Source organism: Anastrepha obliqua, chromosome 6, assembly GCF_027943255.1.
Source record: "Anastrepha obliqua isolate idAnaObli1 chromosome 6, idAnaObli1_1.0, whole genome shotgun sequence".
Lineage (NCBI taxonomy): Eukaryota > Metazoa > Arthropoda > Insecta > Diptera > Tephritidae > Anastrepha > Anastrepha obliqua.
The window spans coordinates 60672317-60739990 of NC_072897.1; the positions used below are offsets into that span (position 1 = coordinate 60672317).

General features: G+C 40.0%; 1 pseudogene; it reads left to right on the forward strand.

Annotated features, from left to right (window-relative positions):
• Positions 1-937: 937 nt before the first annotated feature.
• LOC129250592 (uncharacterized) lies at positions 938-59092 on the forward strand (annotated as a pseudogene).
• The last annotated feature ends 8582 nt before the right edge of the window (positions 59093-67674 follow it).

Sequence of the window (67674 nt, forward strand, 5' to 3'; positions counted from 1 at the left end):
ACAGAATATTTACAAAATGTTGCAAACGAACAAAATTATAGAATCTTAAACAAAATTTTATAAAAATTCATATCACAAAATAAGTATTCAATGAAATATATGATAAGCTTATTATGAAAAAAACATTCTTAATAGCAAATCCTAGTGATTGGTTTGATTACCATTGGGCTTAATAATAGCTTTAAGTTATGATGGCATGGATCTCACAAAATTTTTAGTTACTGCTGGCGTTTATTTTATTCCACTCATCTTGAAGGACATTTCGTAATTGCTTCTTATTTCATGTCGAGTGTTTACGTATTTGACGGTTTAAATGTTCCCGTCATGTTGGGTTTGTATCCGGTGATTGGGGGCGGTGCTATAGCACATTTTATAAAGCCATCCTCGGGTAATACTTGGGATTTTTCTGGAATATGAATGAAGCCTCTATGACCAATCTTATAGTTTAGACAGACGCCGGTGCTAATCGGGATTCCCGGCGCAGCTAATTCTGATTCAAGTTTTGGTGTGACGGAGGAATTTACGCGAATTAGTGAATACCTGATTTGTTTATTGGATGGTTTTTTCAGTAAAAGATGGGCAAATCATCGGGCAACAAATACGGGTATTAGCTGCCCTGATACTAAAATATAATTATTTATTTAAAAATCCTAAGTTGTAATTTCTCAAACAGCTCCGAAACATCAACACAATAATGTAATATTATATAATCGAACGTGCAAACTAGCATTCCATCCAGTCTTTCTTGTTCTTATGTTTAAAAGTTTGATAATTTTTCATTCACAATAGATATTGTTGTCATAGAAAACTCCCTTAATCCGCTTAAGTTATGAGAATTAAATCTAGTAGTTAATCAGTATTAGTTGTTCTTAATTCTTGAGATAATTCCGAATTAAGCTGTTTTGTTCTAGATTATTTTTGAAATTGTTAAAAAGCCATGTCGCCTGAAGCCTGCGGAAAGACTTCAATTGATGTTAAGGTATGTGATAAATTTCAATTGACGAATTCAATGGGCACGGGACAGTTTTGTGGTTTAACATACATGTATATTAAATATTTGCTCTTTTCATTCAGGACGTGTTATGTTTCCAATTTTTGAATCCAGGCCATACCGGTCCCAGCGATGCTTACCGACAAGATAATAATGTCCCTAGCGCAGCCCAGTAAATATTATAGTTTGATAAATAGCTTTTATAGAAAAAACACAGTTGATTGCTTCACAACCGTTTACTAAAATATATAATTTCTCTTACCTATTTTGACCAATTTAGTAATTGCTGATATGCTGTTTTTTCTTGACTTTTTAAAAATCCTACATAAATGACTGGCCGATTTTGACCATTTTTAACATCAATCATGTCTATGCCAAGAATGACATGTGTCATTTTTTACTCGAGTTATTCGTTATATACATATGTATGTATATGGACAGACAAATGAATGTACACACAGTCTTGAGTAAATAGATTACTCTCACGATTTAAAGCATATTGATAAATATCCTCTATTCCGTTATACTGCCACAAACAACAGTTATGTGAACAAAACTATAATAGCCTTGTATATATATTAGTACACGCAGACGCGTAATTCATAAATTTTGAAGAGCCGGAATTTGCCTTTCAGAAATTTGTTTAAGGTAAACCTTTGCAAGATTCCCAGCCAGGTAATCTCATCTAGCATTAACAATTGTTGTTTACAACTTCTTTCGGCGAAATCTACCTATAGCCCTATATAGATATTAGGCCGGGTCGATTTGTGGGGAGGCAAAAAAATCGCCCATTGCTCTGTGAAAATCATATTCTAGGGATCAAAATAAGAAACTTTGCCGAAGGAACCATACCTCTAAAACGAATTCTGATGTCCCCCAATTTGGGTCGAACTTTTTAGTTTCTTTTCTAATGTAAAGGCCAAAAATGGTGATACTTTGAAATGATTGTATGGGGAACCCCCCAGGGGAGTTCCAGGGGATGTGGCACTGGCATGGGTGGATCGGCCGTCCAAAGTTAGTGGGGGTCGGTCATACATTTGGACTCGATTGGAGCACTCTAAATGGGTCAAAGTGGGATTTTTCGTTCGACCCAAATTGGGGGACATCAGAATTCGTTTTAGAGGTATGGTTCCTTCGGCAAAGTTTCTTATTTTGATCCCTAGAATACGATTTTCACAGAGCAATGAGCGATTTTGAAATCGACCCGCCGTAATAGATATATATATAGTACATATAGTATATAATGGCACGTGCATTTTTTCTTCGGTGTTGGTGTTGTTCTACAAAATGGAGGAAAGTAAGGTTTTATGACATCTGTTTTATGAGGAATTTCAAATAACTTTCCAATATCAAAGGTCACAAAAGTGAAGTAGTTTTAAAGAACAGCTAATGCTTAGAAACAAATCCTCGCTTTTTAATCCAAAATAATTCTAGTGTTGATCTAGAATTACTATTTGTTGTTGTCTCATTTGTTGAATCATTATGAGCTATAAGCATATATATCCTGGGAGTATGCATTTTTCTCAAATTCAGATTTCTTGTTTTTTTGCTGACTTTATTTTACCTATATCTTCAACATATCCGAAAATAGGGGGGACATATGGGTGGGGTTTATATTTTTTGCTCTATACAGCTGAATTTAATCCCATCTCAGTAATTTTCATGTACACACAACGTAAGGTTATTCAAGTTATTTAAATTTCATAGGTATATTTTTAGCTTTTATCTCTATGGACATGCATTAAAAAAATATAATTATGATCAAGACTTTTTGTTGTGTAAAACAATGAGAGTGCCTCGCAGTTTAGTAAGCAGTCAGAAATGTATGCAATTCACATGCTTATTATACATTGGTAAATTTGCAATAGTAACTTTAAGTGTACTCGTGCTACTCACGTATGCATGATACATTTAAATCATTAATTTTATCTGCGTACGGCTAAAGAGTTTATGGCCACTATAGCGAAAGCGCAAAAAATCGTAAAGTAATAACAATAAATTAAACAAATCCGAATAAATGGTAAAAAGTAACATTAAATATGAATAGGTTATACTAATAATCGAAGAATAAGCCCACCTTGAAATTACGTATTTGTTATATACCAGATACAAATTTAAAGAAATAAAACCAAAAACAATATATAAGCATATAATAAATATTATTATTCTAATCGAGTCATTTAATCGATTACTATATTCAAAGCCATATAAAAAATTGTGAAAAGTAGTGAATAATAATTACGACTATTAATAGCGTGGCTAAGAATTAAATATATTGAATTCCAAACTTTAAATTGTTATAACCAATAATATATACATATGTATATGCGTTCAATATTATGAGTTGTTCAGAGCGATAAACGTGGGAATAACCTATTACGAATTTCTATAAATAGATCAAGCAAACAAAAACGAATGAATAAAAAAATGTTTAACGAAAATTGCATACAAAATGTAAATGAATAAATAGAAATTAAACGTAAATAAACTTCATTATATATTATAAGCGCATATATAAAATCGGTATACATAAGATCGAACACATACACACAAATTATTCGCAGTTACTACACATAAAGAAAATTACTGTTACTAACATTGTCAAAACTCCGACTTATCCTTGCTGAATAAAATTTGTTATACATATAACAGTTCCATTGAAGACATTTCGCAAAAAAACGCCTTAGATGTTGCTAAAAATTTTACTATTATGTCCAATCGTGTTTCCAATATATCATATTTCTACATATCTGCTTACTGGTGTTTTTGTGTGCATAACGCGAAGACTATATTGAATCATTGACTAAAAATACGTTCACATATAAGTAGATGATCTACTTTTTCGTGCTTAACTCCCAATTCGTAATTAAAAAGCGGGATTCCCCATACAAACTTTCTCTTCCAAAATCTGAGATTATAAAATAATCCTAGATAATAACCATACTTTTTGGCATACAACCCTGTGATTTCTGTGTAATAGATCATTATTTTTACGCGTGTAAAGAAAAACGTCAAAATAAAAAACTAAATAAAATGGATGACAGCAAAGAAAACGGGTTTGTAGACATAATTCTAATAAAATGTTTGTTAGGTATTATTAACTATGAATTTATATAGGAGAAAAAAGTGTGTGTCCATAAACGTGTGTCTTCTTATCACTTATTATAAAATGTAATATCGAATTTTAAATGCGTATTGCTGCCATAATTTTTTGAAACCTCAGTAAACGTCGTTTACGGATTTCCTCCAACTGTTTATTATTAGCAGCCAATTGCGCAATGAAATAATCTATTCCTTCTCCTTGCCTTTTGTTCATATCGTTAATAATAGTTAAACAAACCAAAAACACCGAAATATTCCACCAAAATAATTTCTTTGAAGAAAAACATTTCACAACAGTATTGACAGCTGATTGCCAATTTTGCAGGTAATCTGCCTTATGTTATGTGAACGGGTGGATTAATTTTGTGGATTTATTGGTAATTAATACATATGTGAACGTACTTTAAGTAATATTCAGCCATAATCTCGATCAAAAAATTATTTTGTTTGTTGCGTATCTCACTTTTGTGAAGTAAGAAGCAGAGAACGTTATGCATGGGGTAACGAATAGTGAGAATTGTCAAAAATGTGTGTAGTGTGCTGAAGTTTTTAACAGAGCTGATTACAGTGAATTCTTTCTTTAAAGTCTAAGAGCTGGTAAGCATTTTTGAGCAGGTATTTGAGACACAATGAAGTTCATCTAGAATACTTTTTTTATGTTACATAAATACAGAAACGCAGACCTGGCTAAGGGGCGGCGGGGCTAAACCAATCCGTAAATTAAAAAAAAACTTGAAAATTTAATATGTTAAAATTGAAGGTTTGGAAAAAAGCCAGATTATTTGGCTGGGTCTGAAACTTTGCCAGATGATTGCAAAATAATATTTTAAAAAGTGAAAAAACGTTTTTGAGGCACGTTGAAATTTTTACCATATTTATTTATAATTTAAAAAAAATACTCCCAAAAAGAGAAAATGTTCTGATGGGACTTTCTACCTCCCAGGTGTTCGACAATATTTTCGTGAGTGCGAGTGAACTGCGCTATGTCTACACTTAAGTGCGAGTGAGATCGTATATCTGCAACTTTCTGCGTCGAATAATACTCCAATGTGATTGGCTTTGGCGGGGTCACGTGATTTAAAGTTCCCATGCTGTTGTCAAATAGTAATTTTGGAGTTTAAATTCTGACTTGTATTTTTCTTGTTTGATTTTTTTTTTTTAATTTAGTAATTTATGACAAAAAATTGTAATTAACTCTGAATATAAATTTAATAATAAATCTTTTGCTATAGCCTGTCTGTTCATTTTATTTAATTTTTATTTTTATTATTTTTTATTATTCATTACAAAAGTTAATGAACAAAGTAGTGATATTATATAAGTTAACGTGGAGCACCAAAAAATTAAAGTTGGGGGTCAACCACTTGGCCCCTTTTTCATACTTACTCCTATTTTCCAATCCAGAGCAAGTAAAAATCTGTTGTGGTTACCTTCAGTTCAGAACTTGAAGTGCCTTGACAATTTATTATTATACTTAAGCTAAGCCTAATTCTTAATCTAACATAATGTTGACATAGCGGTTCACACGGTGCAGCGGCGGTTATATACTAACGCTGCTGCGCATATGTCATCGGATACGCATTGCTAGCGTATTGCATTCAGGTAGCTGCCTTAACTTGCTGACATAGCGGTTCACACGGTGCAGCGGCGGTTATATACTAACGCTGCTGCGCATGTGTCATCGGATACGCATTGCTAGCGTATTGCAGTCAGGTAGCTGCCTTAACTCCTCCCCCTTTAAAAATCTGCGTCCCGCAGATGACAGCGTTGTAGCCGGGGGGTTTCAGTTATGGCGGGGGAAACAGGAAGTTGATGGATTTCAGCTACACTGACAATTCTGGGTATATCTACCCCTGAGGTGATTTTCCGCCAGATCATATAGCAGGCTGATGCTAAAATTATAAGGACAATTCCGTCCGTTGCCCAAGAGAGGTGAAAGTTCCAGGAAAGCTTCTTAAGTTGACTTATGTTGTCCAGACTGAGTCCATGAATGTAGGATAAGCTAACCTTTAAGCCATCATTTGTGACATTTGACAAAACAGATGGTACATAGTACTTGTGAAGTTCTAGCAATCGTGCTCGAAAATGTTTGATTGCCCACATGCACCGTCTCGTTATTAATGCGAATGAGGAAGGTGCCGTTAAGCGTTGCCGTTTGGTTTTTGCCCCACACTATCCCTTGAAAATTAGTCAAGAACATTGTATTTTCCTCGATGAGTTCTATAGTAGTGCCCTTATCGGGCTCGAACTGGCAACGGGCATTGCCTCCTTTGATCAACCTTGGCAAACAACTATTCTCTGGTAGTCTTTCTGTTGAACTTCTGTCACAGATAGTGGAATTGTTAATGGAGAAACAGTTTGTCGTCACGCCATAAGTTTCATCTCGGTTGATAAGGACTTTTCTGTACTCAAGAACTACGCGCCTGCCGTCCAATGTTGTAGGTCTAGCTAACAGAAGCCGGTATTGTTCAGGTTTGACTTTTGGCACCGAAAGTACATAGAGAAGAAGGGTGCCGTTGGAGTAAAAGAGCGGGCTTGCGTATTCTGCGGCTTCAACCAGGTTCTGATATGGTAAGGCATTTTCTTCGAAAAGTATTCTTTCTATTTCCTCTCTATCCAATAGGTTTGTATCAACAATTCCGGATTTCGCCATCTGAGCTGCACGTACGATTTCTGATACTTGCTCCTTTAGAAGTAGAACCTTATTGAATATAATTGCACCCCAACCTTCTGCATTAATATTTCTGCCAAGGGCGTTCGTGTATTCTACCATGTCGTTTGTCATCTGGATTACTTCCTGCGTTGCATTAAATAACTTTTTATTTATGACGTATTGGTTGTTGTCATTCGTCATCAATTCGTTCTGGTTTTTAACGATATAATCCCAATCTGCGGCATCAATCCATTTCCATGCGTTTCCAATCCAATTGATGGATCGTGTTTTTCTTGTTTTTTCTCCTGTCAATTCAATGAGGCGCAGACGTGTTTGGTTTAATTGGAAGTCGATGAGTGATTTGGCTGCTTCTTTTCCGATCCTCTTCTTGGACAGAGTTGTTAATTCTGCCAACACGGTGTCGAAGTATTTTAGGTCAATAGCGTGGATTAATTTAAAATGGCCGCCGATGACATAGCTGCTACCGTGCTCCACCGTAACAATTGGGGATTCATATTGAAAAATGCTGAATCCGATTGAGCCGGGGATTAGCATTAACCTATCTTGCAATGAAATTTCAAGTTTAAAGATATTCTTATAATAATTTCTCTTAAAACTATTGTAGTGCTTTAAACTTCTAGGCAATTTTAATATGTTCTATTTTTCTTTTAAATTTTAGTTTTACTTTAAAATTAGCATTAGCCTATCTTGCAATGAAATTTCAAGTTTAAAGATATTCTTATAATAATTTCTCTTAAACCTATTGTAGTGCTTTAAACTTCTAGGCAATTTTAATATGTTCTATTTTTCTTTTAAATTTTAGTTTTACTTTAAAATTAGCATTAGCCTATCTTGCAATGAAATTTCAAGTTTAAAGATATTCTTATAATAATTTCTCCTAAAACTATTGTAGTGCTTTAAGCTTCTAGGAAATTTTAATATGTTCTATTTTCCTTTTAAATTTTAGTTTTACTTTCAAATTTTGTGTATTAATTCTTATTTCGTTTTCTACCTGCAATTTAATAGTTAAAAAAAAAATTAATTATAATTTTTTTTTTCTTCTTTAAAGTGCCATTCTTTTTCTTAAATGCTCTCTATTCATTTGATCATTCCCATGAGGAGTCGAACCCCGATATTCAAAGAATATCCACCAATTTATGGGTCGAGAGAGTTATTTTTATTTTTTATTTCAACGTGCCAAAAAATATTTATATTTTTTTTTCTTTAAAGTGCCATTCTTTTTCTTAAATGCTTTCTATTCATTTCATCATTCCCATGAGGAGTCGAACCCCGATATTCAAAGAATATCCACCAATTTTATGGGTTGAGAGAGTTATTTTTATTGTATTTATTTTTTATTTCAACGTGCCAAAAAATATTTGTATTTTTAATTTGAATGTGCCTTTTAAAGTGCCATTTTTATATATTGTATATATATATATGTTTTTTTTTTTTAATTATAAAACTTTTTTTCACATTTTCTTCAATTTTGCCACATTTTTCTATACTTTCTTCATATTTCTCGTATTTCCCAATTTTTGTTACTTGTCTTTATATGGACATATTTAGTGTGCGCAAAAATTAAATACACTTGCTCTGTTCTTCCCCTGCATGGGGGTTCTTTCCACATTGTTAAAAACGTTAGACCTATTTTTATTTAAACGAAGGTTATAGCCCGAATATCGATTCATCATGATCCTGAATCTTGTGGCACTAGGATCTACCTCCGTGAGGGTTGGATATTGATTCATACTCTTATCTTGGCGTAAATTACTGTATGTCATTTTTTTTTCTCTTTTTTTTTATTGGCACGGCACGGCACGGATTTGTTTTTTTGCTTAATTGACTTTGCTTCCTTACAGAATTTTTTCCATTCGGATTCTTTCGGTTCTTTCCTCCGTTTTGGTTTTCCTTTTGTTTTCTACTCTCTCTCCTGTAGATGAGAATACACGAGTTTTTATCTTGTATGACTCTCTACTATTTTTTTAATTTTTTAATATATTTGTTACAATAATTAAAAAATTTTTATTTTGTTTTTTTAATATATTTTCTTTTTATAAGGAAAGCAAAGTCTTATGTTTTTTTTTTTTGTTATTAGGTCACGGAAGGGCTATGTTATCCTTTTTATTTACCCCCATTCAGATTGCGACAACCTACTAAGGCACAGCTTGCTTCACCCAGTACTTGGCCCCATGCAATCTCCAATGTGGAAGGTGTAGCATGACTACTATTGCGGGCACACAAGACTGTAACCGACCGACATTATAGTCGCAGGAGTCCGTCCTAGTAGGCGTAGGCATACGGCCTCCTGTGGCAATTCTAATGTCACCGAGCGCAGACGAAAAATCGCTGTGGTGCAGTAACAAGTAACACTTTGTTTTATTTTCTTTCATCCTCGTGAGTAAATTGCCAGGAGGGTCCCCCCGTGGGTGGTGAATCGCTGAGCAATATACTCCGAGTTTTATATTTATTTATCGCACTAGTGCAGTTATAAGTAATATTCTGTTTTATTTCATTGACAAATTTAGCAATTTTTCTTTCGTCCTCGTGAGTAAATTGCCAGGAGGGTCCCCCCGTAGGTGGTGAATAGCTGAGCAATATACTCCGAGTTTTACATTTATTTATCGCAGTAGTGCAGTTATAAGTAATATTTTCTTTTATTTAATTCACAAATTTTAGCAATTTTCTTTCATCCCCGTGAGTAAATTGCCAGGAGGGTCCCCCCGTAGGTGGTGAATCGCTGAGCAATATACTCCGAGTTTTATATTTATTTATCGCACTAGTGCAGTTATAAGTAATATTCTGTTTTATTTCATTGACAAATTTAGCAATTTTTCTTTCGTCCTCGTGAGTAAATTGCCAGGAGGGTCTCCCCGTAGGTGGTGAATCGCTGAACAATATACTCCGAGTTTTACATTTATTTATCGCAGTAGTGCAGTTATAAGTAATATTCTGTTTTATTTCATTGACAAATTTAGCAATTTTTCTTTCGTCCTCGTGAGTAAATTGCCAGGAGGGTCCCCCCGTGGGTGGTGAATCGCTGAGCAATATACTCCGAGTTTTACATTTATTTATCGCACTAGTGCAGTTATAAGTAATATTCTGTTTTATTTGATTGACAAATTTAGCAATTTTTCTTTCGTCCTCGTGAGTAAATTGCCAGGAGGGTCTCCCCGTAGGTGGTGAATCGCTGAACAATATACTTCGAGTTTTATATTTATTTTATAATTATTTTTTTTTATTCGAAAGAGAAAGAAACCTACTTTCACCGAGCATTCACCCTTCACTGCACCTCCATTTTGCCGTATATTCCCTTACTAAACAGGGAAATCCTTTGTGAAGCCCGCATTGCGGCTGTTATTTTGCACAAGTGCGGCTTCACATTGCGGAAGGGCATTTTCAAGTGTTCGTGATTTTTCCTTTTGCGCCGTGAATCGTCGAGAGTTTTTTTGTTTAACACTTAATTTAATTTAATTTGAATTTATTTCAAATTCAGTTTTAATTTCCGTTTAGTTATCTTCTATTATTGTTTAATTTTCACTCAAGTTGTTTACTTTTATTTTTACAATAGTTTTAATTTTAATTACATTTACTTAATTTGTTTAATTCTATTTAATTCTAATTTTAATTTATATTTACTTTTTATTTCATATCATTATATTTTATTTTAGTTTATTTTACTTTAATTTCATTTTATTTTGTTAACTCCATTTTTTAATTTATTTATTAAATTAAATTTCATTTGAACTTACTTTATTTTGTGTTAATTTACATTAAAAAATTTACTTTAGCTATGATCCCAATTTTAGTTTCCTGTCTAATTTTAATTTGGTTTTAATTATAATTTGATTTATTTTATTTTATAAGATTTTATTTTATTTTCCATTCATTTTATTATATGGTATTTCATCACATTTTTTTATAACACGGCGCACTCACTTTTTCACCTTCACTTTTTGCCACTTCCATTACACCACAAGGATTCCTTTGCGGAGATCCCTGTTCGGGCGCCAGTTAAGGTGCTCCCTTCAGGGAGCACCAAAAAATTATACTTACTCCTATTTTCCAATCCAGATCAAGTAAAAATCTGTTGTGGTTACCTTCAGTTCAGAACTTGAAGTGCCTTGACAATTTATTATTATACTTAAGCTAAGCCTAATTCTTAATCTAACATAATGCTGACATAGCGGTTCACACGGTGCAGCGGCGGTTATATACTAACGCTGCTGCGCATATGTCATCGGATACGCATTGCTAGCGTATTGCAGTCAGGTAGCTGCCTTAACTTGCTGACATAGCGGTTCACACGGTGCAGCGGCGGTTATATACTAACGCTGCTGCGCATGTGTCATCGGATACGCATTGCTAGCGTATTGCAGTCAGGTAGCTGCCTTAACTTATATTTTTTGTTTCTTAATTTAAGTATTTATAAAAGTAAAAAACATTATTCAAAGTCAGAATTAGTGTCTTCATCGAGCTGTTCATCACAGCTTGAATACTCGTCTTCTTCGAAGTCATCGGAATTATCTGTGAATAATTTATTTAATAATTATATACTGATAAACTAAAAAATTAATTCCTAAAAAAATTATTGCAGCTTACCTGTTGTGCTGTTTTCATCGATAGTATTCGTTAAATCTTTGAACAATTCTGTACGAGTGGTCCTTTGCAAAACTTTATTACAAAAAAATATGTGTTTCAAAATACATATAAAAATATATAATCTATAGTATTATTTTAAAACATGGCGCTTATTCTGACTAAACTACAATATGTACAGATATGAAATATATATCAAAAGAAAGGTTTTGATGAGAATATTTCCGGAAAATTATAAAAAGTAAAATTGGTTAATTTGTTCATGAAATATTTGCGTGTAAAGTTATCAAAATTTTCATATTGATAACAGAGCGGGATGACACACAAATATACGCATAAATATATGACTACGTTTGCTTTGTTTAGCTCTCTTTCTAATGAGCACAGCATTGTATACATTTGGATTCTCAATAATTGTTTTGTTTTGTTTTGTTCTCTTTACTAATAAATATGTATTCATGAACATAGTCCCAACGGGTGTTGCGAATTTTTTTCAAAATTTTGTTGTGATGGCAATAATTGGTATGAATTGACAATTGACTTGAAATTTGTCAATTCACTTAAAACAACGGTAACAGTGCAAATTAGAAAGAGTTTTGGACAGACGCAAAATAGAATTTATTTTAAGAAAAAAGTACATCCATATTTAATTTTAAAATATGCCTAGAGGACGACCAAGAAGAGTTCGCAGAAGAGTTCCTACTTTAAGTGGAGGAATAGAGCAAGTAAGTAAGTGATAAATGTTTGAAACGTCACATATTGGATATGATTGGTAGAAGCATCCCCTTTTGCTTTCGTTCATATATGGGACAATTGAACTACAATATATAAACGCATGTATGTATTTAAAAATTTTGTGTGCGTTTGATCCTTTTTGCAAAACTCAAAATTTTAAATAGTTTTAAAAAATGAAGAGAGAGAGACAAATTAGTTTTTTATTTGATACGCTTTTGGCATGGATCCATCTACTTGCTGTAAACACCCTTTTGGCATTTGGCACGCGATGTGTCGTACTAGAAAAGAGTACATGTCTATCCTTCAAATAAAATTGAGTTTTAACAAAGTGGTTGTGCGCTTAAATCGGTTTTTGTTGAAAACTTACATCTCTTTGCTTCCGCTTCATATAATATATGTTTTAAACGATTTCATGTTTTTTAGGTCCGTATTCATGCAAGCACAAGTACATACAAAAAAGCTCTAGATCCAGCATTTAATGCAGAATATAACACGCTTGGTGGTTTAACCAGTATATGTTTGCATTGCAATGCTAAACATTTTAAATGTGAAAAGGTAACTTTCCATTATTGAAAAACTTTGGTAAACTTGATAAAGAAAAATTTTTTATAGGGAAGAAATCAATTCCTTACATGCTGCCACGGTGGGAAAGTGCAGATACCGATACCTCGCATACCTGATTTTTTGGAAAGGGTTTTTGAAAATAATTTGAACTCTTTCCGGTCCCATTACTTAGAGAATATAAGACAAATAAATAGCTCATTCGCTTTTGCATCTTTTGAAGCTAAAATTGTAGAGCCACCAGGTCGTGGCCCTTATTGTTTTCGGATACATGGATCAATTTACCATCGAGTGGGTCCTCTTCATGCTAATAATGATTCAAACTCATTATACGCACAGCTTTATATACTTGATACTGACCAAGCCACTGACATTCGACTACAAAGGAATGCAAATTGCGATAGTTCCTTGATGAAATGCCTACACGAGATGATATCAACCGTGAATCCCTTAGCCCGTCAGTATAAATTTATGGCACAAGTTGAACGCGAGGAGGAATAGAGAGCACGACAGGCAAATCGAGTTCCGCACAAAGTGAGCATGATTTTCTTCAGTAGTCATGCGAATCGGCGTTATAATTTGCCTAACTGCTCAGAAATTGCAGCCGTTTTCACAACTGAGGATGGTGAACCACCGGCAAGCCCTGATTTAAGAGTATTTTCTCACAGCTCAGAAACACAGTATTGCACCACGATTTCAACTTTACATAGATTATGCGATCCCTTGGCTTACCCTCTTTTATTTCCCTATGGTGAGCCAGGATACGACGAAGCACTACTACATGAGCAAGATTACAGAACAAGTCGCAGGTTCAGAGTCACACAGTTGCAATTCGTTGGATATCGAATGACGATTCGAGAAGGTTTCAGCTTACTTCATGCTTCAGGTAAACTTTGGCAACAATATTTAGTTGATCAGTACGTTAGAATAGAGGGTGCATGGTTGGCGTTTTTGCGTAATCACCAACATCAGCTTCGAGTTGAAACATATGCTGGCTTACATGATTATGTTATGCGTCAAGCAGAACTAGAAAATGCACGCCCTGGTCGCATTGTCGTTCTGCCTTCCAGTTTTCCAGGCTCACCTCGCAATATGAATATGCATTACCAAGATGCCATGGCTATTGTTAGAAAACATGGAAAGCCGTTACTTTTCATAACTTTTACCTCTAATCCAAAATGGCCTGAGATAACTCAAAACATTGAACAGTATCAAGTACCCCAAATGCGTCCTGAGTTAATAGCGCGAGTTTTTAAGCAAAAACTAAAAGATCTTTTAAATGATATTTCAAAAAAGCATGTATTTGGAAGGGTGAAATATTTTCTATACGTAATAGAATTTCAAAAAAGAGGTCTACCGCATGCACATATTTTGGTTGCTCTTCATGATGCAGATGCCATTATTGATGCTTCTATTATAGACTTGGCTGTTTGTGCTGAAATTCCGAATAAAGAAACTGAGCCTGAACTTCATGAAATTGTTTTAAAATGTATGGTGCATGGTCCATGAGGCCCACTTAATCCTTCATCGCCTTGCATGTCTGAATCTGGAGAATGCACAAAAAAATATCCAAAACTATTTCAAGAAGTTACTTTGCAAGATGTCAATGGGTATTCCCAGTATCGTCGCCGCGATGACGGGAGCAAAGTTTTAGTTCGAGTCAATCAAAACCAAATTGAATTAGATAATCGATGGATCGTACCATATAATAAATACTTAACAAAAAAATACGCCGCTCACATCAATGTTGAAATATGTTCTTCAATCAAAAGTGTTAAGTACCTACATAAATATATCTATAAAGGATATGATTGTGCAAGTATTCAGATCATTGAACAACCTGTTAGTAACTGCATTAATTTTGATGAGATAACGACTTTTGTAGATGCTAGGTATGTAAGCGCACCAGAAGCGTGTTGGAGACTTTTTGAATTTCCAATGCAGGAAAAATCACACACAGTAAAACCTCTTGCGGTACACCTTCCAAATTTACAAAATATTTACTTTCGTGAAGACAGTGCTATTATAGCAGAAGCGATTACGGAATTCCGAGACACTACACTTACTGCGTACTTTAAGCTGAATACAATAGATACTTTTGCTAATACATTGACTTACCAAGAAATTCCTGAACATTACACTTGGCAACAAGGCTCACGTTCGTGGCAGAGAAGAAAAAATTTAGCCAACGCAATAGGCAGAATTTAGGTTTACTGTTAGTTTCCATAAAGGGTCCTAAATCATACAATGATTTATTGACAGTTGGTAATGAGCTCCTCTCTTCTTTTTGGGAATCGGCCGTCAAACGAAAACTATTAGTGGATAACTTGGAATGGGTTGCTGTTTTGACAGAAGTTTCTACCTTCAAAATGCCCTCACAGTTAAGACGTATTTTTGCCATGATTTGCGTGTTTGGAGAACCTACTTCGCCCCTTGAACTTTGGACAACATTTAAAGAATATTTTATTGAAGATTTTGTAAGAGATAATAATGTAGTAGAAAGTGAAATATTGGCGTTGCGGAAAATTAATCAAATTTTACTTTCCCACAATACATCTTTAAAACATTTTGGTTTGCCGGAAGTTTCTTTTGCAGAAACCTTACAACTTTAACAACTGACATTGAAGGCGATTTGATATGCGCACAAACATTAAAAGATCAGCTTAATCGAGAACAAAAACACATTTTTAACGAAGTATGTACAATGCTAAATGATGAGGGCATATCTGTTAAAGCTGTTTTTATTGATGGACCTGGTGGCTCTGGACAAACATTTCTATATAAAACTCTTACTCACTATATTCGTGGTATTGGAGAAACAGTGATTACCGCAGCTTGGACAGGTATAGCTTCAATTTTGTTGCCAGGCGGGCGAACTGCTCACAGCGTTTTTAAATTTCCCATATCGTTGACTGAATCGTCAGTTTCTTTGGTAAAACCAAACACTAAAGCTGGTCAGGCATTAAAGGCAGCAAAAGCTATTATTTGGGATGAAGCTAGCATGGTACCTGGCAGAGCTTTGTTGTGTTTAGATCGTCTTTTGCGCGATATTCACCAAAATGAGACGCCTTTTGGTGGGAAAATTATTATTCTGGGTGGAGACTTTAGGCAAGTTTTGCCTGTGGTACCGAGAAGTACGCGAACTGGCATAGTTGATAATTGTTTAAAACGTTGCTCTTTGTGGAAATTTTTTAAATCATTTAAGCTCACAATCAATATGCGTAGTCAAGAACCCGACTATTGTAATTTTCTTTTGCGCATAGGACACCAGAGTGGAAAATCATGTGAATCAGCCTTACACGATCTTGTTCGCAAGATTGAAGCCGGGCTGGAAGCTGACGAATACACAATGGGCGTGTTCGTGGACATTGAGGGGGCTTTTGATAATGCCACTTTCGGCTCGATATGTTCTTCAGCCTAACGACGCGGAGTTAATCAAACCATTATAAAATGGATATATTCCATACTCTCTGAGAGGTTGTTAACCGCTGGTGGAAGCAGTGACGCACAAATCAAAGTCAGGGCCAAGCAAGGATGTCCCAAGGGGGTGTTCTTTCTCCCCTGCTGTGGTGCTTTGTCGTAGACTCTCTATTAGTGGAGATGCAAGAACTCGGTTTTCACGTCCAAGCATATGCGGACGACGTCTGTGCGCTAACATCGGATAAATCCTTAAGGAGGCTTTGCACGTAAGTATAGAGGATTCTTGACAACATCGATGACTGGTGCATGAGACAAGGTCTTCCCGTTAATCCGAGCAAAACAACCATAGTCTTGTTTACGAGAAAACGGCAATGGATGGACTCAGTCTTCCAACACTGAAAGGTGTGACACTTGGTCTTTCCAACGAAGTTAAGGGGGGAGCCTGGTTTATGAGGTCTAAAAATTGCATCTCTTTGCGATTTTTCTTTTAATTAAGCACTGCAAAGTTTTTTCTATCTTTTAATGAACATTTCAAAAGTATAAAAAATTTTTGTACTGGTTAAAATAAGTTGAAAAAAATGTTTAACATACAAATTAGTAGAGCGCTGCAACGCTGGAGTTTCCAACTGGCGTACAAGATACAGCTCGTAATTGTTATCTTAAGTAAAAAATTCAAATGGATTTCTAATTATCATGATTTTTTATTCTAGATGAACTATGAAAACTGAGAGAAATTCCAAAATTTCAACTTTTTGGATGTTTTAAATAAAAAAATGCCTTTCTATAAAAAAAAAATTCACTTAAACTTGGTATAAAAATCTTGAAAATTTTTTTTTTATCTATTTTGTTAGTTCAAATAGAAGAGAATTTAATACTGAAGGGAACAAGCTATGATTCATTTCAAAAGGTTCATGCGTTTTTTTTTTTTCATTCATGTACGCCAATTCAAAGAAATCATAAAAATGAAAAGTCGAGAAAAGAAGATAAAGTTTGTACTATAGTTGTCCGGTCACAGCGTAACTACCTAACGCTCGCCTACCTTCGACTTTGGATCTACGGAAATATTGAGAATTAGGCTTTGTAACTGTGTGTGAATATTCTGAAATACAGGGTGGCTGATGAAAGCCGCTACCAAAAAAAATTGAATAACTTTTTTTCTTTTTAAGTTATCTGTTCCATTTTTGTTTTAATTTGCAGATTGATCTTTAAAATGGATAACTGGGACACGCAAACAAGAATTTGGATAGTCCGCCGCTATCACGCACTGGAGTCCGTAGTTTTGGTACAGAGAGAGTACAGGCGGATGTTTGGCGGCGATCCCCCGAGCAGATGGACCATAATGAGACTGGTGAATAATTTTGCTGAGCAAGGAAGAGTCGCAAGAAGGCCTTATCATCGAAACCCACCAGTTCGGACGGAGGAAACGATCGCTGCTGTAGCTGCAGCTATACAAAGCAATCCAAGGGTTTCAACAAGAAGCTTATCTGCTCAACTTGGTGTCAGCCGACAGTCTTTGCAAACAATAATGCACAAAGATTTAGACTTATTTCCCTACAAAATTCAAATGGTTAACAAACTGAATGCAGCAGACTTGCCGATTCGCTTGGAATTTTGCCAGAAGATCCTGCAAATGGTGGAAGAAGATCAAAACATGTTAAACTGCCTTTTCATGTCTGATGAGGCCCATTTCGATTTAAACGGCAATGTGAACAACCAAATTGTCGAATATGGAGTACTTCTAACCCACAGATACTCCACGAGACGGAATTGCATCCTCTTCGCGTGACAGTGTGGTGTGCGGTTTCTTCACGCTGTATTGTCGGGCCTTATTTTTTTGAAGAATATGGTCACACCGTTACGGTTGCTGGAGACCGTTATTTGAAAATACTGAAAGAATTTTTCTATCCAGAACTACGCCGAAAGAGAATTCCTTTCAACTCTGTGTGGGTTCAACAAGATGGGGCAACGTCTCACATAGCCCAGACTGTTATGACAGAGTTGCGACGAAAATTTCCCAATAAACTGATTTCAAGAAACTCCGAATTTCGTTGGCCCCCAGGTCGCCTGACCTTACTGCACCTGACTTTTTCTTGTGGGGTTTATGTAAACAAGAAGTTTATAAAACAAAGCCAACAAATTTGGATGAACTAAAACAATCCATTCGGGCAACAATTGCGGCTATTCCTGTCGCAACTCTGAAAGCAGCAATGAACAACTTTTTACTAAGATGCCGCACTTGTGTCAACGAGCATGGGGGGCATTTAAATTCAATTATTTTTAAAACTAGTTAAGCTAATATACATTTAATAAAATTTAATGACCTTCAACTTGAAAAAAAAAAATAAATGAATTCCATACACTAAAAAAAAAGTTATTTGAGTTTCTTAATGTATGTGTACCGACGCTATGCACCTAGAGTTCGTAGGGGATTCATTAGCATCCGCTTTTCTGGACGCGCTCAAAACATTCATAAATTGTGGAGGATATTGCAAAGCCTAGTTTTCGGATCATGGTACGAATTTTGTTGGAGCAGAGAAGCAGCTTCGAAATAAATACAAACCGTGCATGCAAAAACCAAAATATGCTAATTTTTTTATGATTTCAACATTAAGTAGCGATTCAATCCAGCCCCCGCACCTCACATGGGAGGTTCTTGGGAGACTGGTATGAAAACCTTGCTGTCTTATGAGGAGTTCAGAACATTCTTATCGGAAGTAGAGGCCTGCATTAACTCCCGTCCGGTAAGTGATAACTCTGTCGATGCTTTTGATCTGAAGGTGATAACTTATAGGCTTTTTGTTGTGGGCGAGCCTCTGAAGTCGCTCCCTGAGCCTGAGAGTCAAGGGTTCTGTAGTCACCTGTATAATATAAGTATGTGTATCACTTTTTACCCTTTTATCCTCTAGTCTCCAACCAAGGAGCAAAAAAGGAAAATGAGTAACTACAGAGTTTTTTCCGACTTTATCATCAGTAAAAAACGACAACCCGAAATATCTCGTGGTAAGTGCCGTTGATGTAAATAAGCCCCTGAAAAAATACTGATATTTTTCTGTGCATAAAGCCTTGTAAAATATAAGCTCAGAATCCATGAAAAGTGAGGAAAGTTCCTGATCGCCATTCACTTGGAAGTGGCCAGGACGATCCTTCTACATATGGTTCACGGAACTGACAACTTCCGGGAATAGCCCAAGTTTACTGCGGGGAGGTTCGGAATACCCGTTCGGGAGCGAGCCAACGTTAAAAAGTGAAGCATTCCCGGATAGCTGGTTGTGCGCTGGGTTTCGGACCCGCCACGCAAAAATCTCTCCAATTAAAATACGAATAAAGCCTCGGATGAGAACTTCCTATACTGATGACAACTCCTTCAAACGAACTAAGGACTACGATTTGAGGGCATGCGCCTGGAATATCCGGTCCCTTAATGGGGAAGATGCCTCCGTCCGGCTGGTTTATGTCCTCATGAGAGTAAAGGCTGACATCACTGCCATTCAAGAGATGCGATGGACGGGGCAAGGAAAGAAAAATTCGGTGTTGGATTTGTTGTGGAAGAGAGACTTCGTCGCCAAGTACTGTCGTTCACTCCGATGGATGAGCGTTTCGCATTAATCCGGTTGGATTCACTTGGAGTGTCCAACTGGCACCGGTTAGCACGAGAAAGAAACGACTGGCGCGTTTTGTGTCATTTAAGAAGAAAATGAATGAGATGCAAAAGCTGTGAACGGCTTGGGTACACAGCTAGACGCTGCCAGAAAACACCTGCATACGATGCGTGCGCTCTTCCTTCCCATCTTCCAGTACCATTCACTCGAATCTTCTGCGTAAACTGCGCTGGTAGCCACTTCGCTTCCAGCAATCTTTGCCCGAAGTTTGAGCAAACGAAAGAGATTATTGTTATTAAAGCCGGCAACAAATGCTCAGTGAGAGAAGCAATATGAATACATAAATTGCAAATTTCACCTCTAATCAACGATAGCTCTACTTCTTTTTCTACTGTAACTAAAGATTTTCTTATTTCTTCTCCTTTTCCTACTGCAACTACAAACAACATTTTAAATATTCAAGAACAAAATAACACGAAAGCTTCACCACTCCTTACTTTAGCCTCTAACAATATTCTAAATAGCCAACAACAAAGTGGTAAAAAATATTTCTTCACCACCCTCCTCTATTGCCGAAAATCGCATTTCAAGTAACCAACAACAAAGTAATACAAACTTGTTTTCAACATCTATTTCCATAGTTAAAAACAAGAAAAAAAAAACAATCATCAAAACTTTAACATAAACAACTTTTCAACATAAAAGCCTAAACTTCTCAAATAAAACTACATCACCAATAAATTCAGTCGATGACTTAAAAAATCCGAACTCTTCTTCGTACAATATTTCTACATTAAATAAAATCTCCAAATCCGATTATTTGTAAAAAAATCTTTCGGACATAAAGCTATCCCCATTTCGTCAAACATATCCGCTTTAGCAGTTTAAATAGACATTAGCTTAATTGTCATTATAACCTTCTATAATCTGCCGCATCAGAGTTTTAATAGTAGGAAACTTCATAATACTCAAATCTTATTTCTCCCTCCCAACGTCTTTCTTGGTGATGTCAATGCCTGGAGCCCACTTTAGGGCTCTCCATCATTAAATCATAGTGACGAAATAATTGAAGATATCCTCTTATCCAACAACCTCATGTGGCTCTCTCAGCAAAAATACCTAAACAGTATGTGGTAACAAGTAGATGCTACTTTTGACGCATTGCATCAGCACAGTGATGGACGTTGAGTCTTGTTCTCAAATTGCCACCCGACAAAATACTTAACGGTTGTACCGGTGGATTGCTACTTCGACGGTAGGAAGTTAAGTTCAGGTGCAAGTACCACACTGACGGGGTTAGGTTTTCGATGCTTCCTCCTCGTAAAAACAAAAAAAAAATGTCGTGTGCATACATATGTATGATGTGTAGTTATGTGGTATTCTATGTATTGTTTTGTACGTTTGTTTGTTTATTTTATTCCACCACCTTTTGTCACTAGCCTTTAACGAGAAACTGGACTTGCAAGGGACGCGTTGTTGCAGTTGTTGCACTGTTAATCAGTACGTAGGATGTAAAGTACATATATATTTTATTCCCAATTATGTCTTTTCTTAATTCGATTTTTTGTATTTGGAAATAACTTCCATAATAGTTTGCTTATGTTCAAAATATTATTTTAAGAACACACATTATATCCCTTCTCGGGCGCCATGATAAATCTTAAGTTTTTTAATGATATAATTTTTCTCACTTTTTGGGGAGTTCGCGGATCAACTACTATACCTGTAACGTATTATTTTTACTCCGTCAAATGAGGACAAGTATTCAATTTCGTTTTCACTTCACATTTTCAAGTGATTTCTTCATTTTTAAAACTATAATATTATTTTAAGGTACTGCTTAGCCTAAAACTTAACGGCTTAGCTATTTATAATATAAAAATAAGTCGGGCTTTCCTTCCTGACGCTATAACTCCAGAACGCACGAACCGATTTCCACGGTTTTGCATTCTTTGGAAAGGTCTTGGGCTGCGTGAGGTTTATAGCATGTACTCTGCTCAGTTAATTTCATGCGACATTTATTATGCTTACGTTTTTCAAACGCTAACCTAAAACCGGTATTGTGTTCACTGTGAAATTGAGGTTAAAGTAATTCGTTTCCTAACAGCTCAATTGGAAGCCATAAAATCAATCACACGTACTACTGTGGGCAAAAAGAAAGGTGAATTTGGTTGTAAAATGAAAAATCTTTATTTATTCTTGTAAATCAATTTCATCCCCTTCAAAATAATCCCCTCTCGATGAAATACACTTATGCCAACGATTTTTCCAATCCCCGAAACATGCCAAATAGTCCATTTTCGGTATAGCCATCAGCACTTTCTTCGATTCAGCTTTTATGTCCTCAATCGACTCGAAACGCGTTCCCCGGAGTGGTCTCTTGAGTTTTGGGAATAGCCAGAAGTCACACGGAGCCAAATCAGGCGAATACGGTGGTTGCGGAACTATATGCGTGGAATTGTTGGCGAATAATTCTGGTCTTTTTACACGAATTGCTTCACGTAAGCGACGCTTAACGCTCAAATAATATTCCTTATTAACAGTTTGACCAGGTGGAAGGAATTCATAGTGAACCACACCACGAAAATCGAAAAAAAACTGTCATCGTGACCTTTATTTTTGAACGAATTCAACGTGCTCTTTTCGGTTGGCCTCGCCTTTAGCACGATATTCGCTTGATTGGTCGGTTGTTTCAGGGTCGTAAGTATAAATCCAAGTCTCATCTCCCGTAATGATGCGTTTGAGCTTGTCCTGATAGTCTGAAAGCATTGTTTCACACACATAAACGCGACGACTTTTTTTCCAAGAAATTGAGAGTTTTCGGTACCAAACGAGATTTGACTTTCGTAGGCCCAAATGGTCTTTCAAAATGGTTTTCACAGACCCTTCTGATATTCCGATCAATCAGTAAGGTCTTTGAGCACTAACTCCTTCACTTTATTGACGCGTTGGTCATCTGTTGACGTAGATGGTCGTCCGGAGCGCTCCAAGTCATCAACACGTTTTCGACCCTCTTTGAAGTCTTTGTACCACTTATAAACATTTTTCTGCGACATGGTCGAATCACCAAATGCCTTCTGCAACACGCTAAACGTTTCCGTAGCCGCAAACAAAAATTTGATGGCACTTCTCTGCTCAATCAAATCAGACATTGTAAAAATCGAAAAATGCACTTTTGGTCGTTTGGTAAACACAAGCGTAAATATATTACTGATAATGACATTCACATGAAAGTTGGTCCAGATGTTATTAACAATGCTGCCAACTCATGAAAAAAATAACAAGAACGAAATTTTAATCCCGCGAAGTTTGACAAATAAATGTCCATAGAGGACGACGTGCGAACATCGGCCGCCGCACAGGACACGCAAGCCAACCAGTGAGTGAGAGTCGAGTGGTGAATCTTCTGGCTGTCTGTTGTGATTGCAGCTTTTCGATGTCGAACACTATTTGCGTAGTTAGATGTACGTTTTTGCTGCACAGAGGCGGGTACATTTAAAACACTAGAAGCGTGTCTTCCATCTATTACAACATGATCGATTTGGTTTCGTGTTTTTCGATCAGGAGACAGCCAGGTGTATCTTTTTGTGCTGGAATCCGGTTCTGCAGACTACCATATCTCGGGCCCTGGCGAAGTCGATCAGGCTCTATCCGTTACTGGATGTTTCCTTGTGCAGGCTGAATTTTCCGACAGTGGGACCAACAATTCCCTCCTTGACCACCCTGGCGTTAAAGTCCCCAAGCACGATTTTTATGTCGTGCCGGGGACAGCGCTCATGGAAGGAATCTTTGGTCGCATCGTCCTTCTCTTCCGTCGGGGCGTGGGCGCAAATTAGCGAGATGTTAAAAAAACGGACTTTGATGCGGATTGTTGTGAGACGCTCATGCACCGGAGTGAACATAAGTACTCACGACGTTATAAGACGTTGTAATATTGTATTGTCGCATTATCTTCCGATGTTTCTGTTTTGCTGCAGATAGAAAATAAACTCTAGATGGCGTTTAACCTTCATACGCTCATGTGAGAGGACCCTGATCATACCACTGGTATGACGGTACAAATATGGTGGACCCAGACGTGGATGAATAGTATTGGTCCATTTCATGGAAGCCATTCTGGGCCCTCCCGAAGTAATGCATAAAAGAGTTCCGGGAAGAGAGGCTCACCAGAAGAGAAGGAGAGACTGTTTTAGTGGCACATAATTCAACGCGGTTGACGATGGCCGCTGTAAGTACGAAGGCATTTTGAACTCTACCTCACCCACCAAAAAAAAGTACCTAGCTCACAAAAGGTTGCTCGGAAGTTGTGAGCTGGTTCAACGATAAGCTGAAGAATCGTCCTGGCCACTTCCAAGTGAATAACATTCGGTGACTTTATGGATAAAAATGAGACTAAAGCTGCGAAATCTAATTTACAATCCGACCACTCGGATAATGGTTGCGAAAAATTTTGAAGCGGTAAATCTCCTACTTTACAAAAGGATGGTGGTGCAAGATTAAAGTTTTCGGATGCAGAGGCAGAAGCACAAACCATCGAGAAAACAGGTATGGGTAGCATTAGTGAAGAGAATGCTGATGCAGTTGATGAACAAGAGAATGATGATGAATATGCTGATGATGCAGAGAGTAGCAGCGTCATTGAGTTAGTGGAGAAGACAATGTATCTGCACCGCCTGCCATACTCATTCAACTATGTGTTGATGAATGGCGAGACAGAACTCGCCAGAAAATACGAGCTGCCATATCTGGAAATTACGATAGTTATTAAGCACATGTATATGTATAAGCAAAGGTGCATGCGCATAGATTATTCAGTGATAGGTGGAGCGTGTAAGCAAATAAACGACAAGTAATAAAGGAATTCAATCGTAAAGTAAAGAAGCCAAGTGTTGGAATTAAAAAAAAACGAGTTGTGTTTTTATTAATTTCTTACTTTTATTTTACAATCTACTTAGTCTTGTCATAAATTCTGTCACAAATTTTGCAATGCATATGGCTGAAGTAAATTCGCAAAAAAAGTTCTGTTGTTTTCGCTTCTGTTCGTATGCTTTGTCTTCTCATATATTGTACTCAGTTTCGTGGCAAATTTCACTTATTAACAAAGTAGTGGGGAAAATCGCATTGCAGTGATTGCATTACATAAGTGTGGTGAAAGTGCAAGTGAGATTTACGAATTGCTGAAGAAACTTAATAGTTCGAGAATGTTTGTTTATCGCACGATCAATCGTTTTTTCAAAATATCTGAAGTGACAGAGAGAAAAAGAAGTGGTAGTCCACGCGTGGTTCGAACCAGTGCAGCCATAAAAGCCGTTCGAGAAAGAATTCGCAGAAATCCCTTTATAAAGCTGGAAATCATGTCCAGGCAAATCATCGACCAGGGCCATTTCAAGGCTAATTCGATATGATTTCCACATGAAAGCCTTCCGTCGCTCAACTGGTCATCTTTTAACAACGCGTTTGAAGAAAATTACACTCGACTGATGCAAGCAGCTGCTTCGGCTAAAACTTCTAACGACGCAAATAATGTTGTTCCAAATCACACGAACAAAGGCAAAAATAACGGAACTTTTTTCTGCGAATATGTTCTCGCCGAATGTATTGTAAAATTTGAATTTATATCAAGACTAAGTATGCAAAATGTTGGGGGCATTCCAACTTTCGTAACGAGGAATATACAGGAAGTCCTGTGACCTTCTGCAACAATCTGGTTGAAAAGCTGGTGTCAAGTTGGAAAGTTGCCTCCGAGACGTCCCTATCAGACCACAGGATAATTCAGTTTGAACTGAAAACTGAAATCACTAATGAAAATCTGAGAAGAAACCCCAAGAACACTGACTTGGACAAGTTTAGGAATGTGCTAGGTATAAATTTACCTAGCATGCGTAAGCGGTCAGGTACTACAAACTATGTGATGCCAGAAGAAACAGTCTCAACGACTCTATTACTATTAGCTTTGAGTGTAGTTGTTCAGAGACCAACCCAAGATACAAAACCAACACGTCATGATGATCGAATGAGCTGTCAGCGCTTCGCAATTTAATAAAGCCAAACGCAGAGATGAAGACGCTACCATTCTAACCGCATATAGTCAAGAAATTAGGAAAATAAATAGGTATAGCTGAATAAAATTCTGCCACCACATCCAGTTGGGATAATGCGAGACAGTTTTCCGCTAACATACATACCAACAAAGTGGTTTTCATACCAAAAGTAGGAAAAAAGGCTAAATCTTTCAGACCATTTAGTCTCTCCTCCTTTGTATTAAGAGCAATGTAGAAGATTATTGATACTGAAATCAATACAGCGGACAGTACAATTCAGCCACAAACAAGTAAGGGATGTTCGCAGGGGGTTAGCGGGTCTTATCACCCCTCTTGTGCAGCCTAGTAGTAGACGACCAGCTTCACTTACTGATAAACAATGTCAGGTATACGCGGATGACGTTATAATTATAGCGAGAGGTAGGTTCGATACCACTCTTTGTGACGCACTACAAAGAGCTTTAAACCTGACAAAAGATGGTGTACTGCGGTAGGTATAGATATAAACGCGTCGAAAACAGCCATCATTCCTTTCACTAGGAAAATAATTTTACCAGGAATGAGAGAGATCTGCGTAGGGTGGCTATTGGTTTGGCCAGAAGAGTTAAGTATCTTGGTCTTAACCTGGATGCCAAGTTTAACTGGAAAAGGCATGCTGACGCAACCTTATCCAAACAACAAAGGGTCTCATGACCTACAAACGTCTAGCAGGAAAATCCTGGGGCTGTAGCCCAAGAATCCTGAGGTAGATTTATATCATGATAATCTTACCAATGGTGACAAAATGGTGGTCGTACAAAAAAACAGAAGCGGTCCTCGTAACTGTATGAGATTGCGAATAGGTGGCCATGAAATACTGTCGCAAAAGGCAAAAAGTATTTAGGCGCAATGACTGCTGCACGGCTCTGCTTTAAGCAACATTTCGCAACTGTGTGTTCCAAAGCAGCGGCAGTTAACGGTGCTCTTACAAGAATTCTTCCAAACATAGGCGGACCGCAAGGCGGCAGAAGGCACCTCCTGGCAAGTGTGATGAATTCAGTCATCTTATATGCTGCTTCTATATGGGCAGGAGCTAAGCCATCGAATGTTAGACCAGTAGCTTAAGTGCACCGGCGAAATGCACTAAGAGTCGCGTGCTCATACAGGGCCGTATCAGACGACGCGTTCGAAAGCTCTCAATAGATATACTTGTGCAGGAAATGGGACAACTTTATGACAGACAAGGAGTAAAACCGACAACTGAAGCGAAAGCTGCAGAACGTCTGCATTCGTTAGAAAAATGGCAAAGCAGATGGGACTCGTCTGTTGACGGACGTTGGACCTATAGACTTATCCCCAAAACTAGTCAATGGGTGAGCAGAAGGCACGGTGACGTAGATTACTATTTAACCCAAATGTAGAGCGGCCACGGATGTTTCTTGGAGTACCTCCATCATTTTCACTTGGAGGACACTTTGTTCTGTCCAAGCTGCAACCCTGCAATAGAAAGCGCGAAGCACGTGTTCTTCTACTGCGATCGTTTCAACGAAGAACGCCAAACGCTTGAGTTAGTCATGGGCGAACAGCTGAGCCCAGACAGCGTAATCAATAACATGTGAGCATCACATGACTATGCGGAGTATACCAGCATTTGAAAAGAAACTCCAGTGACTAAACTGGAGTTAACCTGCATTTGAAAAGAAACTCCAGGAGTGTACCCTGCACTCCAACCGATATGCCGACATCCTCAGCAACTTCTCTAATTGTGATTTGACAATTCTCCATAACAATTTTCTTCACTTTCTCAACATTTTCATCGGTTTTTAATGTGTTGGGGCGTCCAGAGCTATGGTCGGCATTCTCCACCTTCTGTGAAAGGCTTATACCACTTTTAAACATTTTTTTGACTCAGTGTACTCTCACCGTATGCCAGTGTCAACAATTCAAGTGTTTTCAAGCAGTAATTCCATTTTTTACACAGTATTTGATGCATCTTCTTTGATCTACTTTTTTCGATAGCAGAAAATCGCCGAACACGCAATACACTTATTTTTTTATGCCTCTCACAAACAAACTATATTGCTAAAATACTGAAAATATCTTCGGGACGAGTGTACCAACATAAAAAAAATGAAAATTCGCCTAATTGTTTTAAGAAATGTATACGAACAAAGGATTTATTTTAATCGAAGGCTTCATAGGACTTAACATACTGCCGCCCTTGAACTATTGGTATGGGAATAAGTTTCCGTCCTTTCTTAGTCAAAGCTTCGAATTATTTAAACAATTAAATAATAAATTATATTATGTGAAGTATGTACCATTGGGAGCTACAACTTTACTCCATCTTTCAGGCAGTATACGGATTCCTCTGATGAAAACTTTGAGTTCTTTTGACTTGATCTATTCATTAATCCAGTTTGCGATGCTCTCGTAAGAAGTAAACCGCTCTCCAATAAGGGCTGGCTGCATTGATCGGAACAGATGGTAATCCGAAGACGCAATGTCTGGGAAATACGATGGGTGAGCATAATTTTCCAATTCAGTCCCTTTAAATACCCTCTAAATATTTCTGGACCGATTTAGCAACTTGTGACCTTACGTTTTCATGCCGCAAAATTAGTTTGTCCGGTCTACCGTTCCAAAGAAAGAGCGGAGTTTAGTATCAGCCATTCACTATTGCAATGCGACGCGCAACTCCTTCTGAGCTCCAACGAAGTTTGTACCGTCGTCTGATGTCATGACATTACAAAAACCTCTGCAATTTGTGAACCTTTTAAACGCACTTAAGATCGTTGACGTTGACAGGTCACCAACAAATTCGAGATGCATCGCACCAGTGCACATACAGATGAACGAGCAAATGTAGCCTTGGCAGGCTTAGCTCCTCTACCTTGGGTGAACTTGTAGAGGTAATATCCAGCAAAATCGCAGTGTGAAGAACATGCGTAGGTTGTGCGAAAGACAGGTAGATATCCCATGGATTGTGTGGTGTGATTGCGGTTCAAACAAGAGCACTTCACGTTCTTTTTTTTCCAGAGGAGGTTCAAATCGAAAATTTCAGAGTCATCATCAAAGAGCCGTCACACCAGTAGTATGTGGGGAATGCTCCCACTAGCCCTGTAATATTCCTCCCCTCTCGGCTGATTCCAACCTGGGACTGCTAAAAGCAATTTCATTTCGGTTATTTTATCTTCAGATGTTGGTTTCTGCCCACGTGAGTGATACAGTCGTTTAAGTTCTTCCGCTCGTATATCGAGGGGAATTTTACTCCCTATAATGCAGATGGCATCATTAGATACTGTTCTGTACGCAAATGCTACTCTGAGCGCGCTAAGTCTGTTAGCTTGCAGTACCACCTTTGAACGTCTCGTTCGTCCTCTTAACCATACTGGAGTGGCGTATGGGCGAATAGAGTCAGTAAACATTGAAAGAATATTTCTTCTACCTTCTTGGGGTCCTTCAACGTTTGGTAGCATACGCATGAGTGCGTACCGCGGTCTTAAAAGGAATGTTGGGTATACCGTCAGAACCCGACGCTTTGTTATCGTTTATACGAACCAGTGTGTTCAGTACCTTTGCTACCGATACTGCAGAGGTCTCATATACATCCATATCCGTGCTCATTATTACCTTCCTGTTGGGGAAAGAGTTTTGCGACTATTTTTTCTAGCAGAATAGGGCATATTGGTTGAGGAGATTTAAAACCTTTAATCTTTGCCATAACCACTTTGTACGCAAGACCTTACGGATTGTCATCAGCACCATCAATCTTTGAAAATTACTACTTTTTACTCGCTTTTCTTAGTTTTCGTGCGTTGTTCAACAGTCTGCCCCTTGCTCTCTGGTATCTAATTCACGCCTTTTTGCATCTTTCTCACAGAACCGTTGCTGGGCGCGTCCCCAGGTGGGGGATAGAGGAACCCCTCCCAGATATGGAAGATAACAAAACTCCCTCAACCCAAGGTGTGATGCGACCCGTGCCCATTGGGTGGGTTTGGCAGCCGGGGGACTAAATAAGGATGTCTTCGAACGGAGCCCTCCTGATATAAGGCCGCCTCAGGTAGTAACGGTGGCCTTGCCATGGTATGGGGCACTGCCATGATCGACTGGATATTTCCCCTTTATCCTCTTTGGTCACCGTGCATGGCGACATGCGCAGCTCTCTTGGCGGGGCAGGTGACCGTACGAACCAGCTGAAATGTTCAAACAAAAAAACTAACAATTCGGATAAAGGAAAAACAAACACGAAACAAACTGACAAAATGACAAAATGACTGGAAAACATATTGACGCATCAACAGCACGGACTGATAAAAAAACGAACACGCGGACAAAACCACAGGACAAGCAAACAGATAGACAGGAGAAAGGGACGGACGCACCTAAAAAACAGTAAGACAAATGGACAAGACGTAGGAGCAAGGACGAACTGAGGATGCCTGTGTAACCCTCAGAGGATGAGCTCTTGGCCTCCAGTCAAGAAACAGTTGAGGGCAAAGCTGTGGGCCACAGTACGCCAACAACTATGAATCAACCAACAACATCTGCTAAAGCCATGGGGCAAAAGCGTGGTAATAAAGGCCTCTCGAGGTATAAACTCTCCAGAGGTCTCTGGCTATCCTTGGCAGGATTCGGAAAAATGAGACCGAAGGTAAAGTTCATCCGAAAGATGAGACCGACAGGCAAGATGTCAAAAGGTGGTTGACGAATACTAGACAGATGCCAAAAACTAAACCGCTCGCATGACTAAACTGGGAAGGTAACAAAAAAGCACAAGATATCGGATCAGGGTGCAGTTGCCTCCAAACCTACCAAGCGATTTAGTGAGGTGGCACGGGACCTGTGAAGATGGTAGATGAAACCTCTAGCCGCGGAAAACCAGTGCTTGACAAGTGGTCAGAGATTGAGGCACGGTTGTCTCGCATAGCCGTTGACCATGTCATGGCGAGCCCGGAGGGCCAAACACTAGGTTTCGACTCGGCGGAGGTAGTCCGCGGTTACCGTGTCATTAAAAACGATGACCAATTCTCACTGCATTGGTAAAATCCAGACCTGCTGAGAAGGCTTGAAACTGGCTAGCGAAATTCCACGAATTCCGAGGGCTCGCATCTGGGTACCAGATATGGAGTTTGAAGCCAATAAATTAATCCCCTACCTTCAGACGCATAATCGCTAGGTGTCGATGGCCGATTGGTCGATCATGAAGGCGGAGGCTCCGCAAAGGCACAGCATGTCTTTCCTCCTTCTAATTACAGAAGAGAGTCTGGGACCACTGGAGAAAGTGGAAAATAAACTTCGGGTTGGCATTAGGAAGGCCCAGCTGAAGATATCCCATTCTGCGAACCCGGAAGAGGAAGAGGATGAGGTCTATGCTGCCAACGAACTGCTGACTAGCATGCAGCTAGATGACACCGAGTTCGAGAAAGGAAGCCAATAAACAGGGGTTTAAAGGTTGTCCAAAATCATCCGCAGCACTCACAGACTGCAACGGAAAACCTAACCGTCCTCCTGGCGGAGGAGGACGTGGACATCGCATTATTTCAGGAACCCTGAGTGCGGAGCACCGAGGTAAAAGGGTTCGCTGGGAAAAACTAAAATATCTACTACAAACGGATAGAGGGTAATTCCAGAACATGTATTGTAGCTAAAAAACACTTAATTACATTTGTAATTCCATTATATAGTTCACAGGATGTGACGGCTGTTGAGATGCAAGCCACTGACCGAGTCAGAATAACACTTGCCTCTATATACATGGCACATGACAGACCAGCACCGCCTGAGGAGGCCCGTAAACTTGTGCAGGAAAACCCGAACAAAACCCTGCTTCTCGGATGCAATGCCAATGCAAGCCTCTATGGGGAAGCTCCGAAACAAACGACCGAGGTGAGTCTCTTTATCATTTTATTATAAATACTAACTTGTCGGTACTTAACAAGGGTAACACTCTCTCTTTCACCTTTCCCAGTACGGAGTACTTCAGGATGTGGGAGAAAGTGATCGACGTTACTCTATTTTCTGAAAACAGCTAAGTAAGGTTAGACAATTGGGGGGTCTCTCATAAAAGGTTTTTTCGGACCACAGCTGGATTTTGTACGATCTGGATCTTAATGTTGATCCGCCATTACTGTATTGAAATCCACCAACTGGAAGAGGTTCAGAAACATAGTCAATAAAAGGATAGGAAAGATTCCCATCCCCCAAATCACTCTCACCGGAAACCTTGAGAGAGGGTCACAACACTGGAGAAGGCATTTAGTAGGGCCTACAAAACGTCCTGCCCCATAAAATTTATCAAAAAAACCCACCCTTCTTGGTGGAGCAGTGAGCTCTCAAAACTAAGGGAAAAATCTAAGTTTAACCTAAGTTACTTGACAGGAAATTGGGTATTCTACAAAGAGAGTCGGAGACAGTACAAGAAGGCAATTAGCGCCACCAAGAAAGAGAGCTGGAGGCAACTTTGATCGTCAATCGAATCCACCAGGGATTCTGCCAGACTTAGCCGTGTTCTGGCCAAAGATCATTCAATGGCTTCTTGGGTCATGAAGCCTGATCGTACTTGGACTGCTACGACAGAAGAATCGCTAGAACTTCAGCTACACACGCATTGCCCAGGGTGCAGCGTCCACGAAAGTAGGAGGGAAAATATCAGGCGGAGCCAATATAATCCACAGCATCTTGCAAATGAAATATTTACCAAGGAGAAAGTTGTATGGGCAATCAAATCTTTTTCACCTTCTAAATCTCCGGGGCCAGATGGGATCATTCCAAAGATGTTACAAGAAACCTTGGACTGTATCCTACCATGGCTAGGGGAAATTTTTAAAGCGTGTTTAAACTTAAGTCATATTCCAGATAGTTTGAACCTGGTCAAGGATGTCTTCATACCAAAAGTAGGTAGGCGGGGGCATGAATCAGCGAAGAACTTCTGGGCAATAAGTCTTTCGTCTTTCCTGTTAAAAACTTTTGAAAGACTTTTGGATATACACCTCAGAAGCTTTTTGAAAGGCTCTGGTATAACAACTGCACAACGCGCATACCTTAAAGGCAAATCTACGGAGACAGCGCTTCAAAAACAACAAAAAAGAGGGCTCTCTAGAGAACAAACATTGCGGCATTCTTGGATATAGAAGGAGCCTTCAACAATGTTAGTACAGATGCCATCCAACGGGCGTTGATAGACCTAGAGGTGGACAGTTGCATTAGTAACTGGGTCATCTCTATGCTAGAAACCAGGATCATCAAAGCTAATATGGGTAATATCAACATAACCAAGAAGGTCCAGAGGGGCACCCCACATGGGGGAGTATTATTTCCACTTCTTTGGCTATGTGTGATCAGCTAAGTCTTTATAAAACTTAATAAAGGTGGGGTAAAAGTGGTGGCGTACGTTGATGATGTGGTGTCAAGACTGTATCCAAATACGGTCAGTGGGATCATCCAAAGCTTAACTCTTGGGACACAGGGTGTGGCCTAAGTTTAAACCCGCGTAAAACAGAACTTATGCTTTTTACCACCAGATACAAGGTACCAACTTTTACCCTACCAAATATCAACGGACAAACTCTTTCACTTTCACCCAGTGCAAATTACTTAGGGGTATTTCTGGACTACAAACTAAGCTGGAAATTAAACATCGAAGAACGAGTAAGGAAAGCAGAAATGCTTTATATGCCTGTAAACGTATGCTTGGAAGAAGATGGAATCTTCAACCTAAGCATACATTATGGCTGTATAAGGCGGTTATACGACCTATTTTATAGCATAGTTCGGTGGAAAGCTCTAGGGAGAGAGTACAATTCCAAATTACTCGGCAGAATACAAAGATCAGCCTGTGCAATAACAGTCGGTGCAAGCAGATCATGTCCTAGGAAGGCTCTCAATGCAGTGACACACGTTATTCCAATAGACCTACATATTAAGAAGACGGCAACCATGATTGCATTTAGTTTAAATGAAGCGGGTCACTGGAAAGAAACTACTTGTTGTCACAAACTCAGTTATTCTCGGTGAGGACTAACTACATCGTCCCGACGGTAACATTCAATAGGAATTTTGCCACTCTCTTTCCATCTAAGGAAGAATGGAATAAGGGATTCTCTCTAAACAACTTCGACACTACAGTCTATGATAGCAGTAAAATGGGCTGCGGTGTTGGAGCTGGTATCTATTCTCACAGACTTAAAATTGAGAAATATGTGCGTCTCCTTAATACCAGCAGTGTCTGGCCAGGAATTATTGGCAATTAGGAAGCTTGTAGGCTACTAATCACAGATTTCTCTTTTAAGGGCAATAAAGTTAGTTATTCTTTCGGATAGCCAAGCTGCAATCCAGGCACTGGGCTCGGCTACTACAACCTCTAAAGTGGTGGAACAAAGCAGGAATAGCCTCACCATCTTGAGGGGAAACCATAAAGTTACCTTAATTTGGGTTCCGGGCCATCGGAACACTGAAAGTAACGAAAAAGCAGATGAACTGGCAAGAGGGGGATCTGCCATGAATAACGCTCTTGCAGAATCGGAATTCACACCATTAGGTGCAGTCAAGAATGCAATTTCCCAAAAATACCTCCGAATCGCGGATTGTAGATGGAAAGACCAGACGAAATGAAAAATCAGCAGGACATTATTGCCAACCTACAACCTCAAGCAATCGTCGGCATTAATAAGAATTAAACAACCTGACGCCTGGAGACTAGCGGCAGCCATAACTGGCTTTTGGTCTATCGGGGAACAAGCAGCCAAAATGGGTATCCCTCACAATACATACTGTCACAGTTGTAAACAACCGGAGAAAAAGGAAACAATCTTCCATTTCCTCTGCGAATTCCCTGCCCCATGGAAGGACAGAATGTTAACCCTGGGCCAACCGCTGTTCGAGAACCTCGAACAACTGTCTGGCTTAGACGTCAACAACCTAATAAGGTTCTTAAAGCGCACAGACTTGATATAGTCATGCTGTAAATAACCGTTAAGCAAGTTGGTAACGAGGATATGGGAACAAACTGGTGCGGAAGCGCTAGTTGGATTCTGGAGGAATCACCACTTTAACCAACCAACCAACACCGGTTGTCTCCTGTTATGAGATTTGCATCTGGGCATTGCTGCATCACATGCTGCCATTAATCGCTTCTCTATAATTCCTGCCATAATCCCTGCCGAATCGCCGAAATCAGACATTAATTAAGTTCATTGTACTACACTTGGATTCCCTTTTAATTTTCTTTAAATCTACCCGATCTCCGAAGAAATCTGAGTAGATCTTGTAAAGCCAAGGAACGAAGAGGTTCGCTTCTTAACACATCAGTGCCAAAGACCTCAAACCTGGTTCGAGCGAAGGTGGGGCAGACGAACAGGAAGTGGTCCGCCGTCTCATCCTCCTCTTCACACGCTGGGCAGAGTACACTGTCTGAGATATCTTCCTTTTCCATGTGCTACGCCCACAGAAAGTGGCCCGTCATCAGTCCAAACAGCTGTCTGCACTCCCTTCTGCTTAATGACAGGAGGATTTCCGACAGTCGATCGGACATGATAGGTAACATCAGTTTAGTCCATCTGCAGCCTCTCTCAGCCTGCCAAGCTCGCTTGTGGGTTGTAGTATCTGATGTGCTAACCGTGGCTTTGATGGCCGCAGAAAAGACGGGCGAAACGGGCTATGGGCCAAAGGAGTTTACCCACGATACCCACGGCCGATGTCTGCCGACATAGTTCAGTCTGTATTTACAAGACTCGACTACCCCTGATGTGGTTGGCGGGCTGTCTAAAGTCATGAGCGCAACTTGACTGTCGGTACAGACACATATAGATCTGCTTCTCCATCGGTTCTCCACAACAAAGTTCATCGCTTCTTGAACCGCATACTCCTCCTCTTGAAGCACAGATCCATGCATTTCAAGAGCAAAGTGCAGTTTTGCCCTGCTGGATTCCACGTAGACCCCCAGTCCTGGAGCCGTGAAAATGCGAAAACCGTGTTTTCCGGGCTCATTTTCAGAGTCTTCCCACAACTGAGCCTCTAGTAGCACTACACTGTATTTCTTTTCAAGTACGACTCTTAATGGCATGGAGTCAAGGGCTATGGAGAGAATCGTTGGGTCGAAATCCATGCCTTCTCTGGTTTCAAATGCCGGAGAGGGGCCGTACCAATCCCCATTGTGTTTCAGCCTTTAGATTGAAGGCCTGTACTCGGATGAAAGCATCAAGTGGTAATAGACTAACCTGAAGTAGTCGGAAAAGCTCCGGTGCAACAGATGGCTACAGTGCGTTGTAGTCTTAATAAGCTTCTCCTGACTCCCACGAGAGAGAGTCTATTCATTCAGACCACTGATGCAAAGGTGAAAATAGGTCTTATCATAGCCATGTAGATCCATTGGACCTTGCTAGGAGAAACACCCCATGTTTTCCCAAAGACACCTTTGCACTGCCAAAAAGGTGTCAGTGTTTTGGATGTCTTTATTCCAACGTGTGACTTCCAAAGAAGTTTACTATCAAGGATTACTCCTAGATATTTGATTCCTTTGGACAGCTGGATTGTGACTCCTTTTAGTTTAGGCAGAACGAGTCCATCAAACTTCCTCCTTCTGATGAAGAGGACAATACTAGTCTTGGTGGGATTTGGCGATAGCCCATTCGCACATCACCAAGTGTCAATCAGGTCCAGAGTTTTCTGCACTTTCTACAGATGTTCATAAGCCTGTTACCAAACAGGCAACATCGTGCGCTTAAGTCGCTTAAGGTGGTGAGTAGAGGATCGATTACCATGCACCAGGGCAATGGAGATAGCACATCGCAACCTTTGTTAACCCCGAATGACACCAGAAGATCTTCCTCTACTCAAACCGAGACGAACCAGCATCGAACGAATCCAGTTCACATACTGTCAAAAGTGGCATGATCAAACGCCCCCTCTATGTCTAAAAATATGCCCATAGCGTAGTCCCTCCTGTCGGTGGCCAGCTCTACCCTAGCAACAAGGTTTTGCAATGCCGACTCGCAGGATTTTCCACTTTGATAGCCATGCTGAAATGGAGACAGAGGGTGAGCCTTCAGCGACTTCTGACGTATGCGCAATTCCAACAGTCGTCCGAGTGGCGAGGATTACTCACAGCTATATTGGTCTCCAGTACAATGGCAAGATGATCGCTATGGGTGTGGATATCTTGCCCCAGTTTCTCCCTATCTTTTGATGCATTCGCACGATCTGCAAAGGTTAAATCAATAACAGAGAGCCCTCTCCCATTGTCGAATGTGTGTACTCCGGGGTCATTCAGAATTATCACATTCATGTTTGCGAATACTTCTTCGGTGGCCCTTCCTCTTGCGTTAGTGTTTTTACTTCCCTATTTGGTAGACCAAGCGCTGAAATCTCCTGTAATTATTATTGTTCGTTTTCCGCTCAGCTCTGTTTCAAAAGTGATATCATTCATTCAAATTGTTCGAGTGACCAGCGGGGTAGCGCGTAGCAGCTCACTAGGGAGGTGTTTTGTATCTTACCAAAGGTGAAACCCTCGTTTTCTGCCGTCATCCTACATTGAACACTTTTGTCTCCGGTCACCCAAATCACAGCAAGATTCTGTTTATCTGCCGTCCAACCGCATGTGCTTTTAGGGGCTACCAGCTCCGAAACAGCACCGCATCGATCCTTTTCTCTGTCACCAATTGGTCTAAGAGACCTTGTGCCGTTTTGCAGGGATTGATATTAAGCTGCAGTAGTTTCATGGTCTTCGCGCTCTCACTGCCTCTTGGTAAGACGGACACTTTGCACTTCCGGCTGCATGTGCGCCTTTGAATAATGCACAAATCTCTTTTTTACAGCAATCTACGACTTTGTGACCTTCTTCATCGTATCTTCTGCACTGTTTGGTGCGATCAGCCTCCTTGCAAGCTGTGGTAACGTGTCCATATCCCCAAGATCTATGGCAGTGCTTGGGTGACACTACATGCGAGACTACACATCTTATCCAGCCAACTCTTAGATGACCTAGAGCTAGAGTCCTCTTAGCATCTTCTGCCGGAAGCTGTATATAAACGGTGGACGTACCTTCATATGTATCTCACCTTTGTCCGCCCTTTTAATATCCGCTTGCTCCACCATATCATCCAATAATTCGTCTGTTGAACTTAGTTCCAATATTAGGTCTCTAATCTGCACTGTTCCATGTGGGTTCGCAGATCGACCGTAGCTACGTTCGCAAGAGTTTTTTTTCAACTACAGCCTGATATTTGGCGGCATTGGTTTCACTTCGGTGCTTTAACTCTATAAGGATTCGTCCTTTCTGTGTTGGAGTAATCGTTCTCACCTCCTCGCTAAATTCCTTGAGCTCGGAGTTGCATTTTACTGCCTTCAATATGTCCACGTAAGTCTACAGCCCTGAATCACTTCCCGCTTTGTGGTGGACTTTGTGTGGCTATGACACGGCTATCGGCTGTTGTTTGGACTTCAACCGTCTTGCGCATGGGAACAGTATATGATGTCTTCTGGTCCGCCTCAACTTGCACAACCGTATGCCAGCGCTTAATTATGCTGCACCGTTTTTTTATATCACCATGCGCGCCACGGCTCACAGAAACGGATGAGCTCATCTTTTTCAGAACCCAACTTGCCGACGAGATCACTGCGCTTCTCTTTTTGTGTTCGTAGTACGATTTTGTTTGCCTCAACTTTATTGGCAGAGCACAGGAAGCTCGTCAGAAGTCTTGCTGACTTTGTTGCTGCCAAGCCACAGGAGTATGGCTTAGTTTGTTTCTGTTTTGCGTAAATTTTGGCGTACTTTGGTAAATGCGACTGCTGCCATTAGGTTCGTTATTCCGCCTGTTGCTATATTTCTTCATTTATCTTTAAGGGGAGGTTAATTCATCACAAACGAGCTTCTCCTAAAGATATTTGCCTGGTCATCTGGTGTTTCTTTTTAGTTTTGTGTTTTTGTGTTTCGTTAATTGTATCCATGCTTTTGGGTCCAAACTTAAGACCGCTATCTGCGAGCGTGTATGTAGTTTCCATCCAAGCCCCAACCGGAATTACGCCCTTATGGTATACATTATTTAGTATACATTGCGCTACAAGCGCCGACAACCCAATAACGACGTTGCAAGGCAGTTTGTGTAATATAATGCGGGGACCAGCGTGCAAAGTGAGCTTGTGTATTTCGCAGACTATTAACTTGGCAAGCGGGCAAGATATTGGGGTACCTAACATCAGGGGCGACTTCAGCATTTTTCAATCTTCCTCCCACACGTAGAACACAAGTCTCATCCAGAAACGGCTGCAAACGCAAAAGACTAGCAAAGTGGGATTGTACTGTAAGCGCTACAAAGAAAAATTTCATTAAAGAAATAAAACCGTTGCATATACCTGATTAGGCGAAGTTCAGCTTCAGATAACCCTTGGCAACCCGAAGTACCAAAATGCTTCATAACATTTAGTCGCCTGTTAACTCGAATGTTGGTCAAAATGAGATGACTCGGCGCAGCTTAGGATATGATAAGTATTTCCTAATCACCGAACAGTGATCTGTTGAGTTAGTCATATGGGCACGAATGCTACTTCATCGTGTGCTCTTTAGATGTCTTCTGCTTCCACAATTGTTCAGCGCTCCTCAGGCAAGTAGGACCATTGATCATTCAAGAGTGATGATTTTTCACACTCATTAAATTGTACATGCTTACCAGTAAATTGCAAACGGTTCTGCTGTGTCATGAAAGCTTCGGTTGGGCAGTTTGGATTATGTAAGCTTAGGTTATAAGTTTTGATATGTTGATATGTTAGATGTAGTCATAGTTATGTAAACTTATTGCTGTCTTTCAAAATTAACCACAATGAGCAGTAAAGCACTATCGGTCATGAGGTATTCTCTCGCAGTCTCGGTTCAGCTGGATTTTTAAAAATGTGGAAAAAAACTTTTTTTTTAAGTCGTAACTTGTATAGTACAGTTTTCAATGTATGAAGATAAAAAATAGCTTATTTTGAGCACATTTTATTGGAGCTTAACAATATGTATATATTTATGGTGCCCGTTGGGGAATAGTGGCCAAAAAATTGCATCACATTGAGAAAAGCGTGGAAAATTGCACAAATCAGTGCTTGTTATTGAAAATTTCTTTTGAACGTCAATCGTTCAATCTGAGAATTATATACATTCATAACGCACATACACTCCCCTTCCCAAGACCATATTGGAATTAAAAATCTGTTGAAAAATGGGTTAGTGATGTATTTTTACTTCATCGGTTTTTAAAAATAAATACAAAATTTGGGGGTGTTTTGAATTTTTTAACACAGTTGTGTTGTACTGGTATGGACCTAAAACGTGCCTTATATCACTCGAAGAGTTCTTTCGATTTCTTTTATTTTGTAGCACCGTGTTATGAAAGGCAATCCAACCTACTATAGGAAGTCTATAGTATAAGTTACAAATGAAAAGATTGATTGGCTATTAACACTTTTAGTCCTTATAAATCGGTAGTACTATACGGTATCTATTCTCATGAACTGCATCAATCACGGGACATTATTTCACCGTTTATTAAATTTATTATCAGAAGTTGTCTTAACATAGGCCATATTCCGCTAGACTGGAGAGAGACAAAAGTCTTTTTCATACCCAAGGTAGGTAAGTCCTCACACACTAACCCCAAAGACTTCAAACCCATTAGTCTTACGTTTTTTTCTCTACAAGACCCTAGAGATAATAACGGATGAATATATACGGGGCGTTGTACCTTTAAAAAGGTTCTTCTCGGCGCAACATGCCATTACTAAAGGGAAATCCACAAAAACTGCCTTACACTCGCTCGTCGGGTTGGTGGAAAAAAGTTTATTAGACAAAGAGTTTGCATTGGTTGCTTTCGCAGATATATAAGGCGCCTTCAACAATATAAATGCAAAAACTATAGTAGATTCTGTAGAAGATTTTGGAGTTGAACCACATGTTGTTGTCCTGATAGAAGCTATACTTGTCAGAAGAAAGGTAATGACTAAATTAGGCAGCGCGACTCTAAGCAGACAGGTCTGTAGAGGCACACCGCAAGGTGGAGTCCTCTCCCCTCTTCTTTGGATTTTGGCGGTAAAGGCAAATATCCTAACACCCTTATGAATATTCTGCGCTCTAACATGGCCACACTTAGAAGCTGGACTGAGAGCAGGAGACTCGGTATAAGACCCGCAAAAATTGAAATAATTTTGAATTTACAAAAAAACATAGTGCCCCTATAATCTCCCCGCTAGTTTTTAAGGTTGAGAAGATTCCTTTGAAAGAAAATGTCAAGTACGTAGGACCCATACTAGACAGGAAACTCACGTGAATAGGAGTAAAGAAGGCCAACGTTGCATTATATATTTGCAAAAAAAGCGGTCGGTATTAAATGGGGACTACCACCTCGCGTTACACATTGGTTCTATACTTCTGTAGCTGGGCCAATCTTATTATATAGATTACTTGTATGGTGGCCATGTGCTTTAAAAGCGAGTTACACTAAAATCATGAGTAAGGTCGAAAACACAGTTTGTTTATGCATCTCTTGCGCTTTAAGGACCAAACAAAGCGCTGGAAGTGCTAATCAATTTATCTGTACTAAATTTCGTAGGGAAACACGTGGCCGCCGCCTCGGCGCTCAGGCTCAAAAGTATGGCACTATGGAAATACCGGTGGTTAGGCCACGCTTCTATTTTCCATTCTCTGAATAGTTACAAACAAGAAAGAGACTACTCCATTACTAGACTCACCTTCAACAAGCTCTTTAAGACAAGTATACCGTCAAGAAGGGAGTAGATGATTTCAAGCTAGACGATAAAGTTACCTTTGGAGTATTTTCGAAGAAATTAGGACTGCAACTATCCGTTCGACTACCAGACTACTGCAGTGCCTATCAGGCAGAGGTTCTAGCTATAAAATAAGTGGCATGTCGTAACAAAAATGACTATAAATATATTCTCGGAATGACAGGCGGCCATTAAACCAATGAATGTAGCTATACTAAGGTCGAAGGTTGCACAGGAATGCCGGGCAGCCCTAAATGATATTAGTGTCGTATTCAAGGTCAGTCTTATTTGGGCTCCGGGGCACAGAGATATTGAGGGAAATTGTAAAGCTGATGAGCTAGCCAAAAAAGCTACTGTTCTTCAACTGCTCAGTGATAAAATAACCATTGGAATACCTTTGGCCACGAGTAAACTAATCATCAAAAACAACATTATCCAAGAGACCAATAGGTCATGGAGATATAAAGGTACATGTGTAACAGCTAGGCTAGTATGGCCCCAAATAAACAAGAGATGATATCTCGAAGGTCTTAGCTTGTATAACTGGTCAATAGCTATTTGGCTGCTATTCCTCGAGGCTAGGAGTTTTCTCCCATGAATATTGCAGAAGTTATAGAGATGAGGAAGAGGAAGAAACAGTTGAACACTTCCTTTGCAATTGTTCAGCCCTAGCTCAAATCAAAGCAGGCTGTCTAGGTAAATACTTTTTTAATTCTCTTACAGAGCTGTCTGGCGTGGGATCAATTCTACGTTTCATAAGAGCCACAAAATGGTTCCACGAAGGAAAGTAAATGGAGTTCCCGTGCAGCACTGTGGTATCACAACGGACCTGTAAGATCTAAGTGAGTCGGTCGAACAGACCGACTACCACCATAACCTAACGGTCGTTAAAGGCAACAGTTTGTGATGACGTTGTTTACATATGTACTATTACAACGATATTTATAGGGGCCTCAACTTAAACATTTGAAGCATATATGACCCTGCTTCAGAATTGCGATTTTGCGAACAACCGTAATTTTCACAACCGTAAATTTAATGAGATCCACTGCAATATGCACGCACGGTATTCTATTCTGATACCGCGTGAAACACATTTGTCAACGTGCTGGCTGATGCAGTTTAGACTTTAATTGATACCGATATTGTCGACAACGAAAACATCGCTAGCGATCGATATTTTATCTCTAAAAGTGTTACTAGTTGTTCAAAGGACGGAGGTTCGTCAATAATGAGTGATAACTCCCACTGCTTACGCGTCTCGAATGTCAATTTACCCCCCACCTCATGCACCAACCAATCATCCCAAGACTCTATCGGACGACTTAACGCTTTAAGCGCGCAAATATTAACGCGTTATTTACACCTTTGATTGCGTCAGAATTGTCTAGCGTATCCCTTTTAACATCGGCCAACGCGCGAGGATGAACTTCCACAATTACACGAATAACCTTATACCCCTGCAACTTTTGTCCGTCCGATAAAGCAGAGTTACTGGCGGATACAGATGCCTTTATGGAGTTATCTTGCGATTTAGTACGACAATTTTGCACGCGGCTAAAGTTAGCTGAAGATGTAGAGTACCACGTATCGGCTTGAATATGCACATTTTCTTCAAGCTCAACAATATCGACACTACAAGAAATTTCTACAGCGTCTTGAGCAACGTTAAAACGAACCCATTGTTCCCTCAATAACTGGAGATAACTCGCAATATTTTCTGCATCCGTAATGAACGCCTCTCAACACTTCTTGTATATACCTTTTAATGGCATTGAGAGCGGAATCGTTTTAACGAAATTTGGAATTTTTTTAAATTTGATGCACCTTACTTCCAGTGTTCAAAGGCATCTCGTGCGTATGCGTATGTATGCCAGATCCACTTCGTTTATCTCTATGCCTGAGATTTCATTAATTTGGTGTAAGAAGGGCTTGCCGAAGGAGCGAAATCTTGCTCTAACTAGACCTGGACATTCACGTTAATAGTGGAAGACGCTTTCTTTCACCCCTTCCGCTCCACAGCTTCTGCAAATGGGATTGAAAGGGAGGTTAAGTCTGGGTGCGTGATCCCCTAATTTCCAGTGACCTGCAAGGGTTGCAGTTAAGTAAAATTTTTGGCCGAGAGCATCCTAACGGGTAGTTTGTCCTCTGGATGTTGTACCACGGCCATGCTTTTCTTGTAGTAGTACTACACGAATTTATTTGCCTCCACCTTCTCTCGGATAAAGCAGAGTAGTGCGAAGCAATGGATGTTTTCACTGTGTTAAAAAGGGGAGCGACCGCCGGTGCTTCTGATCTGTCTAGTGCCAAATCTTTTCTCGCTAGCTCATCGGACATCTCATTGCTCTCTATATTCCTATGACCAGGAACCCAGCTCTAGTTCCTTTCTGGACTGTAAAATTAACTTGGATGAAATGGAATTGAAATCTAAGGCCTTAATAGCTGCTTGTCTGTCTGAAAAGATAGCTACTCTTGCACCAATTTCTTTGTAGTAATTTAGTGATTTGCATGCTTCTCTGATTGGTAGTAGTTCTGCCTGGAACACGCTGGCATAATCAGAAAATCGAATTGATTTGGATATGTTGAGCGGCTCCGAACAGAGGCCAGCCCCAACACCACAGTTCATCTTAGAACCAGCAGTGTAAATTTCAATGTCGAATGTATCAATCACTTATCATTTCTTCCATTCGGCTCTCGGTGGAAAACGTACGGTAATCTCATTTTTTAAGTTAAGACCGGGGACTGTGTAATCTGATTTGTTTTTTAGCAGTGAGGGTCCCTATAGGAGGATCTTGTTGTGACCGTACAATCTTGTTGTTCAGCTTCCTATGTATATCTCTGAGTCTCACCGCGCTGCAAGTAGCGATTGTTTTTATATGTAAGTCTAATGGTAATAGATGTGTTAGTACATTAAACGATTCAGTAGTACTGTAGCTAAGCGCTCTTGTGGTTAAGATACACGCTGTTCTTTGTATCTTGTTTTAGCTTGGTTTGGTTGTATTTCCTTTCTATTACGGGCCATCAGACTAGTGCCGCATATGTTAGTTTGTTTAGATAGTTTTGATTGGAGACCCCATTTTTACACAACATTCTCTTATGCGTGTAAAGTGCTATAATCGCTTCCTTTACCCTATACCCTACATAGGACCTCCAGCTGAGTTTGCGATCTAAGATGACACCTAAGCAGGGGGTAGCATAAGACTAACGTTATTTAATTTTCGGAGATTAAAGTTTGGTATCTTGGTTCTCTTAGTGAATAGCATCGCTTCAGTTTTCCTCGGGTTTACACTTAAACCACAGTCTGTGAACAAATTGCTGAGTAATCCCAGAGCTCCTTCTGTAATCTTACAGATTATGGTTGGAAAAATTTCTGAAACCATAAGCACTATGTCATCCGCATACGCCACTGCTTTAATTCCGTTTCGGTTGAATTTGGTAAGGATATTTATAACAACTAATAACCACAGCAACTAGTGATAATTGTTTGTATTCTATGCTCCTCTCAATCGTACTTACAACTTCATGAAGAGCTGTCTCTGTAGATTTTCCTTTGAGGTAGACATATTGGGATGATGAAATTGTTGTGCTTGTAATCTTCTCTCTGAGATAGACATCAAACAATCACTCGAGAATTTTAAGAATAAAGAAGGCTAAACTGATGGGTCTGAAATCTTTAGCTTTGTAATATACCCTACCATAAGATTTTTTTTGAAAAAGACCTCCAGCCACGGAATCGTCGTTTCTCGTGTATTCCACAGCATGGCTGGGAAGGTCTCATCTGGGCCGATTGCTATGTATTGTTCAAAGTTTTTCATCGCCCATAGACTTCTTTCTTGTGATACGATGTGGTTAATTGTATTGGATGACAAGTTGGACATTTTTTACACTATTAATATTGTTCTCAATATATTCTGTGTTGCTTTGGAAATGTGTGTTTATGAGATAATCTAATGTACGGGCCGAGGATTTTGTCCATTCTCCGTTGTCTTTCCTCAAGAAAGAAGGATAGGGGTGGTCTTTGGAGAAAAGCTTTATCAGACTGGTCATTTCTTTGGTTGATTCTATGGAACTAAAGAAATCTTTCCAAGCTTATGCCTGAGCTTCTCTGATTACTTTCTTGTATTCTTTAAGGCAGTCTTTGTAAGGTTTTAAGTACTCATATATATATCGCAGATGTTGAAGATTTCTTTTGTAATTTTTCTAAGATGACTTAAATTTTCATTCCACTAAGCGGTATAAGTGGTTTTGCTGTACGTGACTGGACATGAAGCTTCAAATCCTTTCGTCAACGAAACTTCGAAAACTCTTACTTTTTCATCTAAGTCTCTACTTAAAGTTCTGGTTATATTGATGTGTTGAAGTTTAGGCCTGGCTACTTTATTGAATATGTACCAGATTGCTCTTGTTGAATTTCTAAAAGGGGTCGGTTTCTCATGCTTGGGATTGATATCGAAGAGAATCCAACTGTAGTCCGAAAAGGAGTTCTCTGGTACTCTCCAATTTTTAACTATATGGGAGCTGTTTATTGCGCACAGAGTAATATCTAAGACCTATTTCCAACCTGGGAAGTTTTCCGAACTCGGAAAACTGAAGGTTGGAGTGGTCCTTACGCTACATTTGTTAAGGTTGGAGCTTACAATAAAATCGAACAGCGACTCACCTCTATAATTCGTCGCCGAACTGCCCCAAAACTCATTCCTGACGTTTGCGCAGCCCATCAAAAGTCTGTCTGTGCCCCTTCATCTGGCGGCGCCGGTTTGTCATGTGGCATGTACACTGACCCAAGGTATAGTGCCGATTTCTGAAACTCCAACTGTAAAATAAGGAGTACTAAAGTTAGAGCACAGAAAAGCTTTTATATGTTTTTTTCTAGTGCCTATACATGATCTTGGCTTACCGTGTGATTTAGTGTAGTATATGTTAACATTGTTATTTTGGAACCCTTTCATTTCAGTATCTCTGATTCATGGCGTCGATGTTTTCCTCTCGGAGGAAAACATCCGAGTTCTCTGTAGCAGATTTCGAGTCCTGCAGATTAACCTGTACGGCTTTAGGCATCGAGTTTGTTGCTGTCTTCAGCTAGGTCGAGCTTTTCTAGCTTTTCCAGCTGTATATTGTGGTCGATATTTTCTGGATCGTCTTCATTGTTGTCGTTGCTTTCTTCTTTGCATATATTAAGTTTGGTCTTCCTCAGACCAAACCGCATGTTGTTATCAGATTTTGCCAGTACAGACAAGCACTTGTCATCAATCTACAACACGGCTGACATGCTATTTTTCTGTGGTTTTTCTGCTTTCACGACTGTCCAGTCGTCCATCGGCACCACAAGGTTGTTTGACTTGAGGTACTTCAGCCTCATCATGTTGGTCCCTTGCCACGGGGATGAGGCTTTAGTGATCGTCTGACCTCCATATCATGGGGACCAACCCAACACGAACTAAGAAGGAAGCTACATTTGGGGATTGGCTAGTCATCCATCTGCTTTACGGCGTATTTGGTGGCCATCCAATCACCATGCGAAGATCACCGTACCGACGAAGATCCCTTTGTCATTCCCAAACCCCTTTCATCGCGTTATTTCCCCTCCTCGCCCACCCCTTAATCCAGGGTGTTATGCAACACCGTCCGCATTGGATAGTTTGCAGCCAGGAGGTTGACCAGACCGGCTGTATTTCAACGGTGCCTTCCTAACACCGGGCCGCCTTATTAAATTACTGTGGCCTAGCCACAGCATGGGGCACTGCCCTGGTGGACCGTTTGAAGTCCCCGTTATTTAAATAGACCACTGCGCTTGCCTTGTCGAGCAGGTGGTCGTACGAAAAATATGAATACACAAAACAGTTTAAGCGACAAAACTTCCATTGTGATGATGGAACCGAGAAACGGAGACGGAAGACCTTCGACGTCGAAGGTAGCGGCAGATGTGGCTTCTCCACAATTGCGGTAAAGTTATAAACGTACCAGCCCAGAGTCCCGACATAAACGTGATTGAAAATTTCTGTGCGTATTAAGGTTTATTGACAGTGTTGAAATAGTGTGCTATTTGTTTTTGTTGCTTTAGTTGTTGTTTTTCCAAGGAATTTAAAGTTTTTTCTTTTATTATTTCCCTTTATATGCTGGAATAAATATGAAGCAATACAAAACAAAAGTCAAAAGTAAATAAAGAGTACTATTTTTTGATAAAAAAGTCGAAATATATAATTTATTTTCTATGTCAAAAGTCATTTTTGACAATTTTTGTGTATATAAAGTGCAGTATTTTGGAAAATAGATGTAGAAAAAAATTGGAATTTCGAAGCCGAAGAAACGAGTTTATATTTCGATTTTTGCCACAACATCATCGTTTCAATGTACTCGTATACAAAACTTTTAAGCAATGAAGGATTTAGGATTTTCTCCGCAACAAATAATGATTTAGGTTCTCCCCACAACATTTTATTATCGCATCATTATTGGTTATTCGAGCCGGATGAGGTCACCCCGCTTGCCTATTGCATATACGCATTCGCTTGAATACACACATACGTGTCTACCTTCTGCGGTGAAAGGGCTGAGGTAGGGTCACTGATCCAAGGAGCTATGTGATCTCAGTGTCAACCATGTTGGATAGGTCTTTGGAGAGACTCCGAAAACTAAAATTCAACCAATTCCTAAGTCAAGGTATGCTTGGAATCGTGGCGAGGACTGAATGGTGCAGGGAATCAAAATATGTGCATCGCTAACGGAGTTTCCCTTACCGCGGTATGGGGCGCTGCCGCGGAGGATTCCATTATTTCCACTTTGAAATCGTAAGTTGTGGAGCTTGACGGACGTCAGCCAAAACAACCGTAAGAACCAGATGATGTCGACTAATAATAAAAAAAATACAAGTCAATTCGTGCCGCACTGCTACACAAAACCCTCTTCTTATGAGGACAACCTACTGGCTTCTAGTCAAGATACGGCTGAGTCAGTAAAGAGGATATGCCAGCCATAGCAATCTTTTACCAAACAAACAACAACAACAAACTCAAACAAAAACCTTACATAATAGAGCGGGGGCTGTATGGAGTTGAGTGTGCAAAATGTGAGGACCGCATTCTATAAATAGTTTTGAACTCAGAAAAGCTTGCAGATTATGATTCTGGATGTTGCCGGGAGATTTGATGGTCCATTTTTTTTTACCCCACCCCCTTAGTATTCAAGTAAATGGACTGAACAAGTGCTTTGAAACCATTTCAATGATTGTTTTAGTGATAAAATTCAATTATTTCTTATGATTAAAGATAATTTTAGTTAGACAAAAAAAAAAGTAAAAAATAAAACACATATTTTTGATAAAAAATGAGGAAATAGGAAAAAGACCATTTTAACATAAGTCATACAACAAAATACAAATCATTAATCTTTTTTATTTTGGCAGTTATTATTAATACATTTGCACAACGAAATACAATTTAGTTGTAACTTTTTGCAAGAGCAAGCCTTTGTTTGACAATTAGATGTACATTTGCAGGGTTGAATTAACAATTCCAGTAATGGTCGCTTCGTTCATCAGCAGTTAATGTTTTTTTTTGAGAAAAGATAGATGCAAATGGTTTCTAATTCCGTTAACTGTTCGACTGTTAGGTATGGATTTCCTAAATGCCTTAGACCATTTTGCACAAAATCCAACGATGAAGCTTTTAAACTATTTTTTTTTTAGCCCAATCTGCTAGTCGAATCGCAACCAATTGACGTTAGAACTTCTTTATCGAAGTTTTTTAATGCTTTGTAATTAATGCAATGACCAAATTTATTCATCACTTTGATTATCTTTTTCGATCTAGTCAAATGATGAATAGATTGAGCTAAAGCAATATGCTTTGGAGTCGGTTTCTCAGTAATCGTGAAGTATTATATATATCATGAAACACTGATAACGCTCGTCGATTGTAATTTTCACTTAATTTTTTATTTTTAGCACTGAACAAAGTTTGCATAAAAATTTGCCAATTATTCGGTAAATGATTTTTCTTTAAAAATTGTTCAATTCAAATTTCATCACATAAAAACCCATTTGGTATTACTTCAGTACTTAATATTTCTTTACGAAGTTGTTTTGGCACTTGAACAATGGAGTTTGTTGAAGTTATGGTACGAATATGTTCAATGACTTCATCCAGTGGTATGTTGCCCATAAACACTAATGATGATTTCGATCTATCATTTGGATATGAAAATAAAACGTTTTCACCATACTTATCTATTAGTAGTGATTTAATATCACGATTTTCTACAACTGCATCTTCTATGTCTGTGAGTTCAGCTAGTGATGACACTTCGAAAGAGTGAGTTGTTAATTTATGTTTTATTTCATTATTCAGCTTCTCAAATGTCTCTATAAGAATGTCATGTGGTATTTTATTTGGAGGTCTACCTGCTGGAGTTGCTGAGTTTCTTGGTAGTCCTAGATAATCACGATAACAGTGTTTATGATACTTTACTTCCATTGCAAATAAATCGGCTGGATGTTCGGAAGTGTCAATTTGTGTAAAAACATCATCTTGTCTTTTTCGGGCAGTATTTGGGATTTGTTCCGCTGCTGACATTTCGGAGCACAAATAAAGTGTTTTGTTTTTATTTCTTGTTTGTTTACCACAGATTAAACATTTTAGATCTTTATTAAATTTTAAATTTGTTCTTGATGACCTTCGAGTGCCTTGAGCACCTGACACACTAGCTTCTGCGGAGTAGGTAGAAATAGAAACATTCTCCTGCTTTTGTAGTGCCAATTCTCGACGTCTTATCTTCTCTTCGCTAATGTAACTTGCCATACTAGTTCGATGCCAAGTACATTTGTAATCAGTAAAGTCTGCATTATTTTTAATTTTCTCACTAATGTCATCTTTTCTCCGATCTGCTACTCTCTGAATATTTATAAATGATTGTGGTTTTGGATTCATCACTAAATTACCAGTTTCATCACAAAACAAACACGAAATTTTGTATATATATAAGAAACGAACTTTATATTTATCACTTCTAAAGACATTGTCCATGTGTTTATTTAAACAAAAAACTAATAAAACACTGAATTATAAGAAAACTTAACTAAAATAATTATGTGATTACGAAAAAATAAACTGTCATGCGCCACGAAATATTTTCCACTGACTAATACGAGTGCTATGACGCAATAACGCTTGGACAAGGTGAAGGGCGGGGGAGAGGGAAGGGACCATCACAGCTGCCGGAAACATGTTTATTTTTTTTTGTGTAGGGTCTCAGGTAAAAGAATTTCAGCATTGTTGCCGGTCCTCACATTTTGCATACTCAATGTCCTTTAGCGCCTGCACTAAAAGTCATTAGACGGCACTCAGAAAGAGAGCCAAGCCACGAAAAAACCCACGTTAGACGGTGTTCTCATGAAGTCTCGCTACACTAAGCACGATTGCTAAAAATTAACTAGCTGGAGCAGGTGATGAGCATCGACGCGGCTGATAAATCAAAATATCAGCAGGTGGTAAAAGAATATGAAGAATTCATATCAAAAAAAGCGAAAAGAGGCAACAACAAAAAAGTGATGCCACGAAAAGAAACAGATCACAGAACGTGATCGATCAGGCGCCAAAGAAGCGATAACGTAGTCTAACGGCACTTTTTGTTATCTCATCTACTATTTCGTTCTCCATAATGCCTTTGTGACCAGGTAACCAGTAGATATGCAACCTACTGTTTGCGGCTAGCCTTTCTATGGCCTCCCTGCTCCGCCGAACACTTTTGGACTTAATACAATATGAGCTTATTGCTTTTATTGCTGCTTGACTGTCCACGTATATATTAATTGTTGAGTTCTTTCTTGTTCTAATGTAGGCTAGTTCCGCGGCTTTCCCCACAGCAGAAACCTTCCGCTTGGAAAATACTGCTGTGGTCAGGCAGCTTAATACGCTGCCTTATCCCTAGTTTTCAGCAGTAAATACCCGCTTCCACTCCGTCTAAAGTCTTGGAGCCGTCTGTATAGATGTGAAAAGTTGTATGGCCAGGCTTCATGCCCTTGTGCCATCCCTCTTCTTCTTTCCCAACTAAAGTACGGATACATGTAGTCTATGCAACCTGAGCTCCATTTTCGTATTGAGCTGTGACCGAAGGTTCTGCAGCCACTAACCTTCTCGCGCATTTCGCTGCCGGGTTTTCTGCCATAAGGTCAATATGAGGCATGTTGCGTATCATTTCCAGCGACGCCGTTGCAGTCGTTTTCATCGCTCCTGTTATACACAGAGCAGCGAGTCGTTGTATCCTTTCTAGTAGCATTAAGAATGTCCGTTTTCTCGTCGCAGTCCACCATACTAAGGCCCCTTACAGCAATATCGGTCTAACTACTGCCGTGTAGTACCAACGCATCAGAGAGGGTGATAGACCCCAAGTAACGCCCAGCATTCTTTTACATGCGTACAACGCGTTACTGGCCCTTTTCACCCTTTCCTCAACATTGCGCTTCCACAGCAATTTACTGTCTAGTATTACTCCGAGGTACCTTGCATGAACTTTGGGAAGTAGTTCGTTGTTGCCTTGCTTCGAGAGGTTCCACGTCGGGACTTCCTGGTAAAGAGTACCATGTCCGTTTTTCCGGCGTTTATCCCTAGCCCTGCTCGAAATGTCCATTGGTGTAGCATTTTAAGTGTGTTATTCATCACATTACTGATGGTTTTTTTTTTATTGAAATGTTATAAATTTTTATTTACTTTCCATAAAGATTACACCTAGTATCAAACAAATAAGTAATTTTCATTTCACAATTTGAAGTGTAGCTTAAACAATATTGACAACTAAGACTTGAGGTTTCTTTCTTTTTAATCTTCTTTTTACAGTTGCTTCATCGCTTAGTACGGAAGCTTCTGCGTTAATGTGTTTTTTTAACTTTTCAGCATGCTTAACTGCACAGAGATTGGCTGTGTCTGAGACGGTTTTGAAATTTAAATCCTTGCGCAGATCTTCATTACGCACGTACCAGGGAGCTTTAACGATTCCCCTGACTCCTCTATTTTGGAGGCGCTGTATAATGTCGATGTTGGTCTCTGCAGTACATTCCCATAATTGGAGACCATAGGTCCACACCGGCTTTAGCACTTGGTTGTAAATGAGGAGTTTATTTTGAGTTGATAGCTCAGAGTTTCTGCCAATTAGCCATTGGAGTTTTTGCGTCTTTAGATTCAGCTTAGCATGAGCAAGTCATGCCTAGATACTTTGCACTATTAGCATTTGGCACTGTTGCTGACAAAATATGAACTGGTTTGTAGATACTTTTTTTATTAGTAAAATCCACGTGAACTGATTTGGTTTCATTTAGCTTTATGTTCCAATTTTCAGTCCATGTGACTACTTCGTCAATGGACTTGTGCAGTTTCTGGATGGATTCGTTTTCAGTTGATCCAACAGCTAAGATGCATGTATCGTCAGCGAATGCAGCTACTTTGCACATTTTCGGTACTGGCAGGTCTGCGGTATAGAGTAGGTACAGTACTGGGCCGAGTATGCTGCCTTGTGGTACTCCGGCCAATATTTGTTTTATTTCCGAATACGCCTGCTTTTGCTTTACTCTAAAGTACCTATTTATTATATATATACGGTTCCAAAATGTCAGTGAACTGCAACGGAAGAAGGGCTTTTAATTTACAAAGTAGTCCTTCGTGCCATACTCTATCAAATGCCTGGGCAACGTCAAGGAATATTGCTGAGCAGACTTTATTACTCTCTAGAGTGTCTTCTATTGTATGTGTTATCCTGTGTATTTCTTCGACGGTAGAGTGTTTTTCCCGGAAGCCAAACTGATGTGAGGGTATGATGAAGCGCCTTAGAGAGCATATCCGGGCACCGGGGGAAAATCGCAAATGCGGGCCCTTTCCAATTATGTCTAATTCATATAAATACGTATAATCTCGAGTCCGGGCCCCTCTGAGAACTTCGGGCCCGGGGGAAAAAGTACCCGATCCCCCCGCCCCCCTCTCGTCAGGCCTGGTATGATGTTTCTACATGCAATTATAGATTTTAAGTGTTAGGAGAACAGCTTTTCGAATAGTTTACCCATTACTGGAAGCAGAGCGATTGACCGGTAAGATGATACTTCATTCGGATTTTTGCCTGGTAGGTATCATTACTATTTCGGATACTTTCGATTGGAAAGGTATATATTTCCAATCTAGGCATGCATTCAGTATAAAAGTCAATTTCATTAGCGCCTTAGTTGTTATATTTCTCGAAACTTCGGCGATTATTAAGTCGAACCCTGGACTCTTCCTTAATTTTAAATTGGAAATTTCGGTAGCAACTTCATCTACACTGACATGCTTTATTTTAACGAACTTTTGTACAGTTGATGGCGGAGTGAAATTTATTGTTTTTCGGTGCGGTTGAAAGATTTTCTGCAGGTGGTTGGCAAATACGTCAGCCTTTTCTGCATCGCTTTTAGCCCAAATGTGAATACCATTTTGCTGGCGGATTATGTTCAATTGGTCGCTTAACACACGTCATCGCTTTCCAAAGCGAGAAATCACCTGTTTTACTTGCTGATAAGTTTTTCAGAGTATTTTTTATGATATTGTTTTTATGCTCCTGTATTTGCTCTGAGCAATTTTGTTAATCTGTTTAGTTCAGTTTTCTTGGAGGGCACCCTTGTTGATTGCAACTTTTTTCTTACTTTTCTTTTTTCTCCTAATATGTATTTCTAATATTTCTTGTGGATATCTTTGTTGATGGTTATCTCGTGTTTACTTACTTGCTGGTGTGCTTATCCAAGCTGCTTTCTGAATATGTTTTGTAAGTTTTATTGTTTCGTCTTCAATATCTTCTTCGTTGGTAATTGTGTCGGTATTTTCCATATACGTATCGAGTTTATATTGAGAGGTTGAATTAGTTTTAAAGGTTTTTTTCGAAGATTTGGGGCTTTATTGTGAAAAAACGGTACAAAATATTTTATTCGAAGTATTGGCCATCGCTAGCTACAACTTTCGCCCATCTTTCGGGCAATTTCCGGATGCCGTTTCTCCAAAATTCTGGCCGCTGCTTGGCTATCCATGACTCAACCCATATTTTGGGAGCCTCGTACGAGGAGAACCGCTGGTCCGCCAAATCGAGACTCATATGCCGGAACAAATGATAATCGGAGGGAGCTATGTCTGGACTATACGGCGGGTGGGGTAACACTTCCCAGCCAAGCGTTCCAAGGTATTTTTTGACAGGTTGAGCAACATGCGGCCGAGCGTTGTCATGTTGCAAAATAACCTTGTCGTGCCTTTTTACCGTTTCCGGCCGTTTTTCTTTCAATGCCCGGCTTAAACGCATCAATTGCAGTCGGTAACGATCCCCCGTGATTGTTTCGCCCGGTTGGAGCAGCTCAAAATATACGACGCCGACCTGATCCCACCAAATGCAGAGCATGATTTTCTTGCCGTGAATATTCTGCTTGGCCGTCGACGTTGATGCGTGGCCGGGCAAACCCCATGATTTTTTGCGTTTTGGGTTATCGTAGTGGATCCATTTTTCGTCGCCAGTCACCACCCGATGCAAAAAACCCTTCCGATTTTGTCGCTCGATCAGCAATTCGCACGTAAAAAATCGCCGTTCGACGTCGCGCAGCTTCAACTCGTACGGGACCCAATGTCCTTGCTTTTGGATCATTCCCATCGCTTTTAGACGCTTGCAAACGGTTGATTTATCAACGCCCAATGATTCAGCAAGCTCTTCTTGGGTTTGGCACGAGTCCTCGTTTACCAATTCCTCCAATTCCGCGTCCTCGAACTTTTTGGGCTGGCCAAGACGCTCCTTGTCTTCGGTGTGAAAATCACCACTTTTGAATCGTCGAAACCAGTACTCACATGTTGAAATCGACGGAGTATGGTCTGGGTAGGCCTCCTGCAGCAATTCACGGGCTTGGGCTGTATTTTTTTTCAAATTGAAGCAGAAAAGCAAAGCTTCCCGCAAATTGTGTTTCGACGGCACGAAAGTTGGCATACTCGGAGCACGAAAACACTGCGTTGTTTATACTTCAGCGAAATGACAGATACTGATAAACAAAGCCTAGGGGTGAGGCTTTGTCATGAATATATATTCAGTATTGCCAACGCGATAAAGTGATAAATAGCGCCATCTGTGTGTCACCTTTAAAACTAATTCAACCTCCCAATACTTGAAAAACTTCCAGTCGGTCATTTTATTTGAGAGTACGGGACTTCGTTCGTTAAATTTTGATTTGCCATTAATATACATAAAAATAAGTGTTTGGTCTGAGTTCAGGTCTACGCCGTCTTCTACTTGGATAATATGGTTTGGTATTTGTTTGACTACAAAGAAATCTATAACATCGTCGATTTTGTTAGGGTCTGAAGGTCAGTAGATTGGACTTCCGGTTGAGATAATTTGGCAGCCAAGTTGTTTTGCCGCTTTCCATAGTTCAGGACCTTTAGTTGTTGTTAGGCGAGAACCCCAGCTTACATGTTTCGCGTTGAAATCTTCACCAATCTCCCATTGTAGTTTTCAAAAAGTTTTTAGGCTTTTAGACTTTAGGTTATGTCTAGGTGGACTGTATAGCGCTATTACTGTTAAATCAGCTTCAGATAGTTTTATACAAACTGCTACTGCTTGGAACTCTGTTAATCTTATTTTTTCTTCCTCGAAGTGATGTATGGATTTCTTTATAATAATGGCGCTGCCACCCCTTGCATTTTCTAGGTGTGTTTCGGATATAAGGCAAATATCAATTTTTTCTTTGTGCAGCAGTAGTTCTAACTCATTTTGGTGCTGTATAATACCATTATTTTGACATTTTTCATGCTCTTCATGTCATATATTTGCTGTTTTCCCTAGATTGGTAATTAGACCAAGCAAAAGTTGATTAAAAGATGTTTGTTCATCCAATTTCTTCAGAATTTGAGCCAAGATATCTTCCTTTATTGGTGCGGGTTTATTCTCGGAAAGAACTTGAGCAAAAGTTTTGCCGCTTTCGACTCTTGAGAGTTGTTTTTTAAAAATCGGATTAGATTACATTACTGATGGTGTCCAGGGACTTTCCCGTAACTACTACAGCTATGTCATCTGCATATGCTACTAGCTTTGGTGCCCCTCTGTCAAATTTCTTGAGCAGTTCATTTGCTCCATAATAGCGGCGATAGTACCCCACCTAGCGGAGTGCCTCTGCATGCATATTTGATGACGCTCGTATCGTTCCATTCCACTCTTATCTACCTGCTAGCTAATAGCTGCCTTATCCATAGATCAATCGCGGGTTGCACATTAAGTGACTCTATGCTATTTAAAATAGCATCTTTCGTGACGTCGTTAAAGCCCCTGATATATCTAGAAATACTCCTAGAGCATACTCCTTATATTCTAACGCCTTTTCTATGTTTAGTACAAGTGAGTGAAGTGCGCCTTGGATAATATGTCCGGCGCAATTGTATCTCTAATGTATGTGTCTAGGGTTGCTTTTCGCAGCTTTTGGAATAAACACAACTCTCGCTTCTCTCCACAATACAGGAACATAGCTAAGCCTCAATCATCCCCTGAATATCGTTCTTAACCATGGTACCACAAGATGGCTTATCTTTTGGAGCATGGCTGGGAATATTCCATCCAAACTTTGTATAGCCCATTCTATCTTGTTGGTCGTAATTACGTTCGTCGGGATGTCGTGCACAATATCTCCTCTAGGTTCGAGATCTGTAGTGTCCGCACACCCTGGAAAATATGTGCTGACTAGGTCTCCTAGAGACTCCTCACAGCTGTCAAACCACTCCCCGTTAATTTCTCGTATTGCTCTTGGCATAGACGGATTCTTGGATAACAGTTTCCTAAATCTAGCCACTTCGTTAGTGTCTTCCATTGTGCTACAGAACTCTTTTCAAGAATCTATCTTGGTTTTACGTATCTCATTCTTGCATACTTTTAGTAGATCCTTATACTCCTTCCAACAGAACTCAACGTCAGAAAATTTGACTAACCTATAGAATTCATGTACCCTACGCCTTTGTGCTCCTAATTCCTTGTTCCACAAAGGAGGCTTTACCTTGCGTCTATCACGTGTTGGGGGGCAGGATCTTTTGAAGGTTTTGACGAGAGTAGTTGCAAACAATTCAAGCCCTTTCTCAAGTGCGACATGTGACCTGTATTTCCGGGCTATCATTGGTGTTTCTGATAGTATATCCCTAGTCCCAGTTCGTATTCTTAGGATTTCTAAAGGATATAAGTTTATTTTTTGAGCGGAATATAACCTGAAAGCTTATGTATCTGTGATCAGAGAATGAGGGCCTACTCAACACTTCCCATTCCTGTACCATAACATGCCAGCTTTCGAAGTTCTATCTGTGGTGCTCCTTCGTCATGTGGTATATAGCAAGACCCAAAAAGTAACGTCTCGTAATTGCAGCCCTCCAGCGCCACCAGTGTCAGATTGTCTGAAGAGAGATTATGATCAATATAAGAAGATATACTTTTTTTGCCCATTATCGCTGTTCTTACCTTATTCTTTGCAATCGGGATGTAGGCGTTGTAGTTAAGTGACTTTGGACCGGAGACTATGATGCCCGATGCTATCCATGGTTCCTGGGCTAGAGCCACGTCGTAGCCGACTCCCTCTATGTTAAGCAGGAGCTCGGCTGAGGCGTTCTGAGAGATCCTTTTCCACCTCCCCCGCAGCGAGCGTGTTGTGTTTGTTATCTGCCGGGTTGCGCTTTTTGAGGCGAAGGTGCACGCTACCAACTCCCCAAGCCATCCTCCCGAATCGTGCGTAAAGTAGGTCCTCCGCCGGCTTATTGATCTGTTTAATGTAGTCTTGGCCTCCACCAGCAGTTGCTGGTTTTGCCACGCTCAACACTTTTCAGTTGTCTGTCGGCACGTCCGTGTTCTGTCTTTGTAGTAGTCGCAGTGCATTTTCCGGTTTTACCACTCGCGGAATGAAAACCTTTGCCGTCGGTATTGAAGGAATGCAGGGTTGGGTTGGTCCCCATGATATGGAGGTCAGACCATCACTAAAGCCTCATCCCCGTGGTAAGGGACCAACATGATGAGGCTGAAGTACCTCAAGTCACACAACCTTGTGGTGTCGATGGACAACTGGACAGTCGTGAAAGCAGAAAAACCACAGAAAAATAGCATGTCAGCCGTGTTGTAGATTGATGACAAGTGCTTGTCTGTACTGGCAAAATCTGATAACAACATGCGGTTTGGTCTGAGAAAGACCAAACTTAATATATGCAAAGAAGAAAGCAACGACAACAATGAAGACGATCCAGAAAATATCGACCACAATATACAGCTGGAAAAGCTAGAAAAGCTCGACCTAGCTGAAGACAGCAACAAACTCGATGCCTAAAGCCGTACAGGTTAATCTGCAGGACTCGAAATCTGCTACAGAGAACTCGGATGTTTTCCTCCGAGAGGAAAACATCGACGCCATGAATCAGAGATACTGAAATGAAAGGTTTCCAAAATAACAATGTTAACCTATACTACACTAAATCACACGGTAAGCCAAGATCATGTATAGGCACTAGAAAAAAACATATAAAAGCTTTTCTGTGCTCTAACTTTAGTACTCCTTATTTTACAGTTGGAGTTTCAGAAATCGGCACTATACCTTGGGTCAGTGTACATGCCACATGACAAACCGGCGCCGCCAGATGAAGAGGCACAGACAGACTTTTGATGGGCTGCGCAAACGTCAGGAATGAGTTTTGGGGCAGTTCGGCGACGAATTATAGAGGTGAGTCGCTGTTCGATTTTATTGTAAGCTCCAACCTTAACAAATGTAGCGTAAGGACCACTCCAACCTTCAGTTTTCCGAGTTCGGAAAACTTCCCAGGTTGGAAATAGGTCTTAGATATTACTCTGTGCGCAATAAACAGCTCCCATATAGTTAAAAATTGGAGAGTACCAGAGAACTCCTTTTCGGACTACAGTTGGATTCTCTTCGATATCAATCCCAAGCATGAGAAACCGACCCCTTTTAGAAATTCAACAAGAGCAATCTGGTACACATTCAATAAAGTAGCCAGGCCTAAACTTCAACACATCAATATAACCAGAACTTCAAGTAGAGACTTAGATGAAAAAGTAAGAGTTTTCGAAGTTTCGTTGACGAAAGGATTTGAAGCTTCATGTCCAGTCACGTACAGCAAAACCACTTATACCGCTTAGTGGAATGAAAATTTAAGTCATCTTAGAAAAATTACAAAAGAAATCTTCAACATCTGCGATATATATATGAGTACTTAAAACCTTACAAAGACTGCCTTAAAGAATACAAGAAAGTAATCAGAGAAGCTCAGGCATAAGCTTGGAAAGATTTCTTTAGTGCCATAGAATCAACCAAAGAAATGACCAGTCTGATAAAGCTTTTCTCCAAAGACCACCCCTATCCTTCTTTCTTGAGGAAAGACAACGGAGAATGGACAAAATCCTCGGCCCGTACATTAGATTATCTCATAAACACACATTTCCAAAGCAACGCAGAATATATTGAGAACAATATTAATAGTGTAAAAAATGTCCAACTTGTCATCCAATACAATTAACCACATCGTATCACAAGAAAGAAGTCTATGGGCGATGAAAAACTTTGAACAATACATAGCAATCGGCCCAGATGAGACCTTCCCAGCCATGCTGTGGAATACACGAGAAACGACGATTCCGTGGCTGGAGGTCTTTTTCAAAAAAAATCTTATGGTAGGGTATATTACAAAGCTAAAGATTTCAGACCCATCAGTTTAGCCTTCTTTATTCTTAAAATTCTCGAGTGATTGTTTGATGTCTATCTCAGAGAGAAGATTACAAGCACAACAATTTCATTATCCCAATATGTCTACCTCAAAGGAAAATCTACAGAGACAGCTCTTCATGAAGTTGTAAGTACGATTGAGAGGAGCATAGAATACAAACAATTATCACTAGTTGCTGTGGTTATTAGTTGTTATAAATATCCTTACCAAATTCAACCGAAACGGAATTAAAGCAGTGGCGTATGCGGATGACATAGTGCTTATGGTTTCAGAAATTTTTCCAACCATAATCTGTAAGATTACAGAAGGAGCTCTGGGATTACTCAGCAATTTGTTCACAGACTGTGGTTTAAGTGTAAACCCGAGGAAAACTGAAGCGATGCTATTCACTAAGAGAACCAAGATACCAAACTTTAATCTCCGAAAATTAAATAACGTTAGTCTTATGCTACCCCCTGCTTAGGTGTCATCTTAGATCGCAAACTCAGCTGGAGGTCCTATGTAGGGTATAGGGTAAAGGAAGCGATTATAGCACTTTACACGCATAAGAGAATGTTGTGTAAAAATGGGGTCTCCAATCAAAACTATCTAAACAAACTAACATATGCGGCACTAGTCTGATGGCCCGTAATAGAAAGGAAATACAACCAAACCAAGCTAAAACAAGATACAAAGAACAGCGTGTATCTTAACCACAAGAGCGCTTAGCTACAGTACTACTGAATCGTTTAATGTACTAACACATCTATTACCATTAGACTTACATATAAAAACAATCGCTACTTGCAGCGCGGTGAGACTCAGAGATATACATAGGAAGCTGAACAACAAGATTGTACGGTCACAACAAGATCCTCCTATAGGGACCCTCACTGCTAAAAAACAAATCAGATTACACAGTCCCCGGTCTTAACTTAAAAAATGAGATTACCGTACGTTTTCCACCGAGAGCCGAATGGAAGAAATGATAAGTGATTGATACATTCGACATTGAAATTTACACTGCTGGTTCTAAGATGAACTGTGGTGTTGGGGCTGGCCTCTGTTCGGAGCCGCTCAACATATCCAAATCAATTCGATTTTCTGATTATGCCAGCGTGTTCCAGGCAGAACTACTACCAATCAGAGAAGCATGCAAATCACTAAATTACTACAAAGAAATTGGTGCAAGAGTAGCTATCTTTTCAGACAGACAAGCAGCTATTAAGGCCTTAGATTTCAATTCCATTTCATCCAAGTTAATTTTACAGTCCAGAAAGGAACTAGAGCTGGGTTCCTGGTCATAGGAATATAGAGAGCAATGAGATGTCCGATGAGCTAGCGAGAAAAGATTTGGCACTAGACAGATCAGAAGCACCGGCGGTCGCTCCCCTTTTTAACACAGTGAAAACATCCATTGCTTCGCACTACTCTGCTTTATCCGAGAGAAGGTGGAGGCAAATAAATTCGTGTAGTACTACTACAAGAAAAGCATGGCCGTGGTACAACATCCAGAGGACAAACTACCCGTTAGGATGCTCTCGGCCAAAAATTTTACTTAACTGCAACCCTTGCAGGTCACTGGAAATTAGGGGATCACGCACCCAGACTTAACCTCCCTTTCAATCCCATTTGCAGAAGCTGTGGAGCGGAAGGGGTGAAAGAAAGCGTCTTCCACTATTAACGTGAATGTCCAGGTCTAGTTAGAGCAAGATTTCGCTCCTTCGGCAAGCCCTTCTTACACCAAATTAATGAAATCTCAGGCATAGAGATAAACGAAGTGGATCTGGCATACATACGCATACGCACGAGATGCCTTTGAACACTGGAAGTAAGGTGCATCAAATTTAAAAAAATTCCAAATTTCGTTAAAACGATTCCGCTCTCAATGCCATTAAAAGGTATATACAAGAAGTGTTGAGAGGCGTTCATTACGGATGCAGAAAATATTGCGAGTTATCTCCAGTTATTGAGGGAACAATGGGTTCGTTTTAACGTTGCTCAAGACGCTGTAGAAATTTCTTGTAGTGTCGATATTGTTGAGCTTGAAGAAAATGTGCATATTCAAGCCGATACGGGGTACTCTACATCTTCAGCTAACTTTAGCCGCGTGCAAAATTGTCGTACTAAATCGCAAGATAACTCCATAAAGGCATCTGTATCCGCCAGTAACTCTGCTTTATCGGACGGACAAAAGTTGCAGGGGTATAAGGTTATTCGTGTAATTGTGGAAGTTCATCCTCGCGCGTTGGCCGATGTTAAAAGGGATACGCTAGACAATTCTGACGCAATCAAAGGTGTAAATAACGCGTTAATATTTGCGCGCTTAAAGCGTTAAGTCGTCCGATAGAGTCTTGGGATGATTGGTTGGTGCATGAGGTGGGGGGTAAATTGACATTCGAGACGCGTAAGCAGTGGGAGTTATCACTCATTATTGACGAACCTCCGTCCTTTGAACAACTAGTAACACTTTTAGAGATAAAATATCGATCGCTAGCGATGTTTTCGTTGTCGACAATATCGGTATCAATTAAAGTCTAAACTGCATCAGCCAGCACGTTGACAAATGTGTTTCACGCGGTATCAGAATAGAATACCGTGCGTGCATATTGCAGTGGACAGCTCTGTAAGAGAATTAAAAAAGTATTTACCTAGACAGCCTGCTTTGATTTGAGCTAGGGCTGAACAATTGCAAAGGAAGTGTTCAACTGTTTCTTCCTCTTCCTCATCTCTATAACTTCTGCAATATTCATGGGAGAAAACTCCTAGCCTCGAGGAATAGCAGCCAAATAGCTATTGACCAGTTATACAAGCTACGACCTTCGAGATATCATCTCTTGTTTATTTGGGGCCATACTAGCCTAGCTGTTACACATGTACCTTTATATCTCCATGACCTATTGGTCTCTTGGATAATGTTGTTTTTGATGATTAGTTTACTCGTGGCCAAAGGTATTCCAATGGTTATTTTATCACTGAGCAGTTGAAGAACAGTAGCTTTTTTGGCTAGCTCATCAGCTTTACAATTTCCCTCAATATCTCTGTGCCCCGGAGCCCAAATAAGACTGACCTTGAATACGACACTAATATCATTTAGGGCTGCCCGGCATTCCTGTGCAACCTTCGGACCTTAGTATAGCTACATTCATTGGTTTAATGGCCGCCTGTCATTCCGAGAACATATTTATAGTCGTTTTTGTTACGGCATGCCACTTATTTTATAGCTAGAACCTCTGCCTGATAGGCACTGCAGTAGTCTGGTAGTCGACTGTGTGGTCCTTAAAGCGCCAGAGATGCATAAAAAACTGTTCTTTGGACCTTGCTGATGATTTTAGTGTAACTCGGCTTTTGAGCAGATGGCCACCGTACAAGTATTCCATATATTAAGTTTGGCCTAACTACAGAAGTATAGAACCAATGTGTAACGTGAGGTGTTAGTCCCCATTTAATACTGACCGCTTTTTTGCAAGTATGTCATTGAAAGGAATCTTCTCGCCCTTAAAAATTAGCGGGGAGATTATAGGCGCACTATGTTTCTTTGTAAATTCAGAATTATTTCAATTTTTGCGGGGCTTATACCGAGTATCCTGCTCTCAGTCCAGCTTCTAAGTGTGGCCATGTTAGAGCGCAAAATATTCATAAGGGTGTTAGGATATTTGTCTTTAACGGCAATTGCTAGGTCATCTGGGTAAGCAGTAACGTGGCGACCCCCTCATTCCAGGGTCTGCAATAGGGAGTTTACCGCCAAAATCCAAAGAAGAGGGGAGAGGACTCTACCTTGCGGTGTGCCTCTGCAGACCTGTCTGCTTAGAGTTGTGCTGCCTAATTTAGTCATTACCTTTCTTCTGACAAGTATAGCTTCTATCAGGACAACAACATGTGGTTCAACTCTTTGTCTAATAAACTTTTTTCCACCAATCCGACGAGCGAGTGTAAGGCCGTTTTTGTGGATTTCCCTTTAGTAATGGCATGTTGCGCCGAGAAGAACCTTTTTAAAGGTACAACGCCCCGTATATATTCATCCGTTATTATCTCTAGGGTATTGTAGAGAAAAAAACGTAAGACTAATGGGTTTGAAGTCTTTGGAGTTAGTGTGTGAGGATTTACCTACCTTGGGTATGAAAAAGACTTTTGTCTCCCTCCAGTCTAGCGGAATGTGGCCTATGTTAAGACAACTGCTGATAATAATTGTAATAAACGGAGAAATAATGTCCCGTGATTGATGCAGTTCATGAGAATAGATACCGTATAGTCCCGCCGATTTACCTTCTACTCAAATATGAACGAGACGGTATCAATAAAACGGTCCGCGGATGACATATGGCAAAAATAAATTTTTTGTTCTTTGGTAGGACTGTTGTAAGCTTACATGGCAAATTTCAGCGTGATATGTCACATAGTTTGTTTTCTGTGCTACTGTAAACAAGTCAAGCTCGAGTGTTGTCATGTATGAGAAAAGCACAGAAGCAATAGAGACATCCACCGAACAAGTTGTCCCTCGGATCCCGACATTTACACACACGTTACATACATATATATGTAACAGTAATATAGTTTCACTTAATAAAGCCAATAAATTCAATACATAACACTGGCGACGAGGATGGGATATGTACAATAATACATAATAATAAAAACAACATACACATATACTATATATACGTACGTATTGCGCGTAGGCCACTCGAAAAGTGAAACAAAGCATAACGACAAAACCTACCGGCGCACAACAACAAGGACATTGAATGTGCAGGAACCGTTTGCAAATACAAAAATGCACTGACATACACACAACCTTGTGTTAAGTCGCCTTATTCGCAAAGAATATTTTGAGGTCATAAAAATTGGATCAGACAACAAAAAGTCGCAAGTCAGCTCTCGTTGAGAGCACATGGATCGTAACGGCAAGCAAATAAAAAGTAGCAGTGATTCGCATTCCTCAACTGATAGCAGCACATTCACTGTGAAGACGGAACGAGTTATTTTGCAAGAAGTCAAACGAGTCAACATGGCTGGAGTTGGGAACTTGGAACCATTTGATTTAAATCATCCAAATAAATGGTCAACGTATATGGCGCGTTTCGATTTGTTCCTTCTGGCCAATGATGTACAAGAGGAAGGTCGTCAAAAGGCAGCATTCCTCACATTGGCCGGAGCGCCACTCTACGACCTCTTGGCATCATTGGCGTCACCAAAGCAGGTTAGTAATCTGAATCTTCCCGATATAAAAACGATTCTAACCAACCATTTTTCACCACGTCCATCCGAAATTGCGGCCTATTATCATTTTCACAAACGTTATCAATATCCGGACGAGTCTGTCAGTAATTACATCGCAGCATTGCGCACATTGGCAGTGGACTGCAACTTCGGTACGGCGCTCGACCGCATGCTTCGCGACCGTTTTGTGTGTGGCATGAAGGACGAAGTACTGCAGAAAAGCTTACTGGCAGAAAAGGATCTAACAGTGCAAAAGGTTATCGAACGTGCACTTTCGAATGAGGCAGCAGCCATCAGTGCTATGGCTATGAGGCACCCCAGCGAACCAGTTAATGTTGTCAACGACAATCGTTTTCGTACACGAACAAAAAACGCCGTCAACAGAAACCAGCAGCTGTCATGCAATGGTTGTGGTGGATCACACCCTCGTAAGCAGTGTCCATATCGTGAATCACTTTGCAACGCATGCGGAGTCAAGGGGCATCTGCAGCGAGCCTGCCGCAGCGCGTCAAATGTCAATTCATACAGAGCGTCTTCATCCAACTCAACAAATGCTCGTTCAGGTTCAATGCGGAAAAAATCATCTCGTCGAGAGAATGTCAATCAGATCACGCCCTTGGTCAATCAGAAGAAGTCGATCTCAGTTACGATTAATGGCAGCACATGTATTTTTGAAGTGGATTCTAGGTCGCCTGTGACCATCATGACGGAATCTACGTTCAATAGCGTCTGGTCCAACAGAAGGCCAAATCTTTCCAAGTGTGATTTGGATCTTAGCGATTACCAACGCAACCACATCCCAGTCAAGGGGATCATCGATGTGTCAATTTATTACAACCGCCGTAAAATTTACAACTTGCCGCTAATCATCGCAAACAGTGGTGGCTCTAATCTTGTTGGTTGTAACTGGTTCGATGCACTGGGCATACGTAAAGAAGGAGTTTTTGCCGTCAACAGTGGTCTCAGCATCAAAGCCATTCTGAAGAAATACGATCATTTATTCTCAACAGATCTTGGTCGCTACACAGGTCTTTACAAATCGATTCGGCGGTGCCGCCCGTGAGACTGCCTCCACGCCGTATACCCTTCGCCATTAAGGGGCCCGTGGAAGAAGAAATCGATCGCTTATGTTGTCAAGGTATTTTGGAGCCTGTGGAATACTCCGATTGGGCAACGCCAATAGTGCCCGTGGTAAAAAAGGATGGTTCCATCCGTATATGCGGTGACTACAAATCGACGCTGAATAAGGCAATTAAGCCACACTGTCATCAAATTCCAGCCGTTAGCACGCTTTTGGCTTCGATTGAAGGTGGATCGATTTATGCAAAAATTGATTTGGCACAGGCATACCAACAGCTCGTGGTTGATGAGCGTTCGTCACTCCTGCAAACCGTGTCAACGCATAAAGGCGCATTCAAGGTAACCAGGCTGCAGTTTGGCATCTCATCAGCACCCGGTATATTCCAAAGCTGCATCGAAAACGTTTTGCAAAACATTCCTGGCGTCTTGCCGTACTTTGATGACATCGTGGTCATGGGTAAATCGGAAGATGAGCTCGCAAATAGACTGGAACAAATATTTGTACGTTTCGACAAGGCCGGACTACTTTTGCGCAAGGACAAGTGCCAATTCAGTGTGCCATCTATCGAATTTTTGGGGTTTAAACTGGACAATCTTGGTATACGACCCTCACATGACAAGATCAAGGCCATTCATGAAGCACCATCGCCAAAGGACAAGAAGCAACTCCAAGCGTTTCTGGGCTTACTCAACTTTTATCACGCCTTTTTACCCAACAAAACAACAATCGCTGAGCCGCTTCACCGCTTGCTCGACAAAAGTGCTCGATGGTCTTGGAAAGAGCAACACGAAACAGCTTTCAATACGCTTAAAAGGCTGATCGCATCAGAGAATGTGCTTATCCATTACAATGAGAACTTGCCGTTAGTGCTCACTTGTGACGCATCGCCGTACGGACTCGGAGCAGTTCTCAGCCACAGGTTAGCAGACGGGTCGGAGAAACCCATTGCATTCTACTCAAGGACGCTGTCGAAGGCAGAACGAAATTACGCACAGATAGATAGGGAAGCAGTCGCCCTCGTCTCTGGGGTGAAAAAATTCCACAACTACTTATATGGCACATTTTTTACGCTTGTCACCGATCACCGTCCACTCTTGGGAATTTTCACCACATCAAAACCGGTCCCCAACGTAATTTCGAACACAATGCTTCGTCGATCAATTTTTCTCAGCGCGTACAACTTCAATTTGGTACACCGCGCTGGTCTTAGAATGGGCAATGCAGACT